Genomic DNA, 64,347 nt, shown 5'->3' on the forward strand with positions numbered 1-64,347 from the left:
GTTCTCATTTCTTTTTATTGACCGAAAAAGATGTAATTAGCCTCCCATTGAGGGAGATTTTACCTAGCCCGGATTTACTAAGTTTGCACTGTCGTTTCTCTAATTAAAGGGAATCCAATTCAATAAAAAAAATTCCTAATAGAGTTTTTTAAATATGAAATTTATTAAATTTTATTCTTTGCAGCAAACTTTGCCAATTGGCATAATGATTTCTTTACACCCCCAGCACTCCATGCTTTTCCGGCTTATATAATTGTATTATTTTCTATGGAAATGGCTATATTAAAGTAAAATCAAACTGAAAATCTAAATAAAGTTAAAACATAATTAAATATTATTTTAACTCATCCGTTTTATTTTCTAAATATAATTTTTTCTCATCTTATCTTTTATAGCAGGCTTGTCAATTGGCATATAACCCATCTATATAATCTATATAAAATATTAAAAGTTGGGTCACAGTATCGGGAAGTGCCACGTAAGATGAATGAGGCTCTCCTCACGTCCCTTTATCCGATCACCGATGGTCATGTCACAAGTGACACAATATTCTGTTGCCACGTTATTTCACAAAACTGAAATTAATTGCAATCATAGAAGACGTAAAGATTAATACAAGAACTTTATTAAACTGTTCATATTTTGCTGAGTGTTTTACATTTTGGTTGAGGCATTTGCACGGAAACATTAAATTTTCAAAAAAAAATTATAATTTTAGTCAACCAACATGTTTAATACTAATAGTAATGAATATAAGAATCATTTTTATAGAGTTATAATAGTAATTTTATTGATTATTGCAACCATTTTAACAAGCGTATATGCGTAGGTCCGTTCGTTTAGTTTTCTTAATAGCCCGTACTTTTCCTGCTTCTAGTATTTGTGGTTAATGTTTCTATATTAGGAGGACATCCGACTGAATCCGGACAAGGTCATAACCTTATTAAAGGTAAGTTGCGCTCATCTTATCTATCACAACAGACTTCACCCATTGGTAGAATGGTCATCTTCCGGGCCTAATGACCTATACATTTCGGCTTTTACAGTTGTGTTAATTTTTATAACAAGTGAATTCTATGCCAATATTAAGGAATATCCAACTAAAAATCCGATTAGATTTAACAATTATCTTATATATAACTTGGTGCTAGTATTTTTTTTTGGCTCGGAAATCAATGAATGTCCATTGATTGCAAAAATGAGTACAAGGGAAAAATGTGTAAGAGAGTACATTACAGAGACAGATATACAATAGATCCATCGAGATCACTACAAAGGAAAAATAACATCCGACTAAATCACATTTGATAAGCTTAGATACAATTGCAGAAATCCTTATGGTTTCTATATTCCATTCTCAACCACTTGAGATTAACTATGTATGGACCCTAGTGAAAACTGGGAAGCACAACATAACGCAATCCATATACAGAAAGCTACAATTGTGGACACAGTGCAACAGAGCCAAGAGGAGTTTTGGACCGGTACTCGGCGCAGGAACATTTTATAGATTGTATTCCTAAACCAATCCAATTAACCAATCCTAAATGACCCAATTCCAAAACATTCAAATCAATTCAGCAAGATTCTTTTGATCTGTTCAAACCAGTGGCGGCCTAACTAATCAAAACTAATCATACCATCAAATCAAAGTACCTTGCTTCCTCGATCAGTTCAAACCAGTAAACATCGTCGGGGAGCCGAAACCTGTGAAAACCAACAAAAAAAGGCGTAGCAACAAAAGGTTAGTCTTTTTAGGCGGTCAGTACGATTGAATTGCTAGAGGAATACGATCCTTTCATTATGAAGGGCGGGGATTCCATCGTAGAGGTGATGGTGGATGTCCGCTGAATAGAAGCCGCCATCTAGAAGGGGTGGGAAGTTGGACAGTGTCGGGGAGGACGCCTAGTCGCAGGATAGGGCTAGTCTACTAGTTGAGTCTGAGCAGAGTCTGTCAGTCGGGTCATAGTTTGTCAGTTGAGGAAAGCCAGTCATATCGGATTCAGATTGGGTTGATGCCAATCCGGTTAGAGCAAGTCAATGGTAGATGAGTCCAAGTCGTGGCAGAGTCGTGTTAGAACGGGGTCAGTGAGTTCTCTACCGGCACAGTCGCCGACAACCGTGGAATTGAGGGCTGACTTCACTCACGACTTCAGATCTGTACGGAGACAGAATGGTGCAACCCGACGAGGAATGAGAAACTGCTCCATCGGGGAGACACCTCTACGCACCATCGAAAATGAAGAGGAGGATGAGGAGGAGGGCCGCTGCAACCTCCGGGATGCCATCAATCACATCTCTGCCTTAGATTTGAAGAAGAAATGTCTGAGATAGCCTTCATCTCCAAGGGCTATCGGAAGCGGGCGCCAGATGAGTGCCTAGACCAGTAGATAACTATGATCATGGAGATACGCCGTGGAGGACCGAGTCTACCGTGACCCACATCCTTGGAGAGCACCGAGACTAGTGATGGCAACGCCTCGATTGGGATGACAAAGACTGGACTAGGATTGGAGACTGGAGATGGCATTCGCTAGAGTCGAAGGGTGGGTCTAGTAGGCTCTGACACGACCTTTTTGCTGAGGCCTGAGACCTTGCCAAACCATTTAAAGAGCAACCACTCGAAGGGGTCTTAGACTCGTGACTGGAACAAAGGTTATTTGTCGTGAGGAGACTGCCCTCGTTACCTGGGCAGTGGCGAGCAGCCCCCGCGTCCGTCCAAAAGAAGGGAAGGAGAGGAAGAAAAGGGGAAAGGGAGAAAAAAGAGGAAGATCACTGGGAATGGAGATCACCGAAAGATAGAAGGGGATCTCGACTTTTCGATCCCGGTGGAGGTGACATTCGACGCGCCTGGCCAGAGCCAGACGCGCCAGTGAGGGGGCTCTATTTAGGTTTTTTCTAGAGGCGCAGAAGGAAAGAGAGGAGTTAAAAGTTGGGGTAGAAAAATGTAATTTCCATCGGGCTAACATATACCACTATATAATTTCATGCTAGTATAATTGTTTTAACCTCTATAAAGTTTGAATTCTACGATTGTCTTAAAGGGAAATAATTCAAGTGAAAGTCCAATAGAATGAAAACCTTCTTAAGTACAGAGGATAGAATTTTATCGCAGTGGTATAAGGCGCTGACTTGGAATCGAGAGATTTTAGATTCATTCCTCCCCAATGGAACTTATATGCCCTTTATTTCGTTTTATTTCCTATCCTTATATTAGATCATGATCTTACCTTATGACCGAAGAAAAAACCTTTTTAAGTACGAAATTATTCATCTTATTTGTTTACAACTAGCGCACAAATTGGCACAACCATTCCATCACTACCACATCAATCCCATGTTTTTTCCTTTTCGTGTTGTGCAATCGTATTATCTTTTGTAACATGTGGGTCTCCCACTATATATCATAAAGATCTTACTTTAATATAGTAAAAGTTAATAAGATTAACTAACGAGGTTGGTTCGAGCAGTTTCTTTAATTCCTTTAAAGTAACGGTTCGAGTTCAAGTCATGTTAATGAAAAAAATCATTAATTGGGATGATTTTATCCCTTAGCAGGTCAACTGACTTGAACTAAATTTATCAAGATCCATTAAACCTCTGAATATCAGAGTGGATATAAAAAAAAAAGTCAGTAAGATTAAAATCTTATATTGAAAACAAAGAGAATGTATGGAAGATGCCACTTGTCCCCGAACTTTTTCTATTTTCATTTCATCCCATAGATGCTCTAGACTATTTTTACTATTTATAGCAGTTTGGCTATAAATTTCCTTCTCAATTTCCTTCTCCATAGCTTTCTGTTTGTTGAGAGGGAACAACTAATATATATATTAAGCAAATCGTTGATCTGCGAATTTCATGGGATCCTGAGGGCAGAGACGAAATCTTACCTAAAATGTATAGCCGCCACTTAATGCTTTAAAATGAATATGCATTACTAATGTGGCTTATAAACGAGCCCCTCAAATATTGTTTAGATGAATTTACTAGTTTTAATACGAAATATAGTATGACTGAGTAATTCGTCAAATCGCAATATTAAAAAATTAGAGTTTATTGATTATTCAAGTACTTTTATGAGATACACTTTGTTTGGATAAGAAATAGTTCGTTTTAGGGTTTTATGCCTCGTTTGGATTCATAGTTACTTGATTTTAACTTTAACTTTAACTTTAACTCAACACACTACACAACAAAAATACACATTTCCCAATTCAAAAATTTTAACTTTAACTTTAACTCAACACACTACACAACAAAAACACACGTTTTCCAAGTCAAATTTATAATCACATCTCATTTGTCCTTTTCCATAATCAAAATTAAAATTAAAATCAAAATAACTTTAATTAGAGTTTTAGGCTCATATACCAGTTTTAATATATATCGAGGAATGACTCGAGAAAGCTATTCCCCAACCTAATCACCAATAGAGCATTGAATATGACCAAGTTGTGAGGGCAATTTCGTCCTTTTAGGCAAAAAATATTATGGGCCACATGAACCTTTGACCTCGTGAGGCCCAAAACCCAAAAGCCAACCATATTAAAAATCCTCCATTGCCCCTTGTCGGGGCAGCAATCGGGTACCTCCACGCTCCCAATCCCGCCACGTCATTTTAATAACCAACCGTGCGATCAGACTCCACCCAGAACGGACGGCCAGGATCTTCTGGACGAAGGACGTAAAGTGCGTGCAGCTCTAGAGCGCATCGTAGCTGAGTCCCGCGTTCGACTAGTCAAAGGGCGCGAATTCCCCGTCGGTCTTCGTTTGTCGTAATCTTTTAGCTATTCTCCAATTATTTCATTATTAGTTATTTTTTCCACCCAAAAAGATAAAATATAAATATAAATATATATATATAAATAGTTAATTAATAAATTTTTCTGAGGTGGGGGATTATTTCTCGATATTGTTCGTGTGGAATTATGAAACAAATAGACAAACATTAAAAAAAGATTACATATGTAATAAGATATAGAAAAGGGCTTATTTTGGGAAGACCCGCTAAGGAAAGCTTTTCCCACTTAGTCAAAAAAACTCGAACTTTAATTATTAATGGAGGAAAAATAGGTGATTATTTTAACGATTCTTCATATTTTTATTATTTATACGTACACACAAAAAAAAAAGCAAAGGAAAAGGGCAAGAGGTAGAGAGAGAAAAGCGAAAAATAAAAAAAAGAAGAGGTGAGAGAAGGAATTTTGCATGTGAAGGCGGGAAGCCTGTTAGCTCTCTCCCCACTGCAAGTCAAAGAGTTTGTTGGTAGCGCCAATCCTCTGATTGGAAACTAAACGACAAAGCGCATATAATTAAATCTCGGCCCCGTGCGCGCGCGCGCGCGTGTGTGTGTGAACTCCACACATTCTTCCGAAAAACCATAATCAACCTATCATGGATCTCATTTTCTTTATGATCCATGTTCAATTTGCCGATCGCCAAATCGAATCCAAACCAGAATTAGTCTAAGTGCATATTGTGGTCCCATTAGATTCCCTACTTCTTCGATTCTTTGTAGAGAAAGTAAACTCTTATTCATCTTAAAGAATCTGATTATCTTATCTCAATTCATATCTCATATTCGTTTATGATATTGGCTCCGATCAGTCAGTTTGCTTCTTTTAGCCACCGAGCAAGCGAATGTACGTGATAGCTGGTTGAGGATCTCGACGTGCATGTAGATGTATTTATTTCAGACATTAATTTCTTCAATCGCTTTAATTTAATGCTATGATTCCCGCGATTCTAGCATGTATTTCATGCCATGCATAATTTTGAATGATCACATCTTCATGGACATTAATTTTAATGTGTGGAAAAAAAGTGATCCCGTGTTTGCATGCTCCAACCTCATGTTACCGCAATCACTCTAGATCGAGAAATTAGAAATATTGCGGAGTTTTCATAGAGATGCATTCAAGTATCTTGCTTAGCAGTAGAGACAATTGATTCCATACATGTGTGGAAGGAAAGGAATTACATATGTTCCTTAATCTATATAGATTAACTTTGTTTGCCATATTACTTGGGAAGCAAGATTTTAGGCACGTGTGTCTCTAGGCTTCTCTGCATATTTATATGTTTAAAATGATATCATACCCAACTAATATAAGTTGATTCATATAAGTTTCGGGTTCGAATTTTCCGGATGAAGAAAATTTATGATTTGAAGAATTTTATCCCTTAATGGACCGATTCGGCTAGAACCGAAATAAACTGGAGCCATTGAACTTCTAAATATCATATGGTACTAAAAAAAAATAGTGTACCTTGTGTTAAATTATCATCATGGAGAATTACCATTGATCGAGTGCAATATCAGAATATGAAAACTGATCTTTCACTTTAACTTCCATAGATTTACCAAATACACCATGGCATAATTTGATGCATGGGGAATTCTAAACACATCAAATTGACATGTAACGACTCCGAAAACAAAAAATAACATGGAACGACCATCGTATAAATTTAAACTATAGGGTATATGGAACATGCTAGTATCAATTCGTTCTCACGGGGGGTGGGGGTTCTAAGAGCATCGTTGCATGGAGTCTCAAAATGTGAATGATTTATCTTACCATATTATGAGCTTTTCCTATATTCACTTGTTATAAAACTTCATATGACATTTCAGAAAAAAAATTAATTAAATAAAAATCATATGACATTCTCCGTCCGATCGTCCAACACCTTCCTAGCGTCTTCCCTCATGAGAAGGACCCCACACGAAGTTTGGCCCTAACTTGACCTCATCTCAGTTGCGGGCCCCAACGGTGTAGCAAAGACAACAAACACTTCCGAGTGCTTATCACAATGATATATATAGGAGCGATTGCGTAAACTTAAGTACGATGCATGTACCTAAAGAGCTGAATATTAATGTAGAAGCTTAATCTTATTAGTCAGTTCCTGAAATTGATTTGGCTATATATAGTCTAGAAATTTCCTTGTTTATTCAAGAATCGGATTATGTGACATTTTTTTGGTGAGACAATGAATGTTCTCAGTTTACTGGTCGAAAATAATTGCATTCAATCATCGGCTTAACTTTAACCACAAGATACTCCTAGTTGATTTCGAACTCTAAATTGCAAATAAAGTTCACTTCTCGGGAGTTTGATTTACAATTAGATCACATCCTCGTAAATGGATTACGTGACATTTGCCTTTGTCTTTCGCTCTTTATATTAGCTAATGGTTAGACTAGATTAACGCAGAACTTCAAAATTTATGGAAGCATTGTGCCTAACTGGTGAAAGAAAATGGCACCACGATGCATAATGCAAAAAGAGTATTATTTTATTCCCAACTTGGATTGGTTCAGATAATTCAGCCTATATTTAGGCAAAATTTTATATTCACCAATAAGGATTGATGCAAGCGATTTGGCGTTTATTCACCTTAAATAATGTCTTGAGTTCGAATCTTCTAAATGAAGAAAATACTTAATTAAGAGTGCTTTATAACTTAATGGATCGATCCGACTCGAACTAAAATTTTCGATTACCGTTGGGCTATCGAGTATTAAAGTACACACTGAAAAATTTTGGATTCTAATTTTTTCAATAGAAAAAATCCTTAACTGAGAGTCTTTTGTCCCCAATAAGTCGATCACAGCTAAAATTCCAAGGGCACTGCAAAAAAGAAGGTGTTATTTTATTTAATTATTTTCTATTTACTAGCACTATGTATTTATATTTTTTGGCTAACTAATTGCTGTGCAAAAGAAATTATCCATAACTATTTTCCACTGTTGCCATCTTGTTGGAGAAGAGAAAGAAGAGGGAAAAAAAAAAAGAAAGAAAAGGAAAGAGAGAAGAAAAATCTTAACAATTAAAGAACACGCGCTCCCCTCGGGCGCGTGGAGCTAGGCGTTCCCCCTGGCGTAAGAGTCAATATTCAGATTTGTGTCGTGTTTTTTGTTGGGGCCCACCATGAATCAGTTGGTCAACGACCGATGACCCGGGGGGGGGGGGGTGCTTATTCGTTGGACTCACAGTTCGTGTTATGGTGGGCCCCAAAAGCTCGAATGACGTCATCGTTGTCGGATTTTTGCTGTCTTTTTTTTTCTCTAAATTCTCGATTTGTTTTTGAATTTTTAATAAATCCTTCAACGTTGAGGGAACGGACAACAAGCTGCCCATTTTCGTATCATGTATTTGTTGGACAAGTAATTTTATTTCTTTAACTATTATCAGTTTCTCCTTTATTTATTTATATATGGTTTCCCTATTCTAACATGCATCCGGGTTGACCAAGCGGTTAACGTGTATGGAAAGTCTAGCATGATCTGATATCAGGTGACACCGGAATCATGACGTTCACCACACGCGTGGGTCCCGCGAGTGGATGGCCTGGATGACCATTTGTTACATGACACACGGTCATGCTAGACTTTCTGTGAGGCGTAAACCTACATTAGTCCTAAAATGTATAATATATTGTCATATATTATCATATATAGGAAGTGGTCAAAAATATTGTGGAAGTGCAATGATTCGATTATTTTACCTTCGAATGTATAAAAATGAAATAACTTATTGAAAAGAAAAGCAAAGAGATGCATATTAAAGTATCACACTTTTTTCTCATAACTCATGCAATTCATATAATTTAGGATATATATATATATATATATATATATATTGTTTTAGCACAACGTGGTTGAGAAACGTGTTCAATCAAATTGGCCATATAATTTGTGAAGAATCTTAAAAGTAGAACGATATATTAGATGTATGCAAAGATTCTCGTACCATTCATATATAATACAGACATATATCTTATTGAAAATTAAAACGCACATGAATATTGTTAGGGGTATGATACGTGTGTACTGGACTAGGTCTATGGCCTAATATTTAGGTTGATTTTCTGTATATATTCTATGCTCTAAATGATGAACATCTAAAATTAAATATCGAAATCTCAAATTGAAGAACCGTATTAAGTATTTTAAGAGAATGATTACAATGTACAAATTAAAATGATTCTAACGAAAGAATGGAAACCTATGGGAGATAGAAAGTGAAGAGACGGAAGCACTGGGACTACGAAATACTAACAGAAATGGGACTACGGAATACTAACAGAAAAGAAGGAAATATTCATTTTCTTTATCTTTTTACGTACTTAGTGAGTGAAATGCCTTTTCAATGTATTCTGATGATAATCAAGTATAAAAGTTCTAATATGTACAAAAAATTATTTTAAAAGAAATTATTTATACGCGCAGATAATATATATTGGATCTATATCACTATGGATCATGGTTTGAATATAAATTTATTTTATGAATAATTGTTACAAATCCACGAATATATCACATAATTTTGAGTTATAATATAAGTTTTTGAAACCTATATCAACATTGTCTTTCCTTACCATTAATCAAATCATCCTTTTCGATCCGCGGCATTGACGCGGGCGATTCTCCTAGTATATATTAAAAGAAGAGGTAAACGGAAAGGGATATTTGCTCCTCACTCACTTTTTGTCTCAAGTTGTAGAGTTATTCATGGGAATCAATTCCTTCATGAGTGAGGTCTGAGTCAATTGTTCTGTTTGAACTGGCTGCTCAACAGATTGCCCTCCCTAATATCAATAGTTAACGAGAATCATTGTCCATCTCCCACCGCATCAAACTGAATTTTTCGTAACTCTTAATATTTATTGCAAAATGATTTTAATGAAAAGCAAAGTCCACATGACAACCCAATCTCTAATAGTTTTGTAAAAAAAGAATATCGATACTCATTTCTTTTCAAAAGCATATTCACCACGTCTTCTTCTGATATGACATCTATGTGATATATAATAAAATATATCTATGGGGATGAGTTTCATATATTGCAGAAAATGATATATATTGTATTCACATCTAACAGAATTACATGGTGATTTAAGGAATTTATATTTTGTTTTGTATTTAGGTAAAAGGAAGGCGACATGATAATCTAAAGATGAAAATCGAACTTATAAACCTCATGGTATATATTGAGACGAGGGCAGAGTGTGTCATGCACTGAACTGATACATTCCTTGATTATTAATTGTTTCTGAGCTGAATATACCTATAATTGCAAACTACACCCCAAGACAAGATAAGATGTGCGTATCCATCAACATGTGAAAACAAAGACAATGAAAGGAAAAGAAATCATTAATTAGCATTAAATTTACATATTAATTAATCTTAGTATCAGCGTATTTAGGTTTCAAACCTTAGACAACATTGATCCTTTCCAGCCTGTTATTCTGTCCACCATCCATTAATGCATATGCCATTATAAAAATTTCAGAAAGATAAATGAAGTCAATGAAAATTTATTAGATCAGATCTTCAGCTTTTATTATATACCCAAAAACAGTAAATTCTCTTAAAAGTGCTTTTAACTAATCTCCCGACACTCAAATGTAATAAATTGTCTTATATATTTCATCAAAAAATTGTCTTAAATAATGCAAAAATTACAACTCGTATCACTGTGAATATGTAACCAGGATGATTTTTAGAAGAATATAATTAGGAGGATTTAGTACTGCCAATTATTAGATCAGATCTTACTTAAGTGTTTTAAATGAAAATTTTACAGAACTTGTTTAAATGAAGACTTATAATCAAAGCAATCAAATTCTATTTATTCTTATTACCAAGACCACCTGATTATACACATAATACTAGTGTTCAATCCCGTGCGTTGCACGGGTTTGTATTCATATATTTATATTTTGGATCGATAATAATTATTACAGTTTAAAATATTATTATTATTATTTATAGTTTAATAAAATTATGCCTGCAACACCCAGTCAAACAATCAAGATTTAATATATATTTTGATTTTTTTTGTTCAACTCAGTCGAATTTAATTGTTTATTTTCTTTCTGTTTTATTATGGATATATTTATAGGCAATAAACCATGTTACTTATAGTGCCCACTTGGGTCAGGCATTACCTAATTTTGTTTCTTAATTTATTCAATTTTCTTTGGACTCTTTTTGAAAAGAGTGTCTGCTGCTGCAAATAAGCCTAATTATAACCGATCCATATGATATAAATCATATAGTTAATGGTCTCATCCCGAATATAGAAGATCCATATTACTTTTCACGAGTGAAAACAAAAAAAACAAAAAACACATGCCATAGACTTTGGCTGTTTAGTCAAGTGATTTGACAAGGTGGATAAATAATTCGTTTTCACTTTAAATCAATTCCATTTCTCATTGACATTCGGGTTCAATAGAACCAGATTAATTCCCATTTGAGTCGGATATTCTTTCTATATGCTAAATTACCTAGTTAAAAGAATTAATAAACTTTACGTCAAATATTTATCTCGAGCCATTTGGCTGATGATAATTAAAGCATCATTATACTGAATATAAATATGAATAAATGCAATTAATCAAATAGATGAAGAGGTTCAACATATCCTCACCTTATTCATTATTCAACTAATGTATACATCTATACAAAGAACTACTATTTATATCAAACATAGATTTGAAAAACTACGAGAACATGCATAGTTAATTTCCTAGAGGTAAGTGAGTAGGTGACCATGAATTTTAGTGCACCTTGAGATAAAGTTTCAAAAGAAAATTTAAATCTCTCTTTTTAAAAAAAAGGACAAATAAAAATTTAAATCTCTCTTTAAAAAAAAAACAAATAAATAATAAAAGAAGGAGAAATTAATAAGTTATTACTACATCTCCGCATGGTTTGACCTTTGCCTAATATTACGTGCCGTTGAGGATTGGTAGTGCAACTACCACTGATGTCCTTCTCCCTCTTAACCCCACGCCTTTCCCAATCTTTTTTTAGCCCCTAACATTAATTAATTTAGTCCATAAGATATAATATTACTAGTAATAATAATACATTATGATCTAATTATGGACAAGGTAAAAACAGGACAGGTATCCTAGATATATAATTGCACTTTCAATGAACAAATGTATCTAACTAATGAATGGATTTGCCTATAACACAAGGAATGATTAAGAACCATCCCGTACATGTTGTTGGGATACTCTGGCATTTAGGAATGAAAGTCAGGCTATGAGAGGTCAAGCTAGGGGTTTATACCCGACCGAGAACAAACCAAGCGCATGCATGGTGCAATTTGTTTCGCAAGTCTTTCTTGACAAGACGTAAGAAGTGAATATGTAGTAATTAGAATATACGTGTATGCCCTAATTTGAGTTTTACTAGGATTGCATCATAAAGTATATATCTCAAATGGGAGAGGGTGGGTGAGTCAGAGATGCACACAATATAATATGTATATATATAATATTTTATAAAAATTGTTTATAATTTGGAGAGTTTTTAGGTTCATCGATCTCATGTATGTGTCATGTGATTCAAACGTTGTTTACTTGTCTCAGCCGTCGATCTATCTCTCAAGAGGGTGCTGTCTGCTACCTAACACAACCTTGCCAAATCCAAATCTCAAATGCATATCTTTGCATTTCTGTTGGCTGAATTTGGAAGCCACAAGTGGTAGCTGTTGTTACTGATTAGGAAGAAAGGGCGATTATTTAAATATATGTTTTTGCTTACCTTTTTTGGTTTGTATTTGAAATTAAACTTAATACAATATATTAGAATAATGAAATCGTCATCATTAGGGAACTATTGGACTTAATCCATCATTAGCACAATCACTTGGGGAGCCAACATCGATGGGCCACGGAAGTGCTAATCAATCATACTTCGGACTCCCACATAAGCTTCGTGGAAAGTATTTATAGATTTACATTTCAGGTTGGTAGATTGTTGATCGGAATCTAATACATAAATTGTCCAATTAGGCTGAGATATGGAGAGTGAATAGAGGGACCTACCGAAGGATTCTGCCGTCATATACCGACCTAAAATGTGGCCAACCTCACCATCGGTAATTTGTTGCAATTAAGTGAAATTTCTGTCGACGTTGATATATATATATACACACATTATGGTGCCATAACCATTTTGTTTATGGTATGAATGAGGAAAAAGAAGAATCATCTTTGATTAGGCCCTAATGAACAGAATGCTTGTGTCGGACCCGACACGAGAAGATCCAAATATAATTATGGGCCTTATGATGGGCTTCAAGCAATACATGGGGATATATGGGCTTGGGCCGTACATTGAATTGTTATAAGGCTTAGCCCATTAAGTGGAGCCCGGAATTCGCTTGGAAAAATCACATATCTAAGCCCAATTGTATCTTTAAATGGTGGGGGTAAAAAGCCCAATAGGATTTTACCGTTAGACCTCCTGCAGCAGAAAATATCAGTCAAATATCTATTGTATTATTACATACAAATGTTGAAACATCATCCCCAGTAATTTCAAGCTGAAAGCTGCATAAACAGGAAAACATGATTCACTCCGAAATACTATAATCACGAAGGAAACTGGGCACAGAGTAGATGCAAAGCACACATTTTTTTTAAAAAAAATTTTGTCGGCTATATCGTGCCTTTTGGTTGAGATTACTTCGGGCCGGATTTTCTTGTTCGGGTATGTGTTTGGGATGGAGGCAAAGCAATGTCAAAAGGGAAGTTGGAGTTACTAATTACTATGAGTTTAGCAGTGGGAGTGAGAGGGTTGTTTAGGGATGATGAGGGATTCAGCAAAAAAAAGAAAAAAAAAAAGAAGAAAGGGATGATGAGGGGAGAGGGTGAGGGTTGGGTTGTGATTACTCACTGTGGAGGATGGATGAGGCTTTCCATGTCAACCATTCATCCTGTGGATAAAACAGCAAATAGCAACCTGAGCAAAACGAAAGGCTCCTCTCTTTTTGAACCCTCCCCCTCTTCCTCCATCATCATCGTCATCATTATAACAGCAACCAGATTCATAGCAGAGTGGGAGGAAGACAGAGAGAGAGAGTGTGAACTGAACTGAGTGAGTGAGAAGAAGAGGATGGCACTGAGAATGTGGGCTTCTTCCACAGCAAATGCCCTGAAGCTCTCCTCTGCAGCCTCCAAGACCCACTTCTCCCCTGCCCTCTTCTCTCTCTCCAGATGCTTCTCCTCTGGTTTTCCCTCCCTCTCTGTTCCGTTCTTTCTTTGTTTTCTGTTTGTTTTATTTTGTTTTTATTTTTTTATTTTTTAAGGTTGGCATAAGCAAGTGTTTGTTTGTAGTGTTGGAGGGGCTCAAGTATGCATCGTCGCACGAGTGGGTGAAGCATGAGGGCGCTGTGGCCACTGTTGGCATCACTGACCATGCCCAGGTATATCTACGATTTATTCGGTCGGACTGACGTATTTAACAAGATGGTCACAGGCTCTTCGATCACGAAAACCGCTTAAACTTATCGAATCTCACTAGTTGAATCGTATGAGTTTTCGAATCTTGATGGAACCACTATGAAGCTGCCGATCATGTGACCGAGTAGAAAACAGTACTTGAACAAGATCACATCTTACTTGGAACTTCCACCCTAAGCAGAAAATTCTTTGCGCGCAGGTTTGAGATAATTGAGAAGTATAATTGGCAGCTGGGATGAAACATGACAAGCATATTACTATAATGTCATGAAATATTTTGTATCTTTGTTTTTTCCATTCCAGAACATCAAACATGACGTAGAAAACGTTCTATTTGTTCGGTTCTATTAAGACATGAATGCTACGACAGGACCACCTTGGAGAAGTGGTGTTTGTCGACCTGCCCGAACCTGGGGGTCAAGTATCACAGGGAGGAGGCTTTGGAGCAGTGGAAAGTGTGAAAGCTACGAGTGATGTTCTCGCCCCGATCTCTGGAGAGATAATCGAGGTCAACACAAAGCTCTCCGAGACCCCAGGATTGGTAATCTTTCCTTTATCCTACTTCCACCAATGCTGTGAATGTGATCAATGCAGATTATAAGCTTTTAGAAACACAGTAGTCTCGAGCTTCTGTTCAAGGTCTTCTTTGACATTCTTTTCGAGCATCAGCCGGCAAGAAAAAAGCGCTTCTAAGTTGACTGGTCCTTAAAATTGAAGGTGAACTCAAGCCCTTACGAGGATGGGTGGATGATCAAGATAAAGCCTGCTGATCCATCGGAGCTAGGCAAGTTGTTGGGTCCTAAGGAGTACACCAAGTTCTGCGAGGAGGAAGAATCTCATTGATGCCTGTTTCCAGCATTTTCCTCGGACTGACCCGCTCGGAGCAAGAAGACAATACTCTCAATCCTCTTAATTTGTCGATAAGCTTCGGAAATGTCAAGTTTGATACTTCTATCTTCACCTCATTCCTCTTTTCCTGTTGTACTCTCTGCATCTTCATGTAATTAAAGACCCCTTTATTCCTTCGCTTCATCTCTTGGCTTTCTCGTCATATTATTCTGAGTTTCCATATCATTCATTCACGTAATGGAAAATAAGCTAAGAAGATCTCAAGTTCCTCGTACATATTAAATTACTTCAGGACAACATACAAGTCGATAAGAAAACGACAACAGGCGCCAAACCAAAAGGTAAAATATATGCAAGGGATTTCTCGGTTTCTGGCACCCTCTCACGTTTGAATCTTCAAACAACCCTTTTGATTCTTGCTTGAAAATTATCTTTAGGCTTCGGTGCAGGGAAGTAAACAACAGGGCATTTTGGGTTACTCCTCTCGAGCCTGCACGAAAATAAAAGCACTTACTTCAGGCTAAATTTTGTCAGCTTTCTTCTGCAGATAATTCGTAATGCTTATACTTTCAGATATAACAGTCAAAGAAGAGGAAATGAAGGAAGACTCACTCATAATTCAGGAGAAAATGGTGGAGCAAGATGAATATCTCAAGCTTGGCAAACTCATTTCCCGGGCAAAACCGACTTCCTGCCCCAAAGGGAATGAAGGCTCCGGCCTTGCTTCGTTGATTCTACTCATAATGGAGTGAAAAAAATAAATAAATTAAGGATCAGCTTTCCTTTTTTCTTTGGCACATGAAAAGTATACTAATACACATCAAATGTAATATTGAAACAGTTGCTTGACATGACGAAAATAGACATGAACAAGAAGCATTGCTCACTTACTTCCCATCTTGAGGGATTAAACTCTTTTGGCTCTATGTGGTTCTCCGGGTCCATGTGGACAGCTCGAAGCGAAGCGAGCACTTTCCAGCCCTTCGGTATGATATAGCCTGAGGCAAATTCAAAATAGTCTGGTTCGAAATTTTGGTTCCAGCACTATGGATACATGAAATTTGAGTGTTATGAGAGTATGTGGTGTATCCTGACCATTCATCGTCACGTCCGTGTTTGCCTCTCGATATAATGCAGCTGCAATGTTAACTCTCCGGAGCATCTCATCGATCACCTTGAGAACAAGAATCTCAGCAAATGCAAACAATACTTGATTGATTTGTTTTCTGTTACCATGCCGAGTTTATATATACCTTCGACAAGTACGACATTTGTTTAATTTCCTGTATGCTCAGCCCTTTCTTTGTGGGATCTCTTCTCTTCAGCATCTGAACCTGCTCTTCCTGAATAAAATACAACAATATCAAATCTTTACCGGAACCTAACCTTTATTTCGGGCAATTCTTATTTTCCTTGTTTTTGTTCTGGAAAATCCTGTTCTTACCCTAGCTTTCTCCAAGGTTTTGGGATTTTCATGGAGGCAGATCATCACCCACATCATGGCGTATGCCGTACTCTCATGACTTGCCAACAGGTACAGGTGCAGAATATCGGCAATCTCCTCCTTGTCTAATTTGCTGCCGTCCTCGTCTTCCTCTGCTATCAGTAAATCTAACAGGTCCATTGTTCTATCAACTGCATCATTCTTTTCCCTCATCGAGATTCTTCTGTCCACGAGTTTATGGATGATCTTTTCCAATTCTTTCTTTGCCTTGTAATGACAAAATGTGTATAGTCAGTTCATAACTTTTGTACCGCTCTTCCAAAGGAAACTAAAAAACTGGACAATTTCTCCTATGCCAGGCAACTAAATGGACAGGCTCTTCTTCTTACCTTTCGTGCTCGGTAAAAACTTGAACCCGGAAAATTGAGTCCAAGTGCATTAAGTCCCTGGTTAACATCGGTATACAACAAACTTAATTTCTCCGCAAAAGCATCATCAGTCTCCTCCGAACCAAGGAACACATGCATGACAACCTTAAAAGCTGCCTTCTTTATTTCTGTGAAGAACTCGATTGGACGGTCCAAACTGGCCCACTCATCCAAAGAGGCAGTTATGACCTCCTGGACGATATCAATGTATCGGGACAGCGACTCACTGCCGGTGATGGGGGCTGCTGTCAGGCGACGGAGGCGCTTGTGCTTGGCGTTTGATACGTCATGGAATCGTCCAATTAGTTCTTGAGTGGTCTCTGGGTAACCTAGCTTGAAATCCTTCTCGTCTGCTAATGCCCGGATGCATGTCTCAGGTGCACAGACTATTACCGTTGGCTTTCCGAACAGTAGAGTTTTGTAGATACCAGTCCGACCATATCTGTAAGAATCCAATCAACAAAAAGCAGAGTTAAGCACGAACATTTTCTTTTAGTATCAACTGTTCAAATCTGTTTGAATAACATGAACCAAGAAAAAAAAATTGCGATTCCGGGACTTTCAAGACCGACTAAGAGACTGGAACTACCTGGAGATGAAGCTCGAGATCATGGAATCAGGGTCACTGGATCTGAACGCCCACAGGAATGACAGCATTTTTCCAGCCCAAGGCAAGCCCATGTCTCCTGGAGGCAGAAAATGCCTCTTTTCCCCTAATTTTCTCAGATACATCCATTCATTCACTTTCCTTAGGAACCCGAAGACAAAACCACAGCCCAGAACCAAGAACGTCGTGACCAGATACAAAATGTACGTAACCATTTCCGAAGATCTTATTTTACACTCTAGTAGCCCATTTTTATAACTAGTCGAGTGCCGCCTGTAAGAACTACAACTCCGACACTAAGTTACAAGAATCTAACATTTCTCTACAAGACGTTTGTTTCCATTCACTATATAAATAGAATCAATGAAGGTGACTCGTGGGACTCGGTCACCTGGAGAGAGGAGAATTTTCAAGCAGAACTGCACATTGCAACTGTCCAATTAGCATCCATCCACAGTTTAACTCGTTGCAACGATACGTTTTGGCACATGTAGTTGTTCTTATCCACAATCATCTTTCTTGTTTTCTCAGATGTCAATTATGGCTTCTCTTGATCGGGAGACGGGGAATCCTCGGGGAGTATCAACTAAAATTAACAGTTACGAAATCCCTAACCTGGACTTCACATGAAAGATATTTCCAGTTCCAGAATATTGGTTGAAGTCCTCACAAAATTTAACTATGTAAGGACAGGACCGTGCGAATCCAGTGGACTTTTAATGCCGACATGAGCTTTATTTTCTTCTCTTTATTCATTATAAAGTAACTGGTCGGCCTAAACATCGGGACTTGATTGTTGGAACTCGTAAAAACATGTCCTAGTCCGGTCAAAAATAGACAAGTGATGATACTTAATCATATCCCATCTTAGAGGGTCGAACTTGTCCTGGCTCGGCCCTGCTGGTAGATTCCAGGATCATACAAATGAACCCCTCGGCACCAGACCGAAGATTTCTGCAGCCACAATGAACAGGTAATGTTGGATGGACAATTTAGAAAGAACTGCTTCTTTCTTGCTCCCTCGGAAGATTTACCTTGAGTATTGAACAGACAGCCACATTTGATCCCATGGTTGACATCAGAATAAACCGTTTCCGTCTCCTCTGTTCGACAACAGAAGTTACAGAACACCCATTATTCCCCTGGATGCGATCTTCCTCAACCCATTCAAGAATTTGGCCGGACAGCTGAACGTCACCGACCCGATCCAGTGATTCAACAATTATGTCCTTGATGCAGCGCATGGATCTAGCCAGAGAATGGACATTGTTTTCTTCCTCCTTACCTTCCCTGAAGCTCTAATTATCCAATGGGTGCCATATTCCCAACTGAAAAACAGATCAGTTTATGGCACGACGAGGTGCCTGGGCCGAGCATGCCCTATTAAAAATAAATTCAACTTCTACTTCTATGCAGTCGAAATCTGGTACGGTTGGTGCAGCTGTGATGTCCGCATTGTAAAACAACAATTGCGTGTTTATTATTGACAATGAGCCTCTATGGAGAAGAGATAATTCATTGTCTACAGGTAATGCACTTACCGATATGTCTAACCAACGATATATATACACAAGACACAAACATGTACGATAATGAAAATGTAGAAGAATCTTGCAAATTTTCGGTTCACTGCTTAATGGAGTGAAACTCTGGTGATCATACTTCTGTCCGTCTGTTCAGTATCTCCCATGTAATGGATTGCCCCAACAAATAATGTATGACTTCTCGGGGCTTTCAGAACCTCACAATCCGTGCTCTAATCCAAGCAACAGATCAGTGCAACATTCTCCACATAATTTAAAGAAAATTTGCTGTACGAGTCCACAGCACGAGATTGTCAATTATCACAACATCATATGCGCTTGATCGCGTGGATATTATCTTAAACGTGAATTTTTATTTTTTGGATGTTTCAATCTCATTAGTTTTATTGTAATTCACCTTGCAATGGTGCGGGGAATCAAGTATACAACTTTTATTTAGAGCCAATTTGTATTTCATATGCTGCTCTGATAAAGGAAAACTAGAAACAAAGAACGGGACTCAGTGCGGCGTGGCACTAAGTTTCGATTTGATTTTAAAATATTCTAAAATTCTATTTTTATCAGTTTAGTATGAGTCTACACGTTTCTTTAGTTCTCTTTCCCTTTGGACTATGAACTTCCTTTATAACCTAAGAACAGTCATGGGAAACTATAAAGTAGAATGGAAGAATTGGATTAAACTGATTTGATTTTTTTTTTTGCCCAATAAAACCGTTGTGACTGGTCTACCCTTTTTGCTAATTATATACATAGATCAAGCAGAAACCAAACCGCGAATGAATTACCGTTAAAATAACCAGAAGTACCGAAAGTTTGATCTTCCTAGCTTTATCTTTCACTACCTGAGCTTTTTCTTACTTCAAAGGTGGAATATAAGAAAAATATGATATCATTAAACTAGAAATCGAACATCTATATCTCTATATGTATGAAAGCAAGATACGAGGTGGGTTCGGCCAGCTGGCCTCAGAACACTCCGTTTCTAAATGAAAATTTCTCGGTTTTTTGAGTTTTTAAAATTTTAAATTATCTTTAATTATAAAATTAGCTACGAAATCTTTTGAAATAATATTCAATTTAAAAAATCGAAATTGCCATAAAATCTTTTGGACACTACAGTGATCTCCAATTGAAGGCAATATAAAATTTCTAATGGACTTTCTAGGTTTTTAAATTTTTTTAATTTTCGGAATTATTTTTAATAAAACATATTATATAAAAGATATCTCATCATAAAATCTAATTCGTTGATTCTTTAATTTTTATAATTAATGTATTATTTAATAATCTTGAACTTTTTAATATGAAAGTTAATATTTCATCCCAAATGGCCTTGAATGATCAGTTTCTGAATGGAATTTTCTTGGTTCTTTTAGTTTTTTAAAATTAAATTATACTCAATTATAAAATTAGCAACACAATCTTTTGAAATAATATTCTATTTAATAAAACCAAAAGTACTATAAAATCTTTTGGATAATTGGGTGATCTCCATTGAATGCAATATAAATTTTCTAAATGAAACTTTCTAGGTTTTTAAAATTTTTTAAATTTTCCGAATTATTTTTAATAAAAAATATTTTTAAAAAGAGATCTCATCATAAAATACGATTTCTTGATTTTTTTTAATTTTTATAATCCATATATTATTAAATAATCTTGAATTTTTTAAAATAAAAATAATATTTCATCACATAAATATTAATATCAAAATAAGTATATATTATTATATATTCATACATAATATAGATATATTAATATATGGTTATGTGGACAATTTTTAGTATCTAGAATAAGAAAAAATATATATGAATTATATTATTTTATAGATATCTATTTTTAAAAATACATTATATAATATTTTATTGATAGAAATGGAATTTTCTAGATTTTTTGACTTTTTCATTTTCGGAATTATTTTTAGTAAAAAAATATTTTTGAAAGATATCTCATCATAAAATCTAATTTCTTGATTTCTTTAATTTTATAATGTAAATAACATAATGTATTTGAAATAAATGAGAAGATTTTATTATATGTATAGATATTATTTAATAATCTCAAATATTTTTAAAATAAAAATTAATATTTCATAAATAAATATTAACATCAAAATAAGTATATATATTAGTATATATTCATACAATATAAAATATGTTAATATATGCTTATGTAGACAACCTTTAATATATATAGTAAGAAAAAAATATATAAGAATTATATGTTTTTGCAGATATATTTTTTAAAAATAGATTAGATAATTCTTATAGATATATATATATATATATAAATTATATTTTCTTTTTAGAAATCAAATTATATTTTTTCACCAAAAAAAATAAATCAAATTATATTTTATTGATATTTTATATGATAGTTACAAATATAAAGTATCACACACATAAATAGGAGCCTATTGAGCTCTCAAAGAATATGTCTACAACTAGAAGCGAACTCTTGAAACTACGTCTCTCTCTCTAGATGCAAGTGAGTTGATTAAATTTATGTTTTGATTTTCTCTCATTTTTATCAAAAATTTTCATTCTTTTATTTTTCTCCAATCTTTTGCTATTTTCATATTTTTTTTGAAAATTGGTGACGTGAGTTTTATCTCTTGAAAAGTATTGCTACCCCTATACACAAGCTCTCAAAAAGTAAATTCTTCTATCACTAAACGCGAACGTTATTTGTTTATTTTATTATTTTTGTTTCACTTTTGATTCTCTAAGCAGTTTTTCTTTTTTAATTTTTAATTTTTTCAAATTGGTGGAACTATCATGCGCAACGCACGGGCTTCATAACTACTTTAAAATAAAGCAATTCTTTTTTTTTTTCGATTACAAAAGAGGCACTTGAACTCGATATTAAAAAAAAATAGAAATAGAAATCTAAATAAAAGGATATAAGTAGTCCCACTGATGAGAGTCAAACTTGAAATTTCTTGGTTCCTAGCGAGAGTGTGTACCACTACTACGCTTCCTTTCTAAAAATACAGTAAACTAGATGAAGACCAGCGTGTTGCGCGGACGATTACCGGGAAATATAAAGATAGAAATATTGAAATATAAAAAATTATTCCCATTGCTTAAAAAAGTAAAACTTTTTCGTAATATATATATTTATTTAATTAATTGATTGAGTTTATGTAAAATAAGGAAATGACAAAAAGAATCTAAAACTATAAAAAAACAATTGAGTATTATTATTATTATTATTATTATTATTATTATTATTATTATTTGTTTCATTATAATATGTAAAACATGCATGAAAAATGATTTATGATAAGAAAATTTAAAAATATTAAGTTTTAATTCTTGTAAAGTAATTGTCTATGCAAAATTTGGGATATTAAGTATATTCCCTTATTACTTCTAGGAATATGCACAATACAAAAATATGTACGTTAGAAATGTCTTTCCTCGACATTATACAATCTAATATAGTTATCTTATAAAAGTAAAATAAGTTAAAAGTTTTAAAAAAATCTCATAGAATAGAATTACAATTATTGATAGTAAAAATTAACATTAACTCTATCATTATTATAAACTAAGAAAAGATATAAGAAAAAAATATTGAAGGATTTTCAAATGCCGAAGCAAAACCAATAATGAAAATGGAATAAAGATCTTAAAACAATCAATATCGAAGCAATTACTTTGAAATTTGCAATGAAATTTCATTCTACAAATCAAATTTCAACAAAAGAATAAGAATAAATAAATAAAGCTACTGATTTGAAATTCATGGAAAATAGATTTAATTAAATTATGTTGAAATAGGACAACAAAGAAATATTCGAGGCATAGAAATAAGAAGATTCTTATAGTAATTGAAGCTATGTTCATAGTGGAAATTGGAAGAAAGTTCCTGTTAAAATAATCAATATTGAAATAATCAGTTTGAAATTTATATTAACAATTTATTCTACAAATTAAAATTCAACAAAAGACTAGGAGTAAATAAATAAAACTACTGACTCAAAATTCATAAAAAAAGATTTCATTAGATTATGATGAAATAAGAATAACAAAGAAATATTTGAGGCATAGAAATAATAAGAGTCTTATTGTTATTGAAACGACATTCATAGTGGAATTGGAAGAAAGATCATGTCAAAAAAATCAAATCAAAATAATTAGTTGTAAATTTACATTAAAAAACTCATTCAACAAATCATAGTTCAACCGAGAAAAAGAAAGATTTTGGAGAAGCGAAAAATAGGGTTCATAAATATATAAACGATATCCGGTTCTTATATTTTGCTTCCCCATTAGATACGTACATATATATATATATATATTAATAAAGAAGATAATATTATATGGTGATATATGTAGATATTTCATGGAAATCATAGTTGATATAGTATATGCCATATAGCAATATAACTTACCACCCAAGACCTGCTTAGGCTGTTGGAGATGGAGACTTATAATATATATGCACATGCAATTATATAATCTATATATATGTTGGTATAACGCAAACGGCATCTATATATATATAGATGCATGTGCATATTATAGTGTCTTTATTAGCCTATATTTTGTTGTATATAATCTATATTTGGGCGATGTATATATGTATATTTTTACTATATAATCTTGCCTTGTGTATTATATATATATATATACTTCGTTGGATATATGTATCCTTAGGCTATATTCTGTTATATATAATCAATATATTGGGCAATGTATATATTCTACAGTATATTCTTGTCTTGTGTATTATGCATATATGTTCCGTTAGATATATGTGGATAATATATATAAGAATATTTTATTGATAAAATATTATAAAAAATTTCTTTAATACGTAAGTGATGATGGAACAAAGCGAGAGAATACCGTTTCTTATTTTTGATGATGTGGCGACGTGAGAATCTAGCTCGAATTTTGTTCTCATATATATAGACTAGATACTAACCCGTGCTATGCATGACACATATTAAACGTATATAATTAATCAAAAATGAACTAAAGTAGTATCTTTAGTTTCCATTTTCTCTATTTGAGTGTGCATGGTGTTCAATTATATCAATTATAATGTGAAAAAAAAATCACATATCTAAAGGAAGAATTTAAAAAGAACATAAATGGGGATTTTGGAGGTCGTCACGTACAATAGAGAAGATAGAATCAAAGACTCAAAAAAAAAAAAAAAAAGGAAGAGCGAAGAAAGTAGTGGTAAGTTATTTGTTTGATTTCATCAATATAATCTCATTTTAGTGGCTAAAATCAATTAGAATATATATATCATTATGCATGGGTAATTATGGAAAGTGAACGTTAGACTAAAATGATCTCCTGTCTTTATAATAATAATAATGTAGATATAGATTAAGAACCGTTAATAAAAAAACAATAGAATGGAGGGAGTTGGTATAGGTTTGTTGTTTTGATGCTAAAAGTAGATTAAAAAAAGTTAAATGAGCAAGATAAACGATCAAAAAAGTAATTAATTAATTAATTAATTCAGGAACCTTTTATTTTGGGTATGCTGATGAGAATATGAAAAAACATTTATGAGAAAACTAATAATTTGGTCTTTAATGTTTGAAGTAGCCATCAATTTAATCCCGAAGTTATGCTTCGGTTCATCAATTTCATTCTTCCCATTAAATTGCCAATAACGACTCTATTTAAAACAGTTTAAAAAAAAAATTAAAGCCGGGGGATGGGGGGTGTGGTGGAAGGGCGCGTGCTCGGGCCCCTCTCTGAGAGAGAGAGAGAGGGGCAAGGTTATGGCCCCTCCCAGCCACCTCCCTTGTTGGGGAGGTCGACGGAGGCTTCTAGGGCCTCCAGCCACCTTTGCATGATCTCCCCCTCCTTTGGAGAGAGAGGGGAAGGGGGGGACGGGATTGTGCCCCTTTGATTTTTTTTTTCTAATTTTTTAAGTATTTTAAATAATGTTTTTAGATTAAAAAAATTACCGTTAACGGTAAGGATGAAATTGATGGACATAAGTGTAACATTGGGGGTGTTTTTGATGGCAATGAAAGGTTGAGGACGAAATTGATGGCTTCAAATGTTAAGAACCAAATTATTAGTTTACTCTAATTTTATTATAATTGAACTGGATTGGTTTAAATAGTTTGATACTTATTTTTCTTAAATAATGTTTTAGGTTCAATTTTGTAAATGGAGAAAATATACGTTGGGGGTAACTATACCCGTTAGAGGACTGATGACCCGATTCAAATTGAATTAGTCCTATTCAACCTCCAAATATTAGAGTGCATATAGAAAAACAACTCCATTTTTACCTGATTAAGCACATTTATATTTCTTTCTCCAAATCCTTTGTCTTGTAGATCTGTACATCGCTGTATCTTTGCCCTCTGATCGAAAACCGACCCTACCAAGATCAATCAATCACCAATGTCAATAAAGACTATCTATATATCTATATCTATATCTATATATATATATATATATATATATATATAAACAAAGCCCGAGCCGAAAATCGTATGTCAAGGAATTCCAACTAGAACGAGGTCAAGCCTTGATCAAGATATTAAACAAACTCCGATTGAGATGAAATTTTGACAGCAGCTTCACCCAAGGATAGGTTTTGAACGGTCAGAATTTTAATTTGAGATTTGGAAGTGCTATTTTGGCTGAGTTTGTAAGCTACTCTTTTCGAGTGATTAATTTCGACTTTTGTGATCCAAGATAGTGTCTCTTAAGTTTGGAACCAAGGGTTTGTCCTTGATGAAAAGCTATGTGTAACCAATATTGTTTTAGTGAAGTCGACTCGGAGTTGGTCCCTTGATTCAGTGGTTTTTCCCACTTTGGATTTTCCACATTAAAAATCTCGGTGTTTATCTATCATCCTTAGATTCTATTTTGATCATACAAGGCGGGAAAGATTAATTCGCTGTGTGTAGGTATTCTGTGATCCTTTCCCAACAGCTGATATCAAGCTCTACGCAAAGATTCATCTCTGCCTTTCAAGCTTTATTGGTTATTTATTATACACAATCTTATTAATTTTATTTTGATGAGTATTAACATATTTACCTTAAAGAGTAGTTAAGATAAGATCTATTTAAGTAGGTTTAAATTTTGTTATAGATAATATATTTTGTTCGATTGAAATATGTATGGTTAGCTATATACTGTTTGATGAACAAACTACTGTCAAACCTGTACTTTGAAAGATTAATGGAGTTAGCATTATCTTTTCAAATTTCTCCGATTTTGAAGAATAATTTTCTCAACATTAACTATTTTTTGTCCAATTTATACAATTTTATGATTTCTTTTAGTTGTAATTGCAAGATTTATATTTAAATATAGTAATTTTTTTCTAGAAAATTCATAGAACGAAGAAATTCGTAATACAACTTAAGTCTCTTCCATCACTTCTCGTTATAAATTTTGAGTTTTTTGAACTATTTTAGTCATGAATAATTGTTTTCCTTTAAACTTTCAATTAAAAAATGATGTACAATATAAATTTTGTTTTATTCTAATCATACATGATTAATTTTTAATATTATTTTTTTTATTTTCTATAGATTTTCTTTCTTTTATCTTGTACTAGGTACTATTTATTAGATAAATTTTCAAATTATTATCTTGCGAGATATATTTTATTTTCACAATCGGTTGGTTATACATGGAAACTATAATTCCATCTATGAGAAATATATACTTTCTGATCATTTTGCTCTCCTAGCATAATTATCTTAAATAGTATGTATTCCTTTAATATCGAGGAAAGATATTTCATTATATATGACTTAAATATTTCCTATATGTATGTCAACGAATATTTAGGAAATATACTTTCTATCTCAAACTATATATATATATATATATTAGGTTGACTTTTAATGAAACTTATAGATTATTATGATACAAATTGAAATTCAAAGAAATAATAGGTAATTAGTTTTCACTTTTTAAATCCTTTTTCATATTTTTCAATTCATATAAATCTTGATCTTCTATTTATATATAACAATTCCAATATTTCTCTTAATGATAATAAACTGCAAAAATAATAAATAGTAAAAAATTATTATTGTAATTATTCTAATCATTCTAAAATGCATACTTGAAAATTATTAAATTTTCATTATTCTAATCATTTTAAAATACATACTTATTTTTAATTAAATTTAAATGCCTACTTATTTATTACTTAATAATTTTCTTGATAAGGTTCACAAAATAGAACATAATTTATCAATTGTTTCTTGATAGGTGATAATTCATCCAATCTTTAGACTTTAAGAGATTATTTTATTTAAAACTCAATATTAATTATTTTCTATTTTTGAGGAAATAGTTTACCTTTTTTATTAGTGTATTGTATATCTATATATATTTACTTCAACATCTTTATCCAAAAAATAATTTAAAGACTTTTCCTCCTAAAATTTCATTTATATAATACATATTTATTATAAATTTAACTCTCTTAATTTGTAACTATAAATACTTTGTAATGGCTATTATAAACTTTTTTTCTAGAAATCTTCTTATGGTAACCAAATTAGAATATGTTCATAATTTAAAATACATAATATATATATATATGTAAGCAAATTTTCGCTATTCATTACCTAATTTGATAAATATGTCAATAAATGTAATTCAGTTACTTCTTATGTTTTTATATTTTATGATTTATGCCTATACATATCATTGAATGAAATCAATAATTTTCTCATGAGGGATAAATTCATTTCTCCAAATTTAATTATCTTAGATAACTATCTCTAATTACTTTGATTTGTTGAAACAATTATTCTTTTGGGTGAACAAAACAATTATCCTAAATTACTTAGTTTGTTGCCACCGCAATATAGAATCAAAATAAGCGATTTCATGGATAAGTTTTAGTTATGATAATGATTGTAGAGAAAATAATCAATTTTTCTTGATTGTATATTTTAGGTAATTCTCTTTTTCAGTTACTTACTTTCCTAAAATAAATATTTAAGATTATCCATCTTTCTACATTTGAAAACCGACACATTACTTTTTTTGGTTTAAAAATTATTTTTTCATTTCAAATGGTATATTTCATTTGTTTTACTTTTCTAAGATATTATTTTTAAATTGTGTGATTTTGATTTAGGACATGAAAATCCTACTTAGGATACCAAAATCCCACTCCAATAAACTCATTTAATTTTCAAGTGAAATAACTTCTAAATCCATAATTTTTTTTGAAAAATTAATAATATATTTAATTTTAACTATTACTTTCTATCAAAAAATTATTAATCATTTCCGCACAATACGCAGGTTCTCATCTAGTTCTTAATTAATTAAATCGATTGAAGCAGCTGCCATTTCTTCTTAGTTTGGGTGTCCATTGCACGTATGTCCAACCATAGTTTAGCCCACTGGAAAAGATCAAGTTAATTGTTAGCAGCTGGAAGGAAATATTCAAAATCAGGTATTCCATAAGAAGTCTAACCTAATTTATTCAATCGTGTAATAATAATGATAGTAAGTCATGAACAAAATTTTCCCTCAAAACAGATACTTTCAGCCCAATCCAGCAAGCTGTTTTCCGCCAAGAAAAAAAAAAAGAAATCTTTCAATTTGGAATTGATCATATGCACTGTCATAAGTTTGAACTTGTCTAGGAGTTTCATGCAACTGAGCTTTATAATCGAAAGTCATATATGTGCAGTCAACAAACGCATTTTTGTAATCCTTCCGACCATTCTCAATCGTCTAATTGTCGCGTAATTAGCAACTTGTCCATTGGAGCAAGCCAAACGCTGGGTCATCCTGATTGCTTCGTAGAAAAGTAACTCCGAAATGTTCAATTTCTTGATGTAATTAGGAGATGGAAAGAACTTATGCAGGCAATGTCTCATTATATTTGTCCAAGGCAGAAATTTTTGTTAGGAAGTTACGAGTAACGATCTTCTCTCTAAGCGAATTTTTCATCTCTCATTGTACAGTGATGTAACCTCCAGGACTCTATGATGAATTGAGTGTAGATTTAGTTATTAAAACTGTACCGATATGAGCCGTCAAGATAACATCGCGTGCAAAGGAAAGGTTTTAAATAAATGCTTGAGGAGAAAGTTTATAGAGGATTAACTATCATTAAAAATTCAGAAAACACCAGCTGCGACCACTCCTATGTTCCAGATGATCTTGCTCTGCCAATGAGTCGTAAGTTGTTTGGCTGCTGTTCGACCGCCTACCATCGATCAGGCAAATGAGACGACCAACGATTAGAGCAAAAAGAAAGAATTTCAGATTAGACGATCTTGTTGAATTGACTCCTTAGTTTTATATTTGTTATGTTCGGAGATTTTAATCATGCATGATGCAGATGTTAAATCTATTTAGATATAGTTTCTTCCAAAGCTTACCTGCAATTCTCTTCCAAGTCAAACCTACGAGTCCTAAACACACAAAAATTGTCTGTTACTCGGTCTCATATAATTGAAACCCTAAAAAGATAAACTAATACAAACAAACAAACAAACAAAACAAACATTCAAAATAATGTTTCAAATTCTCGGGGAAGATTTTAAAGGAACATGCATGGTCTACTTCGTCCGAACGATTTCAAAGACAAGAACAGTGCGGTAAGAGCAGAACCGCGCTGGCTTGGTTGCACAATGAATATGCTTGCTTGGTCCACTTTGTCGGAGGAAAGGGAATAACACTTAGTCAAATAAAAACAACATTTCAAATATTCTTCTGAAATGGAAATGGTCGAAACGTGAACAAAACCCTAACCCTAGGAAAGCTATATATACCTCCCTCTTAATATTTGGGTACTGCATGTATTGTAACTAGACAGCATCGATTTATTTCATTCTCGTTCAAAGTTCTTGAAATCTCAATCCTCTCGAATCTCGATCGCTCACAACTTGTTGCAGGTTACATACAAAATCCAACATCTTTTTTTCACTTAGCATTGAGCAGGTCCGATGGAAACCGTAGTGTCATCATTACAACCTCCGCGCTACGGAAAGCTAATAACCATTCTTAGCATCGATGGTGGTGGAATACGGGGGATTATACCGGGAGTAATCCTTGCATTCCTTGAGTCTGAACTACAGGTAGAATTCGAAGTGTTCTGAAAAAAATAAAAATTTCAGTGTGCATCTTGATATTCGGAAATCTAATGGGTCCCAACTAATCAAATTTAACCATGGTCAGCTCACTATGCCTCTTTAACTAAAACAAGAGGAATTAGAAAAACCACCAACAAAAAAAAAATTGCATTTACATCGATTTGTTCTGTATAACTACATGCATTTTATATGTAGAGCCAAAATTTCCTTTTTTTTCTGGTTCTATGGCTATATAGGTAGCCAGTCGTGCATCTATTACGTGCATGTGTCTATTTATAATTTCTTACGTACTCGGACCTATAGCTGATGTCTGCCCTTTTGAGCAGAAACTGGATGGTGAAGATGCCAGACTTGCAGATTATTTCGACATCATTGCCGGCACGAGCACAGGTGGCCTTATCGCCGGCATGCTTACTGCCCCAAACAACAAGAACCGTCCACTTATCGCCGCTAAAGACATCACGTCTTTCTATATCGATCATGGTCCCAAGATCTTCCCACGACACAGGTTTAACGATATCCAAGCTTTAAAAAAAGAAAAGAAAAGAATAATCAGTATATCCCCTAAATTTGACATCGAAAATGTGTTTCTATGGTTTGGACAATGCTTAATGTAGTCGATTGTGTTTCTTTCACAAAACAGTCCTCCTCTTGGTAGTGCAACCAAGATCGTTAGAACCATGTTTGGACCGAAATACAACGGGAAGTACTTACACAAACTTCTCAAGCAAAGGTTAGGAGAGTCTCGACTGCGTCATGCACTGACTAATGTCGTGATCCCAACTTTCGATATCAAGCAGCTCCAGCCCACCATCTTCTCCAGCTACGAGGTTCGTCTCTTTGGAGAAATACACGCTATTAATTAACATCACTATGATCTAACTTTATAATATCCAGAATCAGTTGATTTATTGGTTCTCCCATACAACAGCTGAAGAAGAATGCTTCATTGGATGCTCTCTTATCGGATATATGCATCGGAACATCAGCTGCTCCAACTTATCTCCCAGCTCATTATTTCACCACGAAAAGCTCGATCGGACCAGAGAGGGAGTTCAATCTTATCGATGGTGGTGTTGCTGCTAATAATCCGGTACATATGCATATATACGTGTGTGTGTGTTTGTGTCTGTGTTTTGATTACAATTTACTCACATGATCCACGGACATGGGTAATTTTGAAACTTAACTAGTAACGGCGCATTTTATGCATACGACATGCAGACGATAGTGGCCATAAGTGAGGTGACCAAGGAGATCACCCGTGGAAACTCAGAGTTTGGTGACAAGATGCAGCCCTTGGATTATGCCCAATTCTTGGTGCTTTCCTTGGGCACGGGCTCGTCCAAGGCTGAAAAGAAGTACAGTGCTGAGAAGGCGGCCAAATGGGGAGTCCTAGGATGGCTGACGACCGGCGGCAGCACTCCTCTTGTGGATGTCTTCACTCAGGCCAGTGCCGATATGGTCGATATCCATGTCTCCACGGTCTTCCAGGCTCTTCATTCCAATAATTACCTCCGCATTCAGGTAGGTACATATACGTAGCCACATACACGACTATATACAGGCATACAATATACTAAACATACGTGTATATATATGTATACTTGTACTATGTAGGATGATACGTTAAGTGGGAACGTAGCTTCTGTGGACATGAGCACGAAGGAAAACATGAAGAATCTGGTCAAAGTTGGTGAGGGGCTCATTAAGAAACCGGTCTCAAGGGTCAACTTGGAGAGTGGTGCCTTTGAGCCTCTTAATCAAGGAACCAATGAAGAGGCTCTCAAAAGGTATAATACAAGACATATATAGAGAGAAATTCTATGGTGCAATATTAACTGCACCATACCATCAAGTAAATTTGCTAAGGGAGTAAAAAGTTAAGTAATTTACTAAAAAATTAAGTAAAATTCCTTAAAATATGTGTAGTTCAAAATATAACTTATTTCAAAATGTGTAATTTATTTTGAAATCTGTGTAATTTACTTTTTTTTTAATAATTTCCTTCCTTTGTTAATAATTTACTTTGTGTAATTTATTTTGATTGTATGGTGCAATTAATTGCACCATAGACGTTCCTTTTCGAATCCTACATTTGATTTTCGATAATATATCGATTAATTCCCGGATTGTGCAATTCCACTTTTATTTTTTTATTTATTTTTATTACAAGGGAGGCTATGAGTCTAGTACATTGATTTTTTTTTTTTGCTTTTGCATTCTCTCTCTCTCTTTTCTTTAATTCTTTTATTAACCTCTTTGTAATTTCAGGTTGGCAAAAATCCTTTCCGAGGAGAAGAAGCTTCGGGAAGCAAAATCCCAGCCTTAAGGGGGGTCCAAATCACACATGAATCACACACCATAGAGATCAAATTGTAATGAAGAGTAACAATCATTTCATTAATCTGTTGGTAAAGATGTAATAAGTGCAAAGGTGTATCACATTACATGAGATACTCAACCTGTCGTTATTTTTTTTTGGTTCAATCTTCCTATATATTTTTCCCATGTTTTTGCACAAGATTTAAAGGTTCCATGTCAAAAAATTGGATCTTCAAGCCCGAAATTGCACTCTACTACATTGATATCAAATCGAGACCAAATTAATTGCAAATCTCTGATTGTTCTCCCCATCTAAAAGAGCTAAAAACTACGGGAACTATATATTAAACATATCCAAAAGTATGAATGAATGATCCTGTCATCTCCAGTACGTGTTCCTCAGAAGCAAAAATCTAAGATGGGAGTTGCTCAAAAGTCAAAAACTCTTCATCGTATCGTGGTTCCTGGTGAGAACTCTCATCGGATGATTCCTGGTGAGAACTCTCATTGGATGACCTCAACAAGTGCCTGTACTTATCGGGGCTGTCCCACCAAGTCGTCGTGTTGATGATCTCTCTTTCCAGCCAGTACGGATCGACTTCCTTCTTCTCTGTCAGCCTTTTGTAGAACCTCCCCCACTTGTACATTGCTCTCCTTAGACGAACACTCTTGCTCCCTCCAAAAAGGAACTTGATATAATCCTTCGCCAGTCGAGTCAGCTCTTCTCCGGAGATGATATACACATACTGCCATAATCATTTGTTTAGAAAACTCAAATCAAGTCCCAAAGCATACACACGTATATCATTTTGGTTATTTCACAGAGACTAGAACTTCTAAGCGACAATGTTAGAGCTACAAAGAAGGGCAAGGAAAGAAAAAAACTATCCTGCAAAAATTAATATGACAAATATTTGTGGCTCTTCTTTAGCTGAAAATTATAATAGCCGCATGCTATGGCAGGATATCACGGTGGCAATATCGAGGCTTTTTCATTGTTTTCAGCCAACCTAAGTGCAAGGAATATAGCCTCTGAGGAATAGACGGATGGAATAGAAAAACAAAAGCATGTAGCCTCCACTATATTCAGATAAACTACAACAAAGCCATCAGAGTGATTCCTCCGATCACGTATCTGGATAACCCTCTCTTCATAAGACCCTTTTTTTTTTTTTTTGTTGGGGGGGGGGGGGGGGGGGTTGGTTCTTCATAGGACTTTCATTGGCCTACTATTCCTATCGGCTTGGCTCAAATCAATCAGCTACTCCATGCTTAGATTCCCCAACAAACCACAGCTAACAATAAACTCGGTGAGAAGGACGGTAAAGACTTGCAGCATAAGCAACTTTCCCAAAGCAGCAAACAGAAGATCATACCAGAAAAATAAAACCAAGGGTTGCTAGAACCACTTGCAATGTCTCATCCAGTATTCCAGCAAAGCCCTCATCCTCAGTTCCACCCAAATCACCGCCGCCTCCACCACCTTGCCGTGGTGGTTTTCCACCAGTGTTGCCATCATCAAAGAATTCTTGTTTTTCAATTTGCTGACGCAACACGTCTTCTATTGACTGATTCTTACCAAAACTTCCCATTGCCTTCTCGAGACTTTTCCATGCTGAACCCTGAAGGATGATTAAATAATACATAATGAGGAGCTAAAAACTATCATATATGATGCTCCTCCTATCTGTACTAAATAAGCTCATGTGGACTCAAGTCTCTACTAGGTAAAGCAATATAAACCTTACTTTAACATAATTCTACTAACGAAATGTTCATATTCTCAATGCCAAGAAAAACTGACGTCATGAGATCATTAAGTAATCAAAAGAATAAGCCAGCAAGAAACCGTCTGACTATGCAAGCCTTGTAACCCCTTCTAACATTGAGGAAACAAGATACAGTTTCACAATATTACAAGTTGAATATTATCACTTCAATGCCTCTCCAAAAGTGGGCAAAACTCAATCATATCGGCATATTCACTGTTCAAAGGTAATGATGTTAGTGCTCTTACCTCATTCCCCTCTTCTGACTTCCCTTTACCACCAAATAAGCCAAAAGGTACCAGTTGACGGTCCTTTAACATGGGAGAGTGCAGCCGGTGCTTCAGCACTGGCACAAATTGCCGGCACGTGAATTCCTTTGAAGATAATCTCAAGGATGTTCTCGAGGATCGGTTCAAAAGGGTTACTTGAACAACTGGGCTGGGACAAGAAGTACATGACAGCCTATCTTTATTGACATAAAGCAATGGCTTGAGAGCAGCAGCTTGAAGACAACTCATCCTTTCCCAAACTCTTAGGTTACTCCCCTAATCAGATATTAAGCTCCAACCCTGAAATTAACAGTTCAGTGACAAACGTTGATGAACTAGCAATTCATCCATCCTAACTACTATCTAATCCCAATTCAAAAATAAGGACAAGGATTATAATCGCCTGATTAAGGGTCTCAGCATCTGTCGAAAGAAATAGCAAATGGACATAGCACTGCAATCATCATCATAATTATCAGAATATGCTCGTGTTGAATTCTAGCAGACAGGGGTTATGCGACATTACGGGGTGCCATAAGATGCTGTCAGAGTCTGAAGCAGAATTGAGTGTATAAAACACAAATTTATGATTGTCTGAAATTTCATCCGTCTCCATTGCAGCAGGGTGTGCAATCAAGCTGAGATCATCTCCATTATAGGCAAGCTCGACTCGAATCATCTTGGCAACGCCTAGCTTGAGCACGAGGTCAGTCGAGCTTTGACATACATAGCACTAGCTTACATCCAGATACACTCGAGCAACTCAAGCTTCGATCTTTTGGCTTGAATTTTATTGAATTAGAACACAGCGACGAATTTCATCCAGTCCACACTACAGGGCGCCAAACAATCAAACAAGTCTAACCTTGTGTAAGGTAATGTTCCGGAACTGCCGCAGTCCGAGACACAGTGACGAACTCGCCGGTGTCGAGACGCCGAGAGGAGGACTGCGAAAAAGAGGGAGGGGTGACTGATGTCGAACAAGCTCGCTAGGAGGAAGGAGGAGGCCACCCGCGTCGAGTAGTTGCTCGGAGGGGTACGAGTTTCTGGAAAGCTCCGGTGGTTGCCGCTGCCGCCGACGTAGATAGCAGAACAGAGACTAGGTCGGCGACAATTAGGGCATGGAGTTCCGATTTGCAGAGTCGACCACCGTCACAGGTACAGAGCGCCGGGGATGACTGTTTGCGCGGATAAAGCGAGATCGGACTAGAGAGCCGACCTTCTGAAAGTGTTCCAGAAGTAGCCATTAATTTCGATACGGTCCCTAACTTAAATTCAATCTCTATTTGATCCCCAAAGTTTGAAGTCTGATTAAATATATTATTATAATTAATTTTTTAATATTAAATTCTTTCAACTATTCAACATTTTTTTTCTCAATTTCAACATTTTTTCTCAATTCAATAGCACAATAATTACTTTTTTTATCTTCTTTTCTAAATTCTCTCACATATTTTTTCAAATTACTTTTGTCTTTATCTCCTCAAATCAAATTAAATCAAACTAAATTTCATTACCAAACGCTTTCTAATTCTCCATTTGTTGGACAATTGGAAACTGATCCTTTGCCCATTGCAGGACATGAGTTGCAGTCAATGGGCCTGATCCAATATCTTTTTTTTTTCGATGTGTACTCTAATATCCAAAAGTCCAACGAGTCATGACTAAATTGGTTCGAGTCAGTCGGCTCACTAAAGAATAAAAATATTCAAATCCGAAATTTTCTCTATTACAAGACTTGAACCCGAAATTTTGCTTTAGAGAAACTAGTGTCAAACCACTTGAATTAACTATTGTGTTGGGACGGTTTCTCTCCTATATGGAGAATGGTGAGTGTAGATGTTCGAGATAGTCCCATATGGAAAAGTTGAGAGGAAATCCATAGGTTTATATGAGACAATGGTCTAACAACCCATTGACTTAACTTTTTGGGTTGTGGATGGGCCCAAGTCCGAAGTAGGCCTGTGAATTTTTCCTAACAAGTGATATCAAACCACAAAGGTAACGATTCTAGGGAAGTGCACACGCTATGCGTGGAAATCCACACCACACCAAGACCCGAGTGTGGAACTCGTGGCTAGTGAAGGGCCTAACAATTGGTATTCGAGTTCGGAAGTGAAAGCCCGGCTTGAAACTCTCCACATAGTCGAGAAGGGGGAGAATTGTTGGGATGATTTCTCTCCTATATGGAGAATGACGAGTGTAGGTGTTGGAGATAGTCCCACATGGAAAAGTTGAGAGGAAATCTACAGGTTTATAAGAGACAAAGATCTAGCAACCCATTAGCTTAAACTTTTGGATTGTGGATGGGCCCGAGTCCAAAGTAGGCCTGTGAATTTTTTCCTAACAAGTGGTATCAAAGCCCAAGGTAACGATTCTGAAGAAGTGCACAAGTTATGTGTGGAAACCCACACCACACTAAGGCCCGAGTGTGGAAGTATCCGAGTTCGGAAGTGGAAGCCTAGCTCGAAGTCCTCCGCATAGTCGAGAAGGGGGAGAATTGTTGGGATGGTTTCTCTCCTATATGGAGAATGGTGAGTGTAGGTGTTGGAGATAGTCGCACATGGAAAAGTTGAGTTTATATGAGACAATGGTCTAGTAACCCATTGACTTAAGCTTTTGGGTTGTAGATGGGTCCAAGTCAAAAGTAGGCCTGTGTATATTTCCTAACACATTGTCAGTCCAATATCATTTCTTTTTTAATTTGTTTCCTTCTTGTTCAATGGTATTCACCTGCGACTTTGAATTGAGACGTTCCGATCCCATATTCGATTATCATAGGTAGTACTTTGCGTGTCACTTACTCTTGTCATATTTCGTACTAGGCCAATGAGTCTCTTTGCTCGATGACATACCAGGTCCACTAGGTCGTTGCTTGCTGATGGCGGGCTTCCCCACTGTTGCGAGGCTAGTCCATCTAGCATGGGCGTCGATCTGCAGTGCCGAATGAACGTCTTTCATGGGCTCATGCAATTTCCGTGGATCGGGCCTTAGTTGGGCTAGCTCCTCGAGATACTTGCCGTGCCCCATTTGAGGCCCATTATGATTGCCCTTATAAATGCTACTTGTAGTGGAATATTCTGAATATGTAGAAAAATATCACTGACCAAAAATAAGAGAACATGAAGAAAACGTCTTCATATTGAGACTGATTTTTCTTATTATACAAGTCTTGTGGAGGGAGAAAAGCGTCTTTTGGTCAAAATTATCAATAATTAAACCAATTATAATGGGGAAAGCCAAAAAAAAAAAAGAACAAAGATTATGCGTTTTCCAATTTGTGCTTGTGCATCCTATAGATGCTTACTATATAGAACGTGGATTCCATTTCCTTGTTGATGGGGGAAATATAAAGACTTGTTTCGTTAGTGGATTTTCGAGTACTCTCAAAAGAAAGCAATTGGATTCCGATCTACCCTTTTCCGAACACATGGGAATAATATAGAATGGAATATTCTTCTTGTGATTGGTAATCGTAATTTTGTAATGAACCAAAATAGGCAGATTTCGATCGCATCGGGATTGCCCTACTCCAAACGCATTGAAACAGAATGGAACATTCCGATCCCGATAACCCGGATGCTCGTAGTTTTTAGGGAAGAAATTAGTGTGACCCCTCCTGCAATCAAGCTCGTAACAAATTATTGCTGAAGTTGAAGTCTGACCTACCTTTTTCTTCTGCAAGAAGTCTAATCTACCTTAGCTTATTGAGCTTGCACCAAAAGTAACGGCCATGGAAGGCAGATTAGATACTTTCAGGTGATCAACCTTGGAGACAGAGACTTGATTTCATCGAACATAAATGGACCTCTTTTTCGGTCTCTGTACTTTCATCTTGATTTCTCGAGTCTGATTGCGTCTTTCGTCAGCTTTACTTACAACACATATTGCTCTGAGATTTGCAGCAGAGGATATATTTTGATGGAGACCAAATCACCTGTCAAGGAAGCATCTATGGAGCATACTCGGAAGTCGCTTATCGCTATATCCTATACTCTTCCAGATAATGCTTCTGGTCCGAAAGCTCAGCCCGAAAGCAGTGAATGCGGTGATGATGATGCTTTGGAGAAGTACAGATCCCAACTCATATCCATTTCAGATGCTCAAAGTAATATAGAAGCTCCCCAATCTTCAGCCCAAAAACAAGTGCCATAGAATCTGAGATTTTGGACATCCGCCTGTGTAATTGTAATTGTTGCTTCCGTGTTCTATGAATTCCGGTCGTTGGTAAATGAATGCATTACAAATATTTGTTTGAATTACTCATACATGGTTGCCTCTGGGAACTTTTACTCTCAAATGGGAGGCAAGTCGTTCGAGTAACTGTTTAATTAATTTCGATCTCGGGCATGATACGAAAAACTTCAAGTTTGCATATACCCGAGTTGGCCTGGGACTGTGACGACTGGTATTGGGATTTGCTTATAGATGAACATAGGGAGTGACGTGAGTCAGAGTCTTGAAAAAGGACTTGACGGGAACGAATCCGCTAGAATATTAATTAGTCCTATAGAACCGATCCTAAGATCTGTTGAAACTTCCTTGATCGGAATTTTCTACAGTCCTGATAGAGTCCAATACTTAGGTGAAACAAAAACTAACTAATTGTTCGAGTTCGACTAGCCAACGATTAATCATGAACAAAATGGCTACGGGGGCGTTTGATTTCAGAGTTAAAGTAACTTTGATTTTAATTTTGATTTTGATTGTGGAAAAAGACAAATGAGATAGTATTATAAATTTGACTTGAGAAACGTGTGTTTTTGTTGTTTAGTAGGTAGAGTTAAAATCAAAATCACGATTCTAAAATCAGTTTCAAATTTCAAACGGGGCCTACATATCTGACTCTCGAAAATTGCCAGGCCGAATACCCAGAATATAGCATGTTCACCTTTGTCATAAGCATCTTATTTCAACCAAAAAAAAATGTTTTAACTATGTAAAATAAAAATTACAGTTGTGAGAAAGGGAGTGTAGTGTAATAACATATGCCCTCGCATTTTTTAAGTGTGAACCATTGTATCCGGAAGTTGAATTGGACTCCGATTAATCCAGTCGAGCTGTGTCAGCTCATTAAGGGGTAAAGCTCTCCCAGCATGAATTTTCTGCATTCACAAGTACTTGAACTCGAGATCTTACTTAAGCGGAACAAGCGCCGAACCGCTTGAACCAACCCACGTTGGTTATGTCCTCACATTTCTTTGCTGGATATAAACTCTCGCATGATAAACTAGAGATTTCAAGTTTATTTATTAGAGTTTCTATTTCTTCTCTATGGATCTCCTTTTAGAAAAATTTGCAATTGTTTGCGTAATATGTTCTTTTCTTTTTCTAAACGAAACTCAAAGGTTAGAAGTGTAGGGACGGTTTCTCTCCTATATGGAGAATGGTGAGGGCGGGAGATAATTTTACATGGAAAAGTTGAGAGGAAATTCATAGGTTTATAAGAAACAATGGTCTAGCAATTTATTGACTTAAACTTTTGAGTTGCGAATAGATCCGAGTTCGAAATAGGCTCGTGGATTTTTCCTAACAAAAAGTTCTCGGGACACCTCTTTCATCACTTTTCTTGTACAGCTATTGGACGGTCTACATGGAAATATATGTCCCGTTCGCACGCCTAAGCGTGCTATTAATTGGTGGAGGAAAAGGAGATTATCAAATCACTGGATGAGGCTGTGTGTGTATGAAATCGACATCGATCCTATGTGTAAGGTACTCCATCTTCTGGTCTCCTACAACTATTAGGGCCTTTGGTTACCTAAGGTGGGGGATAGCTACTAGGGTTACCCATCCTTAATATCGATATCCCAAATTAGGACCTCTACTGGGCCTCATTTTCATCAAAATGGTTGCCCACAACTTTGCCTGGATGATGATAGCCGTTGCCCGAAATAAATCACTCTCAGTGAACAATTGTAATCGTCGACTTTGTGAGGACTTATTAAATCTCTCGAGAAACATAGCGGTTTGGGATATTTTCGATAGTCTCAGTGATTGTCAGCAAGTTCTTTTTTTTTCTTTCGAAATTTTTTTTCATAAAATATTTTGTGCTTCAATAGGTTTATCGAAAATTCAAAGATAAGATCAAGGTGGATAAATCGGGTAACATTGATGATAAGATCAAACAAAAAAGAAATTAGGATGCAAGTGAAAGCATTTAAATGTTAGGACCTGAAGATAATTTTCTCTTATTTAGTCAGCAAAATCAACGGAATCCAGTGTCAATTTTTGTCAAGAATGGGATAAAGTGTAATATAAGAAAGTCTTAGAGAAGAGAATATATTTCAGCCTATAATAGAAGTTTAAAATGACGATATAATATCCAATGTTTTGTTAAACTTAATCGATTATTCAATTAGTTTTTGTTGATTTTTATTTCTTATGCGGTACTAGTTACCTATTCTTAAGAAAACTTTATCAGTAAAATACTACAGATTAATTAATGTGGATTGGATCAGGTGACTCTCGGTGCTTGTGTCCTCAAGCAAGGGTACCAGTGTAGTCTTGTGAATAGAAAAAATTCACGATTAAGAAAACTCTACTCCTTAATGGAACAAGTGGTGCATGCAAATCGAGAAAAGATACTACGAATTGGGAGAAAGGGAGTGCGGTACAATCATATACGTCGCCAGAAACCAAGAGTTTTAGATTTGATTATTGCCAGTAGGATTACTTGTGTCCCTTATTTATTTTTCTGTTTTCATATATTAGACTGATTCACCTCCTTTCCTTTGTAATCGGAAAAAAAAAAGAAGAAGCTTAGAATTACATAAATGAAACATGCATAATGCGTGGGCTCACGACTAAATAGCGTTTTAATTATGGTGACTTGTCCTGCAATTAAGCTCGTAAATAGTAAATAAATATCTTGGCAATTGAAATCTGATCTACCTTAGCTTATGAGCTTGCACCAAAGGTCACGGCAATCTTTGAGTGATCAGCCTGTCTATATAAATTGACAGAGACTTGATTTCCTCTTCCTTGTCAATATTGTTTCTCGGAGTTAATTATGCGATATTCATTCACTTCGTTTAAATTTCCTGAGGTTTGATCACTTCCAATATACTTAATTTCATCGATTAATTTGATTTACAGTTCACATTGCTCTGGGATTAGAAGCAGAGGATCCATATCTGATGGAGATCAAATCGCCTTGCGAGGAAACGTCTTTGGAGCGCACCTGGGAGTCGCTTATCGCTATCTCCTCTATTCTTCCGGATAATCAATGAATTCCAATAGTTGAAAAATGAATGTAATTATCATACTTATATTTGCTTGAATTACTCATACGTGTTTGCTTTTGGGTACTTTTACTCTGGAATGAGAGCGAGTAACTGTTCGATAAATTCGCTCTTGGGCATGATACAAAAATCTTGAAGTTTGCATGTACCCGAGTTGGCCAGGACTGTGACGACTGGTACTGAAATTTCTTTATTCATGAACATAGAATCCGCTTGAATATTAGTCCGATTGATCCGATCCTGAGATCTGTCGAAACTTCCTTGATTTGAAGTTTCCGAAGTCCTGATAAAGTCCAATACTTAGGTGAAACAAAAACGAACTGTTCGAGTTCGACTACCAAACCATTAATTACAAGAGCCAGAATGGCTACATATCCAGCTCTCGGAAATCGCCAGGCCGAGTACCCAGGATAGCACGTTCACCTTTCTCATAAACAAACAATGCATCTTGTTTAACCAAAAAAAAGATCTGTTAATGCAAAAATTACAGTGTTGTTTGCTTGATAAAGATGTTTTCGTCCTTCAAAATGTCATTTTCATATTATAATATGCTGCTTCTTTTCTGAACCAAACACAATGGCCAGAAATTCCTCGGGACACCTGCGTCATCATTTTCCTAGTACAACTGTTAGATAGTACACATGGAATATCCGTCCCGTTCCCTCGCATAAGTGCCGTTAATTGGTGGAGAAAAAGGAGATTATTAAATCACAGGAGGAGGGCGTGTGTGATACGATATACATATGGACATCGATCCTGTGTACCTAAGATCGGATATAGTGGTAACTTAGTCACCTGTGTTTGTCCCCATGTTACAGTCATTAGGCTCCTAACTAATTTGTTTTGTTGATTTTTTTAATTGATCAGGAGGATTGGCCTACAACCTATAAGCTTTTCCCTCTTTTTGCCAGAACTTTCATGGTGACTTCCTCATCATCCATATACTTTTTGGCTTTGGTATATTTCTAATTCGCAAGTGATGATGGTCGACCGATGGAAGTCGAGATAAGTTATCAATCGGAATTAGAAGAAATAGTAGTAATTGGATAGACGTGGCCAACAGTAGGAAAACCTGAGGGTTCATTGAAGCTTTTGCTGATCAGACAAGGATCCTTTCTTATCATTCTCGAGTTCGCGTATGTGTGTGTCTTTGCTCTTCTTCAGTTTTCTTGAATCTGAAGTTACGCAATTCGGCCAGTCTAATCCTTCCTGATTGTAATGCACATAGAAGGGACATCATATATATATATATGTGTGTGTGTGTGTGTGTGTGTGTGTGTCTATGCCCACCTCTTATGTTCGAAGACATATGCATGCATCTCAACTTGAAATAGTAGTTTTTATGTTACTGTAATTTTAATTGTTTTATTAGTTTATGCATCCGAGTTTCCTTTTTGGCATTTTAGGCCGTTCTGACTGATTGATTTATTTTCTCAGTATTAAGACAAAATCTAGTCGTGGAGTTGCTATTGTTAGGTGAAGTTTTAGATGTTCTCCTCATTGGGCCTTGGGGTGATTGAAATTAATCTAAGGGCCTCATTATATATATATATATATATATATATTCATCATCTGGTATCCGAAGCCAAAAGCTCAATTATCCCAATAAATCCAAGTTCGACTTTCGGTCAGTCACTAAAAGATAAAACTCTCACAACCGTGAATTTTTTTTATTCATAAAATTTAAATATGTGTGACCTTACTTGAGAGACAAAGGTATCGAATCACGTAAACCAACAAGCGATGCTAGGGCCTTAGTACGCACCAAAGCGAAACTTTCTAATTAGCTTGAAAATTTAATGTGATGAAGTTAAAGTATTGCTATTATTTAACTGGAAATCTGGGTATAGTCCACCTCATTCAACTAATAAAGAAATTTAATTACCCTTTTTCCTTCTTGACCTCATGAAAATTAATGGACGTTTAGGGCCGGTTTATTTCGGGAAAAATCTTTTCAATTTTTCCTTTTCACTTTTCTTCCCATTTTCTAAATTTATTTCTTTAAAAAAAGTTTATATTTACCAACTCAAAATTGAGTATTTCCAATTGAGTTTGAGACATGAATAATATGTCTACTAAGTTACCATGTGTTATTATTTATCTTATCTATCAATAATATATTAAAAATATTACTTCAAACAAAAATTTCCTTATACAATACGGTATAAAAAAAACTCATACCATAGAAGAATTTCGATAAGTGTTTTTTTTATTGAAACAAGCGAACATTTGTAAGATTTTTTTTTGGTATACCTTAGTATTTGAAAGCTCAACGAGCCCCAACTAATCCAGAAACATCCGTAAGATTTTAAATGATTAGCATTAATACGAGTTTTGATAATGATATCAAACTTTTTTTTCGATTACATGAGGGGCCCGTGGGCCTAGTACAACGAAATATAAGTTCTAATTAGCTAATAAAGGGGCACAACTAGGTATCGAACCTGAAATTTCTTGTTTACCAAGCGAGGAGTACACCACTGCATTACACCCTATTTTAATTAATGATATCGAACTTGTATTTAAAATCTAAAAATGATTGTGAACTTCCCAATTAAACAAAAGATAATTTATTTAATTGGAAAAGATATAAAAATATTACAAACTTTCCTAACTAGTCCAATTAAAGAGAGAAAATGGAATTTACCTAAAACGACCCATGGTTTACCCGTTTTGTCAAATCTATCATATACTTTTTTTTGTCAAATATATCTCATGGTTTACTTTTTGCATCAAATCTATCCCGGCGTTATTTTTTCTGTCGACATCTAATGGCCGTGCTGACGTGGCGCCTACGTGACAAATGTGGCCCACTATCTCTCCATGTGCCACGTCGCACGGCCGTTAAATGTTGACGGAAAAGATAATGCCGTGATAGATTTGATGCAAAAAATAAACCATGTGATAGATTTGACAAAAAAAAGCATATGATAGATTTGACAAAATGGGTAAACCATGAGTCATTTTAGGTAAAAATCCAGAGAAAAAAGGATTGGAGAACTATTAAAAGTATTTCTTCAAGTTGCTTGGAAAATTAAAAAATTCAACTTTTCCTAAAAAAAGATGCTCTTTCATTTAGTTAGCTAGGTAATATTTTACAATTTTTTTTTATTTCTTCTGAAAATATTTCTAGAATTTGAAAAGCTTTTTCGAAGTAAATAAACCTTAACCCTAGATATCCCTCAAAAAAATAATGATTAACAAATTATGACTTTCTTGCTCTTTTAGTGGTAATTCTGGTGTTAGAAGTTACGTGTTGATTAAGGAAGTACATTTTAATAAGAGTAACCAACGATGTTAAAAAAGAAAGAAATTAGAATCCTAGGACAATTTATGAGATTCGTGACTGAATTTTCAATCACTTCCCAAGTAGAAAACCCCAAAATAAGTGTACAAGAAATTTGGGCTTTGTTCAAAAAGTTTTTGTGCAACTTAACAAAAAACTTTTGTACAACAAGTGTTGGGGGTTTGCACTTGGAGTGACTGAATTTTCAGTCATGGGGATCCAAGAATTTATCTATAATTCTATCTCACAATGAGATGATAAAAGATATCAATAAAGTACATTCAATCAATACATTTTTTTTCAGTTATACATACAGTCAATAAGTTATATAATATATGACCCAATCGAGTGCTTAATAATTACTGATAAATCACTATCATCTGATGCAATCTGGGGACCAAACTTTTCTGATTAGCATGATTCACAAGACGTGATTAGTCAAGGCAAAAGGGTAAGAAAATGTGGTGCAATTCTATCTTGAAAATGGAGTGACCTAACTGATATGATTGGAATTAAGTGGCTAATATAAAATCTGAAGGGCTCACCCCTTATCCATCATCAATGATAAATAAATAAATAATGAAATAATAAGACTGATGATCATGTTTCCCTTTATGACTCAACTTTGGATCCTCAAGAAGACATTGCGCCCGCTGATCAAACCCTAAAGCATGCGCCCATAATCCCACTATTTGTATATATTCAATTTAATTCAAAGAATTAAGGCTTCTCATTCCGGCATGTAATTCTTGTGCTGATATGTTCAAAAGCTATGGAAGCCAGCTGGGCTTGAAACAGAAGGATGTGCATGCATGTATATCTATACATGTACATCCACGAATTAAATACAGAAATCATAAATTAGTGAAAGAAACAAAATCTTAGACCTTGGGTAAGGTATGATCTTTGTATCCATACATATATATAGATATATCTTGGAGATATAAAATAGGAGAAGTGTACTACACTATATACTTCCCTTATAACCCCGAAAAAAAACAAAAAAGAAGAAGAAGAAGAAGAAGAAGAAGAAGAAGAAGAAGAAGAAGAAGAAGAAGAAGAAGAAGAAGAAGAAGAAAGAGAGAGAAGGGGCTTCGAATGGTGGCAAATTAACTGAAAGAAACCCTAATTTGACGACCCAACAACTTGTGATCATTTGAGGGGCCCCGGTTTTGTAGTGGCATAGGAAACCAGTGCTAGGCAAATTCAGGTCATAGATTTTAATGATTAAAATAAACACCCTTTTCCTCCTTAACCACACGAGGTGCGCGCGGTACAATTGTGTTAAATTGCGCTATATTAAATAGATTTTTTTTAGTAGATATATGTTGAGTGGATTTTTTCGGTAGTGCTCACGTCCAAAACTCACTATAAGTACTTTGTGACGACTGTCATTCGTCGATATTCAAATAGAAATTATATATTTATAGTCATAAAGTAAGAACCCTCAATGACCTCATCCTAAAATAAATAAATAAATAAATAAAATTTCCCCTCATCATTCCATCACTCTAATTCTTTTAATTCTGCGCACCACCTGATATTCAGAAGTCAAGTGAATCCTGACTAATATGAATTCACGTCTGGTCGGCCCATTAATAATAAAGCTCCCTTATTATAATTTTTTTTATATCTACAAGACTCGAATTCGAGACTTTTTCTTTTTTTGATTAAATAACTCGAGATCTTACTTTAATAAAAGAGGTGTTGAATCATCTGAATTGATGCTCTCTCTTATCATATCGCTCTCATTAATTACTGTTTCCTGACATAATCCACCACGAATGCGATGACCTCTTTTCTTTCTTCTTTTATATTTTTTGTTGAATTCTTTTCCGTTATAATTACGAAGGAAACAGCACTGATAAGTGAATTTGAGTATTAGGGTACAGTAGTTTGACAGTGAGAAAACTGGTGGCTGCATTATTCTAATGCCTCTGCTGAAATATCATAAGGCAAAGTGATAAGTATTCTTGGATTTTAATGGCATTGCTTATGGCAAGAAACACTAGGGATGGCTCTTATAATAATTATCGTCTCAGTGGTTGCGTATGTATAAAATATTCACAAGTCGCTGTCACTTAGATTATTGACTGTAGATAAGTCTAGCCATTTGGAAATTGTCGCAATCCTGCCCGAGAGAGAGCTCGTTACCGCTAAGAGAGAAATGACAACCAAGTAATATAAGTCAACATAAGATTTGGTCTCAATAAAGGTCTGATCCGAAGAACTTCGATGAAAAGAGTCATTTCAACAAAATTATTTTGGCAAAAGGACCACCAAAAAGAATGCGGATTTTCGGAAAATCCCTCTCCATCCCGCGATAAATCTTATAGTCTCTTCTAATCAGTAATAGCATGTCACATAAGAGATTCGACACGTCGGCCGAGGGTGAGCAGCTAGCCAATGAGTCAACAGAAGGGTGCTCGAGGGGGAGACAGAAAATCTGGTCACTGTCTGCCTCAAAACTCAACCTGTGTATATACTATTAATAATGTTTGAATAATCATTTTTGTGGCGTTACATTTGATGGATATCTCGATAAAAATTCGGTCATGACACTGATGTTCACAGCTATGTACTTGAGTGGGATCTGACTCGTTAAGAAGAAGACAAATTCGCAACTATATACTATTAACAAAAATGAAGAATAAGATTTGATGTCAAGACATGGCCCTCGATTTGCTGCTAAAACGTTCTAAATTCGATTCTTATCAGAAAAACTTTTTATATTCATTATTGTTTTCGTATTCACTCATGATTCACGCGTATTCTTTGTAATAAAAATAGAAAAAAAAATTGTAACAAAAAAAAGGAAGAAAAGCAATTTCTTGCTCGAAAGGAATTAATATAAAATGAGCAATTCCGGCTTCTCTTTGATTAGCCAGCCTTCCTTTTGCTTTTTAACAGGTCACATATATATGTGTCTGCATGTGTTGTTTTCTTGGAAATTTGCTTGCGTAAGACTGTAAAAATGGGCATAAAGGGAATCCAATTTATGGGTGTTGCTGTCATTGTGTACATGCACAACATAGGAGCAGCTGCTTTTCAAGAAAGTTAAATATATTCACATTATTATTCACCGAAGAAAAACAATTCACACTATTCACCGAAAACAATAAAATCATAATTAAATGGCTGCGGATTAGCTAGGAAAAGGCAAACCTGGATCTGGAACCCAAATTTTTACCAACGTCTTCCGTCATATATACAAACATGAATATACAATGAAAAAGGCAAAAAATTTGGCTTTATTTTTATTTTTTTGTATTAAACCTATGTGTCTTCCTTATTACCGAAAAAAATAGTCCAAAAATCCTACTAATAAGAATCCAATGAGTTTTGATTTTAAATAAATTATTTACGTCGTTGCACTCTCTTTCCTCTCTTTATCCAATGTTTAATTGAGTTTATGTTTTGCTGGTGGGGTCCCACAGTTTCGAATGAACGGTGGTATTGGAATTGTCTTCTTTCTCCTTTTCTCATCGCTGCCCTCTCAGGGGCCAATGCTAAACAGTTGGATTCATGATATCTCCATCAATTATAGTTTCTTCACAATCTCGTGCAGAAAAGGGGGCTGATGACTTAGAAAAAGCCTGATACAGTTTCGTGGATTAGGGATAAAATGGCATCGTGTATTCGGGGTATCCTCGTCTGTGGGTGAGCTGTGGATCATCCTCGTACCCTTAAGTCGGGGCAAGCAAGTTGATCAAAGCGCGACTTTGTCATTTCTATATATAATTCATAATGATCTTCCGTAAAGATGCAAATGTAAAAGTGGAGCTTAGCGTTTACAGATAAGAACGATGAGACAGCTATTAAGAACCGAGTCGAGAGTGGCAAAACTATGAGAAACAGAACAAGAAGAGATGCTACACTAGAGAAACATATAGCATAGTGCAAGTACATGCACGGAATTGGAATATTCATTACAGAACTGTTAAAGGTACGTTGAAGCACGTGCGTTGATGTTTTAGTACGAATTGATCTCAGCCTATATGCTCAGACTAACTAATTCCCGCTGGACCAATGCTCTGTCATGACGGTTCTGAAGTCCTATGAGAGAGCTCGGCCTTTCCAAGCCCTCTTGAAACCTTTTGGAACGGTGGAACAGAACGGAATGAGTCAAATAGGATCACATAAAATGAGCTTGAAAGAAAATTGGTAATGCTTGAGTTAATATAAGACACATGATGAAATATGATTAAAACCTATCACCTTTTAACAATATATTTTTCGAAGTAATAAATCATGCATATTTATCCTTTTATTTTGTTTTTTAAATTTATTAGATTGGTGGAATGAACATTTCTGAACTTCTTTCGAAAGAACGAATTCAAGTTGAAGAAAAATGCACATCACAATGAAATGACCATTTATCAAGTGCAACCAAATAAGAATATGAAGTGGAAGGAGAAATGTTGATTCCATTTCATTTCTTTTCATTTCACCGTACCAATCCGGATCCCAAGGCAGAGAGATGAGATTATATTTCTTGTATAAATTTTTGCTGTGACCCATAAAAGCATGACATTTGCTATATTTAGAAAAAATGCAAAGATCGTGCAAAGGGCGTGCTTTTCTAAATGATTAACATTTCTATAAATAGATGCTGGCAAGCAAAAGATAACCCAAGTACAAGACAAAGGGGTTAAATGTAACAGCATGATGCTCGATTACAAGCGACGACTAGAGATATAAATGGGGATAGATACGAGATAAAATAATATCGATGTGGAGATATTCAATTGATGAAAGAAGAATATATGACGTCTTGATCTCAGGTTGAGGGTTAAGTTACTGCATACTAAAATCTCCTTTATCATAATAACAAGATTTTGAATTTAATAGTTATCGCGTGCTTTCCTATGCCTCTTCCTTTTGTTCGTCTCTCTTCTAGGTACATGCGTCTCTCTTTCTAAAATAATCCTTCCGTTTAAAAAAAATAATAATGCTGAGGCTTATTGTTTATTTTACATATACTTATATGTGTTGTAAGATGAGAGAGTTTTATACGTAACAAGTATATATCATGTGTTAATGTAATAAGCCAATAAGAATTCCTTAATATCTATTGATTTTTAAAAAATATCAGCAAAATTATCGAAAGATGATGTAGCATAGTAGTGCATACTCTCACCAGTTGATCTAGAGATTGCAGGTTCGATACCTAATGAAACTACACATTTTCATTTACTAGTTATTTATGATTTCTCTTTCATTGTACTATGAGTTTTGTAACCAAAAAATATTTCACCAAAATTATCTATTATTAACAAAAATATTCTTTTTATATATCTAGTGACATAGTATTACGTAATATACCTGTTACAAATAATACTTTCTGAGGATAGGACATATAGAAGTGCAAGTAGCTGATCCCCAGTTTCTGGTTCATGTCTTGACTTGTAAGATTGTGGGGATCAAAATTAGGATAGAGAGACTTTACGAGGCCCCATTTGGGGTGACATGGTCTTCTCAGCACTACTAGAACAGGATAATAATCATGCCGGGCATATATATATTGGTGAAATGCAGGCCATGTGTTAATTACACAATATATTTTCATGGAGAAACTTCACCCACATTTGCAAAATGAAAAACATATCATTATTGGATCGTAAAGTATATTCTGTTTTTCTTAATGGGAAATCTTTACGCGAACACTGACGGTTCGATTCGAATCCTCCCTTTCTTTAGGTAAAGTAAATTATTAGTATTCTGGTTTTTGTTATTCGATGATACAAACCACACACAAAATAGATAAGGCTTCCTCGTTTTCCTCTTTTTTCTTTTTCTTTTTCTAGTGTTAGTATTGAGCAATAAATAACGCACTACGTTCTTATCTAATTATATTATCGTGTTAGAATAGACTGTTGTAGTCTTATAATCATCTCAAAATTTTACATGATATTAAAATGGGTTTTAAGCATCTCTGCGTGCTTATAATTCGAATATTAAAGAGAAAATCCACCTTGTGATTAGTAAGTCTGAGTACAAAAGAGAAAGCTCGCTTCACGGGTCAGTTGTCCCTTTTAACCTGAGTGAAAGGGGATGCTCAGCTTGTGCAGTCAGTGATTAGCTCGGGTTTGGAAGAAGACCTGCATCGTGGTTAATTCTTGGACTGCTATCAAGGTCACATGGTATATGTGTTCAAATGTAATCAAAGCCTCGCGTTATCATGTGAGAGTATAAGTCGAGAGTTGAAAAAAGACACAGCTGAAAGTCAGTAAGTAAATCATGAATTTATAGATATTTAAGTTTATCATTCTATTAATTTCGATTTTCTTTTATTAGAAATGTGTCTAATCATTTATAGAATCAGTTGAACAGTTGTAGTGGTTGGTGAATTTGTTTGCTGACTCCTCTAAAACATGGAAAAGGGAAAAATCATTTGAGGTTATATACTGTCCATAATTGGGAACATTTGCAGAATGCTTAACCAAAAGAAAGGGGATATCGAATGTCCCCTCTAGACAACAAGTTGAGGTATAAAGCGATTAAAGATTGTATTATTAAGGCTGTGATAACTCAATTATCTTCAAAGGGAATGTAATGCCATTTTATTTTGTTCCCACTGAGAAGCAAACTGTTTTTTGTAGCTTATAATTGTGCTTTGTCGGTCAAATGAAATTGGGGTACCTGCGTTAATTGTTCGAATCCAATCATCTTTGTAATAATAGAGCACCAACGTTGAAAAATAATGAAAAGAGTCTCTAGGTTCGAATCAACGTGCTGGATTTGGATACCTAGCTTAATCAACTCCACACATTCGAGATTGCACGATGATTCGCTACATGCATCATGCATGAGTGTTAAATTTCCTTTCTTTTTTTTTCGATCAAGTGAAACGCATTTGTTTAGCTTTTCATACAGAATTGAGACAAAGGCACCAGCAACACTATGATTATCTATATATGCACGTGGACATTAAGTTTTCATAAGTTAATTCAAAATTAACAGCCAATAATGTAACAAGTAATCATTAGTTAATCAAAATTAATACGAACCGGTTATACTTAAATTGGACAAGTAGCTGTACAAAAATCTTATCATAATATATAGTCTTATGCGATTTTTACTATTTAAATATGATAATATTATCAGTCATTGAAATAAGGGCATAATCTTCCATGTGATTTGGACTCGAGAATGACCTGTGGAAATTCGTAATGGGGAGATTCTGTGGCTCATTTTGTCAAAAATTGAAATCTCAAGCACCCAAAAAAATGATTATTTCTTTTTTTTTTTTATGTACCTTGATATTCAAAATTTCAACAGACTCTGATTAATCTAAGTCAAGTCGGATCAACTCATTAAGGGGTACAACTCTCCCAATCAAAGATTTTCTCTATTCACAAAACTCGAATCCGAGACCTTATTTAACGGGAACAAATGTCGAACAGCTTGAATCAACTCTTATTGGTTTGTGTTTTTTTTTCGATAATAAAGGAGATTCTTGAATCCAATATAAAAAATAATAACTTAACTAAAATAGCACAGGTAAACTTGTTGGTGAGAATTGAATTCAAAATCTCTCGAATCCTGAGCGACAAAGTGTGCTCTTGCACTACATATGAGCCATTTTTCTGTGTACCCTGATACTAGAAACACTTAGGCCTCCGACTAATCCCGTTCGAGCCGGGTCGGTCCACTAATAAGGTAAAGCTATGAATTTTTCTTCATTCACAAGATTCGAACCCGAAACTTTATTTAAGAGGAATAAGTAACAAATCGTTTGAATCAACCTATGATAGTTACATATGATCCCTTTCATTTCATGTGTCATTTTAAGGGGAAGTTAATTTGCACCTCTGAGTCGTCATTATCAGCCTTCAATTTCTTCCCATGATGACTCCAAGTTGATTCCGCTGTGCCTAGATACATCATCATTCCACTGTTAGTGAGATCAGCATCTATGGGCAAGTTTACACCCGAGCTACGTGTCAATAGAGGATCCACTCAGGCACCTCTCCGAGTTTACAGTTGAGGACAAGTCGTTCCACCACTTGTGTTAAATCCTCGAGCGATCGCGATAAGAATTTCGAAGTTATATTGGATGGCAAATAGTTACTTCTTTTCTTAATATTGCAATTTGGAAACAGCAAACATATATCTTACATACTTGAGAGTTCATATAAGTCCATCTCCCATCACTTTCTATGTCCAAACAAAGAGCATACCGCTCTACCTTTATGTTCCATGGAAGATTTGGCCACGTGGACGTACCCCCCCAAATCTCCACCGTCCAGCCCATCCACTCACCCTCTATATATTCACTGCCAGCCCCTTCCCTTTCTTCCCCAACTTCTTTCTTCCTCTCCTCACCATATCCATTCATCAGTAGCTCTCTCATCAACACACTTCCAAAAGGATACAATAACCTCGGTTCATCAATGGCCTGCTTAGAAGTGTGCATGGAGGTCAGTAAGAGACATATATATATATCAATGTCTGTCTCCAATACCGTGTCGTGTCGTGCCGTTGGTCCGTCAGTGCTGATCGATATTTGTGTCTGCATGCATTTTTGTGATGACTGAATTCCAAACGACCCTGATCACGTGTATGGCAGTTTGATAATGGTGCGTGGAATCCTGCAGGGTAATTTCAAAGGGGAGAAAGAAGAGAACACCCTTGATGGAACCGTTGATTGGAAGGGACAACCTGCGATCAAGGGCAAAACAGGGCAGTGGGTTGCTGGAGCTATCGTCCTGTGTAAGCTCTCTAATGTCCTTGCCAACATATATATAATCCATATATGTATAGCTCTCACTTTTACTATGAGACTTAACCTTTCATTTTATTATTATCTATTCTGCAACATGATTAGTTAATGAAGCATTTCCTTTTCGAGACATGATCATAATGAGTACAAAATCCGTTAAACTCGTCACATTTGCGCCGTAACACTGTACACATCAGTAACCTATGGATCGAGCGGCCAGCTCATCTGGAAACCATATTTAATTCGATAAGTAAGCGGACGCACAATGAGTCTGCATATCCGGCCTTTCGCTTCGTCACGTGATCATCCTTCTTTTTCTCCTTTTCTTTGATATTAAAAAAGGGATCAATATGGATATGTTTATATGGATATTTTGCTCTCTCTGTGTTTAATTCCTTGGTGGTATGTTCGATAAGCTATCACAGCCAGAAAAAGAAGTGCAGAGAAGAGAGATGGCTAGGCTATATGGAGAAAATGACAATATGGTACAGCACATGAGGAACAACGTGTGGCCTTTTGGCATGAAAAGACCAAAAACAAGTGTTTGGAGTTGTCTTCACATGAGGTTGATGAGAAAATATTCGGCGAGTATCACACAGTTAGGTGATTATATAAAACTCAATATCTAACATGTATAGAAGTGGATAGAGAGAGAGAGTTTATGAACTATAACTATTTTTTCTAATGGTCGCAAAAAACACATACCAAATTCCAGAGGGAGAGAAAGGGAAGATGAGATCTGGTTAGTGCAATAGATTCTTGGTGGGGCTACGACGGCTAGTAATTAATTTATCTTTTTCCCATTCACCCAAAAAAAATTATATTTTTCCAAAAATAAAAATATTAGGTATCAGTAGTACACAACACATAATTGACGCACTTCTAGCGTAAATATTGTTGGCATAATTAGATATATTAGTACCACATAATTAACGTGTTTTAACCGAAAAAAATTAGGTATCGGTACACATAATTAACGCATTTCTACTGTATAAATTGTTCCAAAGATTGTAAACTGAAATTGGGTTTAGAAAAAGAAAACACGTCCTAACTGATCGGATCAGATCTCTTATGATAAACGGAGCGTGAAAGCTAGTTTTATTAAGGCGAACATGTCTGCTCCATATATCTGATCCAGTTATAAAACTCTTTGCATCGCTTATAATAAGATTTCACACAGCGGTTAAGAATATACGGAGTGCCGATAAGTACGTCCGAAGGCTCGGTTTCTAGGGCCTTCGACGGCACCCACTTGACCGGGATTCATAAGTGTTGGAATAGAATGTGTCCAAGGGAAAATCGGAATATGGGGGGAAATCGACTGGATTTTAGGAGCATGCAGGGGAAGGGAAGTAAGCTTATGAACGCAAGTGATGATGACATGAGTGGGGAGAGGGAGAGAGAGAGAGAGAGAGAGAGAGAGAGAGAGAGAGAGAGAGGAGGAAGAAGAAACATGCAATGTCCCGCCCGAACGAGGAGGGCGTGCTGGATACGTTATGTGTCATCCTCCTCGCCCCCGTCCCCTCCCTCTGCTGAACTCGGTTGGTGCCACGTGCCCCCTCCCTGGAATATGAGGCCACAGACCGACCTCCACTGGTTAAAATCACCGGCGGTGGGTTCCCGGTCACTACCTACGTAATTGGACCTGTTGCAGCCGGCGATCCCAATTAGGAGATGGTAGCCACCGGTGGTATAGTCACTATCATCGCCCCCCTCCCACTTTCCTCTTATTAAGTTAAATACTCTTTCTTTTCTTTTAATTTTATTTTTTATTTTTTTTAATTAAATAAAAACCCGTGAAGTCTACTTGTCCAATCATATTGTGTCACGTAATATCATTAGTTGTTAACGTTACAATCTGACGGAATAATTGATGTTATGCTAAATGCGCAACAAAACCTGAAGGTCATGCATTTTTATGCTATTTTTTAAAAGTCGTGTCACATTCAGAAAAAAAGTACAAAGGTCGTGTCTTTCTGTACTACTCTTCAAATGTCGTGCTATATTTAGGAAAAAATACGAAGGACGTGTCTTTCTATACTATATTTCAAATGTTATACTATATTTAGAAAAAAAGTATAAATGTCGTGCTTTATTAGGTGATTAACAAAAAAAACACAATTAAGAATTTTCGTTTCTTTCTTTTTTCTTTTTCTTTTCCACCTCAAAAATAGAAATTATTTAGGCATAGACGCACTTAATACCTTGCCTTTCCATAGAATAAGCCAAACGCCACTAGTTGAGTTGCAATTTTACTTTTACTACTTTAATAAATCAAACAAAGAGTTTTATTTACGAGTGTGCTCGACTTAATGGACTGACGCTATTCAGCAAGAGGCATTAACCATCGGATCCACAGTTTTTACATTTAGCATGAACCATGATTTATGATTCACGTATCTCAATTGTGATATCAAAATATTTATTGACCTTTTTGGAAGAAATTACAAAATAAAAAGTATATTTAACCAGCAATTGCTTGAAATCGGACATGTCATGTATATAGACAATTTTTTGTTGCCCAGCTTGATGAGTAATTCAAGCAAAATCCATTAAAAAAGGGGAAAGAACACTGGAACACTGCAAACCTTCTTTGTGATTTTTAATTACTTGGTAATAGCTTGCGTTATAGCCAAGGGATGGACTTGAGGACGGACGCGACTTTGTCGCCATTGAATCGGGAAAAGGATTTGTGTTAAAATTCCTGTGTATGCCTTTCCAATTTGCGATGGATAAAATTTCTTCCATTTTACGCATCATTACATTGATATTTTACCACGTCAATTCTCTTTTAGTAGCATGACCATCATTGAAGAGAAATCACCAGTTTGAGGAAACAGAAAAGATGGCTTTTTTCCTTAGGATCCTCAAAGCATGAAAAGAATGCCCAAATTAATTAAAGTTTATGTGCATTACCAATCAAACCTCAGGGAACTCCCAGCATGTACTTGTCAGAGTTTCTATACATACATAATCAAATGCACATGCATAACATCATATGGGTTGTAGCCTTTCCGCATTCGGATTCGGTCCTCAGGTGGAGAGCAATTTCCGATCCGTACAAGAGTTTCGTGTTCTACTAGGAGATGAAACCAATTACCGCTCGATCTATCAGAGCCACAGAACATGCGAACAGATAGAAGTAAGAAGAAAACGTGGACATCTTCGACTTGCTTAAGTTCTTTTTGCCATGTGATTTTGATGCCGATCTGCTCTTCATTTGGGAAAGCATGGCCCGCTCTTTCTCCTCTTCCACATACAAATACTCACTATGTTTAAGCAAATAGGTCCCAAATCACTCCAAACAGATACGACCGAGATTAGATATCGGAACACATGTGTAACCATTGCAGACAGCCGTAATCGGCCTAAATTGTCGGCAAATTCCTTATTTCGAATTAAAGTTCTTGTCATACTTTTCGATGACTTTTTACCTTCTTTTGTGACTGGAGATCTGACTCTTGAGCTGTAACTTTCTTTGTGGATCGTGGACTGGAACAGTGAACCAAGGACTGGCAACCTTAGCATTCTTCGGAGTCGGGGTAAACCTGGTGCTGTTCCTGACGAGGGTGCTTGGCCAGAACAATGCTGATGCTGCTAATAGTGTGAGCAAGTGGACGGGAACGGTTTACATCTTCTCTCTAGTCGGCGCGTTTTTGAGTGATTCCTACTGGGGAAGATACAAGACTTGTGCTATTTTCCAAGTCATCTTTGTCATAGTAAGTACCATAAACCGAAATCCCAGTCGAGCTTAATCACATCACCAATGGAACATAAATTGACGCATTGCTGTGATTGAATTGAAGGGATTGGTGTCCTTGTCACTTTCATCGTACATGTTCTTGATCCGACCACGAGGCTGCGGGGACGAGCAGACTCCGTGCGGTTCCCACTCGAGCCTTGAAGTCGGGATGTTCTACCTCTCCAGCTATCTCGTTGCTCTAGGCAATGGGGGTTACCAACCCAACATTGCCACCTTCGGAGCAGACCAGTTCGACGAGGAAGACCCCAGGGAAGGTCACTCGAAGGTGGCCTTTTTCAGCTACTTCTACCTGTCGCTGAACCTCGGGTCCCTATTCTCAAACACCATACTGAGCTACTTCGAGGACGAAGGGATGTGGGCCCTCGGGTTCTGGGTCTCTGCCGGATCTGCATTCGCAGCCCTGGTCCTCTTCCTTATGGGGAGTACTCGGTATCGGCACTTTAGGCCGAGTGGGAACCCGATTGCTCGATTTTGCCAAGTGCTTGTTGCTGCAACAAAGAAGTGGAGAGTTCAAATGCCAGAAGGCGGGAAGGGCTTGTACGCCGAAGACAGCAAGGACTGCCCTCCTAATGGCAGCCGAAAGATGCTCCACACCCACGGGTTCAAGTAAGTTTATGAGCTAAAAGCTTAAATACGATTGCGGGAAAAATGCATTTGCATTCCTGAACTTTAGCAGCTCAAAGTACAAAATTCGACTTTTAATCTCACAACAACTAATGATCGCATATGTGAATATAGGTTCCTGGATAGAGCGGCCTATATTACATCAAGGGATTTACAGGACCAGAAACAGGGCAGTTCGAGCCTGTGGTTGATCTGCCCGATTAGCCAAGTTGAAGAAGTCAAGTGCATTCTCAGATTGCTCCCTATCTGGCTCTGCACGATCATATACTCAGTCGTGTTCACGCAGATGGCCTCCCTCTTCGTGGAGCAAGGTGCCGCCATGAAAACAACCATCTCCAACTTCCGGATCCCCCCAGCGAGTATGTCTAGCTTTGATATCCTGAGTGTGGCACTGTTCATCTTCCTGTACCGGCGAGTCCTTGATCCTCTTGCTTGTCGGTTAAGGAAGAGAGACTCTAAGGGGCTCACAGAGCTACAGAGAATGGGGATTGGACTCGTGATCGCAGTACTAGCAATGGTCTCCGCAGGGATTGTCGAGTGCTACAGGCTCAAGTATGCCCAGAAGTCTTGCACCCATTGTGAGGGATCGAGCTCACTGAGCATCTTCTGGCAGGTTCCGCAGTACGCCTTCATTGGAGCGTCCGAGGTCTTCATGTATGTTGGGCAGCTCGAGTTCTTCAATGCACAGGCACCGGACGGGCTGAAGAGCTTTGGGAGTGCTCTCTGCATGACCTCAATCTCACTCGGGAACTACGTTAGCAGCCTCCTCGTGACCATGGTGATGAAGATCTCTACCGAGGACCACATGCCCGGGTGGATCCCTGGGAACCTCAACAGGGGCCACCTCGACAGATTTTACTTCCTCCTAGCAGCTCTCACAACCATAGATCTAGTGGTGTACATAGCTTGTGCAAAGTGGTACAGGTGTATTAAACGCGAAGGAAAATGCGAACAGGAAGAAGATGAGGAAGACGAGTTTGATGTCTAACCATCTATGATCTATTCGGTCGGAGGGCTGTAATCCCGGCTTAAATTAATAAGAACGGGGAGAGAGGCGGGTTGCTGCAAGAGAATACTGTAAGATTCTAAGAGACTTCCGGACAGCTAACGACTAACTGTACCTTCTCTTTATGCTTTCTTCTAGCAGAACCCGACCGAGATCTCTTCAAGTATGTGTTGGTTTGGTTGAAGCTTGAATGTCATTTACATCAACCCTCCTCGGCCCCTAGCTATTTGCTCAAGATACAGAACTCATTTCTTCAGTGCCAAACTTGTATAAGTCATGTTAGATTTACATGTCCGGAGCCGCTGTTCTTGGCTCGCCTGGCTACACGGCATACATACAGAACTTATCAATCACTTCGAGACCTGCAGAGCCTGATCAGTTTCTGGACGAACATTTCGACCCTCTTGTCTGCCGGGCTACATAGCTATCACACAGAACTTATCAATCACCTTGTCCTGCAGCTGATAGAATTAGCAACTGGTAATTGATCAGTTACACTTAAGTCCAATCAGCTTCCAGACAAACATTTCGACCCTCCAAGAATTAGCAGGAGGGACAAGGACAAAGTGTAACCATGTAAAACCGGCAGCATTTCCCAATGAAATACTTCATCATACTAAGGTATCGTAGATGGAGATTTTATATAGCAAAAAAGAAGAAGTTTTAGGAGACAGCTTGTAATATATCATCAATAATGACTTCATAATCTCCTTGGAGACATTCCGGGCAATATAAATTATCAAGTACGAAGTGACAATAAGCGGCAAAGGTTTTCAGGTTCCTATACTCTTCAAAACTCATTGATTTCATACTCACTACAAAGAATTATAAATATGGAGAACTAAAAATTTGAAGACAATCACTCGACTGTCGACCAACAGCAGCTGCATCTGGTCCCAAGAGAGCGTGTTCGTAAGAGCGAAATATTAAATCAACCTTGGACCTGACGAACTTGGATGTGGTGAGTAGATTCTCGGCGCCAGATCGGTTGGGCCCCACTTTGAACCAGAGTTACATACTGTTCTTCCTTTATCAGCCCCTTCTCCTAGAGTACCAAATGCTCTTATCATCAGATAACATTCAATCTAATAAAGAAAAACAGATAAAGATCAGGTGCACAGAAAATCGCTAACCAGTAAAAGCTCGATTGCTCGAGAGAAGGTCTCCTCTGCATCATCAGAGAACTGCATATGTATTGGCAAGACACCATGGTAAAGTGCTAGTCTTTGCTTGATCCTTTCACTGCACAGTAGCAACTTTTATCTTCAGTGTCATACTTAGGGGTTGTTCAAGATTGTACTGTAAAAACTAGAATTGTTTACACAGGTTTTCTAGCTCACTTTGCAAGATGTTTTTTAAAACCAATATTTGGTCTCCGGAATCTTGCAATTGGTGCTCGTGACAGAAGAATAGTAGGTAGAGGTCGGTGACTGGAGGAGCAAGTGGTGGTGGAAGTGTGGTGGTTTGTTGGGAAAGTCTGTTTCTAAATTTGCTTTTGGAGACATACCTTTTGAGAAAACTTTGGGAACAAGTTTAGACAACCTATCAAGTTGTTTTTAGGCTAAGAAACACAAACTCATCTTTAGAACCATTCTAAACATCCAATTAGTTATGATGTTCAACAGAAGAGAGTCAGACTCCCAAATAAGAAACAAAGGATCTCTGAGCTTATCTTTTGAAAGTTGATGCATTTGGTAAAGAGTTCATAATAATTTTACTGGGATCTGATGAACTCACTCATTTGTGAAGGCAAAAATTGTTGATGAAGGCCGATAATGGCTAAGAAGTATAGCCATGGATCCAGTTCTTGTGAAGACAATGATGGGTGTATTGAGCGTATTTGCCATTGTAGTAGCATGAAAAGCAAACATTTCACCCATATGACTCTGCCAAAACATATAAATAAAGTCATTAGATGGTGAATCAATAATTAGATCTCTACTATTATAAAGCCAACCCCCTCCCCCTTCATTCTCACTTGAAATCTACTAAATTGTCTATTCCGCATTAACCTCAATCTGTAAGAGCTATATCATTGAAGATAAGATAGTAAACTAGTGAGCTTACATTATGAGCACTGGACTTAGCTGGAGGAGCGATGCTAGTAGATAGACTTGATTCAGTTCTAAGTGCCACTGTGTGCATCACTTTGACAGCCTTTAGAGGATACCTGCATTATGTTTTCAAATTTTCAGAAGAAAGAACTTATTACTGATGATAAGAGAGTGAGAATATAACTGCAATTCACACAAATTGAACTGATGAGAAAAACTTATGCAGGGGAGGATTTCCTCTGTATGTTCCCATACAGTATTTACTGTTAGGAGAGAATATCGAACATCCATTGAGCACATCCTGGATACTTTATATGTTTCATAGACTTACTTTCCATGGGCAGTTTCACCGGAGAGCATGACTGCATCAGCACCTTCCCTCACTGCAATTGCAATATCAGAAACCTCAGCCCTGGTTGGAGTAGGATGGTCAATCATACTTTCCAGCATGTTGGTGGCCACAATCACTGGCTTCTGCATACTGTGACACCTCCTGATAATGTCCTCCTGTCTTAGACAAGTAAGTTGTCATTCTTATCCTTATCTCCACTCCATTAACATATACATTAAGCTATTCGCTGTTGCTTTAGACCTACCTTCGGTAAGTATTAATTAACTGCAGTAGTGCGGCAACCATCAAATCTTCTTTTCATGCTGTATGTTATGCATGTCAAATAATACTACCTAAGATGTTGCATAAATTTGCACACAAGTTACCTGCAATAGTGGAACATCCTCAATTGGAAGTTCAGCACCGAGGTCTCCACGAGCAACCATTGCCTGAAATGGAGAAGAAAGCAAGATACCACTTTCATCAGGCAAAGATTTGCAACTCACACGGTGCAAAAGAAAGAACGTCCATTTAGCAAGTCATAGAAACCAACCCCATCAGAGGCAGAGATAATAGACTGCAGATTTGGAATAGAATCGGCACTTTCAATCTTTACAATTACATGAATATCTGCATTGCTACCTGCAGAAGATGTTTGCATCCATTGAGACCGTGAAGAGGAAAAGAACAGACAGCCATGAAAACAATATAATAGTAAAACAAGAAACCTGAGAAGTTGGACGTATTACTTTTTAGATAATCTTTCAGCTCATGCACCACTTTTGCATCCTTAACAAATGAAACAGCATAGAAGTCGACTTGGTTGTCTACCCCAAACTTGATATCTTCCCAATCCTTATCTGCATGATTTGAGTGCAAATCAAACACAAAAAGAAAGTTTCTGCTCCATTTAAAAGGTAATATATTAAAGATTACTCAGAGAAAATATCACAAAAGATCATTGAGAAAATATTATAAAAGAAATCACCTGTTATTGAAGGAAGATTTGCACTTTTGCCCCTGACATTTAAATGGCGTCTTGATTTTAGTTCCCCACCGTCAACTACTACACATTTGACTACATCTGCTGTCTTTTCTTTTACAGCTAATGACATCATTCCACCTATAACAAAGTAGTAGAGTAAACATTAAGTTTTACAACCAAAAGATGTAGTAGATAAATCTCTTTGAAATAGAATCAAACATGGAATCAGGAATTAAATTTTTGGACCAATCAGTATATACTTGGGAACATCCGTTCTATATTTAATCATATTGATGAAGTACATACCCTTCAAAATTGTGGATGCTAACAAACATTCAAATATGCAGTAGAATACATGGATCTCATAGACTGGGATCTATCATTGGCAACTTCTGTTGAAGAGACATAGGGACACAGGTGAAAATTCCTTCCAGATAAGTCTTGAGTTTTTAGGACACCAGTCATTTCCATCTTCACTCTTAAGAATGTAAATGGAAAACTCATGTAAGTCAAAATCATCTAAACCTCTCATTTTTCTCTACTGAAACAGAGTACGCACCTGCTTCTATATTGAGAAATAAATCGTTTCTCAAATCCCCACACATGAACCAAACACATCACATCAGAAATCTAGACAATGATTTGGTACATCAGGTCAGAATAACATTTCTACTAAACCTCAAAAAGCTAAAAGAGCAATTGCAATAAATATCTTATATGGGACGAAGACAAACTTACCATCCACCAAAAGTATGTCACCGACCTCCACATCGTTAACAAAGTCATCATAATTTACGCTAACAGTGTCTTCTGTGCTGACTCCTCGCCTAATTGTGAAGTTGAACTGTTGTCCCTCTTTAAGAGTAATTGGTTGTGGTACATCTCCACTTCTCACTTCAGGGCCCTGGAAGAAAGTCAAATATTCGAATTACCAAAGTGTGTTTATTGAAGCCTACAATCAAGTAGCTAGAATCATTACATAATTTTCAACTAGGAAAGACAGAATCTTGTGAAATGAAAGTGAAAATAATTATCACCAATAACCTACCTTGGTGTCCAACATTATGGCGACAACCTTATCTGGGAACTGAGCATTGTATTCCTTGACAAGATCTATAGTTTTCTGGTGTGAGCTATGGTCACCATGAGACATATTGAGACGCGCCACATTCATACCACTTTCTGCAAGCTTCCAAATCATTTCACTTGAGCTTGTGGATGGACCAATAGTACACACTATCTTCGTCTTTCTCAACGCATTGGGACGCACTCTCATCTGCCCAAGTGGATGGCCATCGGATTCAATGTCAAAAGGGTACTCTATCTTGTCCTGTAGTATTCACATTGCAGCAGGTGTTTAGAACATGACTATCAGATTAAAAGGAAGACATTCCAGGCTTTGCGTGTTCGTCAAGGCTATAAACATAAACCATACCTAAAATTAAGTAGACATGCGGGGATGGGTCTCTTTGAATTAGCGGCGCAGGCAACCCAATAAAAACGAAGACTAGAAATTATAAGAAACAAGCCACAATAAAGTTCTAACATAATGAAATAGCCTCGACCTCAGTTTCATCAATATTACAACAAAGCTGAGGTGTCTCGTCGAGAAGCTTGAAGAGTAATTTAAGGAGAGATTTCCAACAAGACTGACAACTTTGATTAAACCAAGACACAAAACATAGGAAGAACAAACTTCAGTAGAAGAGGGAAAACAGAGGGCTCCACTAACAA

At 36.2% G+C, this 64,347-nt stretch overlaps 6 protein-coding genes across 8 annotated transcripts in view; 3 read left to right on the forward strand and 3 right to left on the reverse strand.

Moving 5' to 3' along the window:
- The first annotated feature begins 13,765 nt into the window (after positions 1–13,765).
- On the forward strand, positions 13,766–15,312 carry LOC116193177 (glycine cleavage system H protein 3, mitochondrial). Its single transcript, XM_031521970.1, has 4 exons — positions 13,766–14,048; positions 14,155–14,243; positions 14,651–14,821; positions 14,998–15,312. The coding sequence occupies exons 1-4, from the start codon at positions 13,934–13,936 to the stop codon at positions 15,121–15,123; spliced, it is 501 nt and encodes a 166-aa protein (XP_031377830.1). The 5' UTR covers positions 13,766–13,933; the 3' UTR covers positions 15,124–15,312.
- Positions 15,313–15,403: 91 nt separating this feature from the next.
- Positions 15,404–17,918, reverse strand: LOC116193176 (ent-kaurenoic acid oxidase 2-like). Its single transcript, XM_031521968.1, has 8 exons — positions 17,591–17,918; positions 16,963–17,443; positions 16,574–16,840; positions 16,383–16,472; positions 16,225–16,303; positions 16,021–16,127; positions 15,742–15,863; positions 15,404–15,619 (listed from the first exon to the last, which is right to left on the reverse strand). Exons 1-8 carry the CDS (start codon positions 17,821–17,823, stop codon positions 15,526–15,528), a joined length of 1,473 nt encoding a protein of 490 aa, XP_031377828.1. The 5' UTR covers positions 17,824–17,918; the 3' UTR covers positions 15,404–15,525.
- Positions 17,919–29,821: 11,903 nt separating this feature from the next.
- LOC116192587 (patatin-like protein 2) lies at positions 29,822–32,723 on the forward strand. Its single transcript, XM_031521171.1, has 7 exons — positions 29,822–30,217; positions 30,559–30,740; positions 30,876–31,062; positions 31,164–31,325; positions 31,457–31,759; positions 31,853–32,025; positions 32,507–32,723. Exons 1-7 carry the CDS (start codon positions 30,086–30,088, stop codon positions 32,562–32,564), a joined length of 1,197 nt encoding a protein of 398 aa, XP_031377031.1. The 5' UTR covers positions 29,822–30,085; the 3' UTR covers positions 32,565–32,723.
- Positions 32,724–32,781: 58 nt separating this feature from the next.
- On the reverse strand, positions 32,782–35,811 carry LOC116192588. The gene is made up of 4 exons (XM_031521172.1): positions 35,461–35,811; positions 34,575–34,895; positions 33,934–34,179; positions 32,782–33,303 (listed from the first exon to the last, which is right to left on the reverse strand). Exons 2-4 carry the CDS (start codon positions 34,842–34,844, stop codon positions 32,971–32,973), a joined length of 849 nt encoding a protein of 282 aa, XP_031377032.1. The 5' UTR covers positions 34,845–34,895; positions 35,461–35,811; the 3' UTR covers positions 32,782–32,970.
- Positions 35,812–53,407: 17,596 nt separating this feature from the next.
- On the forward strand, positions 53,408–59,596 carry LOC116201695 (protein NRT1/ PTR FAMILY 7.3). 2 transcript variants are annotated; one of them, XM_031533063.1, is made up of 5 exons: positions 53,408–53,548; positions 53,726–53,840; positions 57,352–57,569; positions 57,657–58,219; positions 58,352–59,596. In XM_031533063.1, the coding sequence occupies exons 1-5, from the start codon at positions 53,522–53,524 to the stop codon at positions 59,223–59,225; spliced, it is 1,797 nt and encodes a 598-aa protein (XP_031388923.1). In that variant the 5' UTR covers positions 53,408–53,521; the 3' UTR covers positions 59,226–59,596. The 2 variants fall into 2 exon arrangements, with proteins under 2 accessions (XP_031388923.1, XP_031388932.1); XM_031533072.1 differs by lacking the exons at positions 53,408–53,548; positions 53,726–53,840 and adding an exon at positions 56,057–56,992.
- Positions 59,597–59,926: 330 nt separating this feature from the next.
- The window catches only part of LOC116201704 (pyruvate kinase isozyme G, chloroplastic), a 5,228-nt gene continuing 807 nt past the window's right edge, over positions 59,927–64,347 (reverse strand). The window contains exons 2-12 of one of the 2 annotated variants that reach the window (XM_031533085.1): positions 63,662–63,943; positions 63,352–63,517; positions 62,617–62,751; positions 62,357–62,488; positions 62,182–62,270; positions 62,015–62,077; positions 61,629–61,804; positions 61,311–61,413; positions 60,981–61,129; positions 60,377–60,485; positions 59,927–60,288 (exon numbers count right to left, since the gene is read on the reverse strand). In XM_031533085.1, the coding sequence (XP_031388945.1) occupies positions 60,175–60,288; positions 60,377–60,485; positions 60,981–61,129; positions 61,311–61,413; positions 61,629–61,804; positions 62,015–62,077; positions 62,182–62,270; positions 62,357–62,488; positions 62,617–62,751; positions 63,352–63,517; positions 63,662–63,943 (1,518 nt within the window). In that variant the 3' untranslated portion in view covers positions 59,927–60,174. The remainder of the gene's footprint in view (positions 60,289–60,376; positions 60,486–60,980; positions 61,130–61,310; positions 61,414–61,628; positions 61,805–62,014; positions 62,078–62,181; positions 62,271–62,356; positions 62,489–62,616; positions 62,752–63,351; positions 63,518–63,661; positions 63,944–64,347) is intronic. The other variant, XM_031533093.1, reaches the window with a different exon arrangement.

Source organism: Punica granatum, chromosome 1 (assembly GCF_007655135.1).
Source record: "Punica granatum isolate Tunisia-2019 chromosome 1, ASM765513v2, whole genome shotgun sequence".
NCBI classification, from domain to species: Eukaryota; Viridiplantae; Streptophyta; class Magnoliopsida; order Myrtales; family Lythraceae; genus Punica; species Punica granatum.

Bases quoted from the DNA above. Each gene is read 5' to 3' on its own strand.
- LOC116193177 (XM_031521970.1), top strand. From the start codon at position 13,934: ATGGCACTGAGAATGTGGGCTTCTTCCACAGCAAATGCCCTGAAGCTC. The intron at 14,049-14,154 runs GTTTTCCCTCCC...GTTTGTTTGTAG, and splicing joins CTCCAGATGCTTCTCCTCTG to TGTTGGAGGGGCTCAAGTAT. The intron at 14,822-14,997 runs GTAATCTTTCCT...TTAAAATTGAAG, and splicing joins TCTCCGAGACCCCAGGATTG to GTGAACTCAAGCCCTTACGA.
- LOC116193176 (XM_031521968.1), bottom strand. From the start codon at position 17,823: ATGGTTACGTACATTTTGTATCTGGTCACGACGTTCTTGGTTCTGGGC. The intron at 16,128-16,224 runs GTCAGGATACAC...AATTTGCCTCAG, and splicing joins CACGGACGTGACGATGAATG to GCTATATCATACCGAAGGGC. The intron at 15,620-15,741 runs GTGAGTCTTCCT...ATTTTCGTGCAG, and splicing joins CATTTTCTCCTGAATTATGA to GCTCGAGAGGAGTAACCCAA.
- LOC116192587 (XM_031521171.1), top strand. From the start codon at position 30,086: ATGGAAACCGTAGTGTCATCATTACAACCTCCGCGCTACGGAAAGCTA. The intron at 31,063-31,163 runs GTTCGTCTCTTT...CCCATACAACAG, and splicing joins CCATCTTCTCCAGCTACGAG to CTGAAGAAGAATGCTTCATT. The intron at 31,760-31,852 runs GTAGGTACATAT...TGTACTATGTAG, and splicing joins ATAATTACCTCCGCATTCAG to GATGATACGTTAAGTGGGAA.
- LOC116192588 (XM_031521172.1), bottom strand. From the start codon at position 34,844: ATGAGTTGTCTTCAAGCTGCTGCTCTCAAGCCATTGCTTTATGTCAAT. The intron at 34,180-34,574 runs GTAAGAGCACTA...ATCATCCTTCAG, and splicing joins AGTCAGAAGAGGGGAATGAG to GGTTCAGCATGGAAAAGTCT. The intron at 33,304-33,933 runs GTATGATCTTCT...TGATTATGGCAG, and splicing joins CCCTTGGTTTTATTTTTCTG to TATGTGTATATCATCTCCGG.
- LOC116201695 (XM_031533063.1), top strand. From the start codon at position 53,522: ATGGCCTGCTTAGAAGTGTGCATGGAG. The intron at 53,549-53,725 runs GTCAGTAAGAGA...GGAATCCTGCAG, and splicing joins GCTTAGAAGTGTGCATGGAG to GGTAATTTCAAAGGGGAGAA. The intron at 53,841-57,351 runs GTAAGCTCTCTA...GGACTGGAACAG, and splicing joins TGCTGGAGCTATCGTCCTGT to TGAACCAAGGACTGGCAACC.